The sequence below is a fragment of the Zingiber officinale genome, chromosome 4B, assembly GCF_018446385.1.
Source record: "Zingiber officinale cultivar Zhangliang chromosome 4B, Zo_v1.1, whole genome shotgun sequence".
Lineage (NCBI taxonomy): Eukaryota > Viridiplantae > Streptophyta > Magnoliopsida > Zingiberales > Zingiberaceae > Zingiber > Zingiber officinale.
Window position 1 is genome coordinate 1,745,066 of NC_055993.1, and position 71,414 is coordinate 1,816,479.

Sequence of the window (71,414 nt, forward strand, 5' to 3'; positions counted from 1 at the left end):
TCAAAATTGCTCTATCAAATTAAACTACTTGTACCTAATATAAGAAATGACGTCTTTTTCATTGTATTTTTTGAAATGAATTTTCTTCCTTATTTTACGGATGTATATTTTCGTAATATATATATATATATAACTCCTGCATGTTCGTACAGTGCATGAGCACAAAAGATCACTCGTTTTTTTTTTTTTTTTTTTTTTTTTTCAATTTTTTAATATTTTAAATTATAAAAAGTAATTAAAAAAATTAACATTTTCTTATATAAATTTTTAATACATTAATATATCCCCTCAATATATTATAATACTCAATAAATACTTAAATTTATCTTATTTTATTTTTTTTTAAAAACCAAACACTATAAACTAATTAGGAAGTCTAAACCCTAGAGGTAAAATTTTAAAAAAAAATAGCTAAAAAATTATAACTCAATTGGGAAGCTTGGACCCTAGAATATAAAATCTTAAAAAAATATTTTAACGCGCCCAATTGAGTATTATAATATGTTTAGAGGATATATTAATGTTTTAGAAATTTATATAAGAAAATGTTAATTTTTTAATTAATTTTTGTAATTTAAAATATTAAAAAATAAAAAAAATGAGTGATCTCCTGCGCACACGCACAATCGGCGCACAGGAGATCACTCCTATATATATATATATATATATATATATATATAAATGTTTTAATATTATATGTATTTTGAATTTAAAATTTTAAGATTTAAGAATTGGGTTATAATAAATTTAAAGGTTCAGACTTCTCTTTGGATTATAGTGTTCAAAATTAAAAATTTTAGATGCTCACGAAGTACATTATATATATTTAGGGTTTAAAATATTAGAATTTAAAAGTTGTGTTATAATAAGTTTAAAGTTTAAACTAATAGGATTTTCCTTATAGGGTTCAATCTTTCCTCTTCAGTTATATTGTTTAAGATAAAAAATTTTAGATGTTCACAAAATATAATATCTATCTTTAAGAAAATATTGATTTAAAATAAAATAAAAAAAATAAATTTAGGCGCCTCGATTGAATCCAAGCACTTGGATCACTATGACATGTACAGGCACAGGGCATCTCGTCTGCCGCATAGCACAGCTATATATATATATATAGATATAGTAATTAACTTGTTTATGATAGAAAATTGGCTTGAGAAATCTCAATGTAAATCTTATGTATTATATTTAATTCTTAAGAAATTATAAATTGGATAGACAAAAATCATAAAATTATGCAAACGTATCAGAATCCATAGTATGCAGTCAATTCTGAACAAGATCTTCAATTTGCAGATTTTTCTTAATATCCAGAGAGTTTTATCGATAAGGAAACAAAAAAAAAAACATTGTCTGCAAACTGGGACCATAACCCTTATTTATAGAAACATAAATTTACTTATTTTTAATTTGACCCCTTAACAAATTAAAAATTATGCATATTATCCATATTAATTTATTCATAACAATTAAATTTTTAAGTCATATTTCTTAATCATAAATTTGATTACATTAACTTATGACTTGACATTAGATATTTATAATTATAATTATGACCCCAAAATTTTAATAGTTTAAATAAAATTTGAGACCCTTAATGTAGAATTTTTATATCATAGACAAAGAATTTTTAAAATAAATATAAAATTATAAAAGCACAAACAAAATGAAGCACTTTTGTTAAAAAAAAAAAACAATTCTCACTCTACCATTGATATTTTGCAAAAATCAAAAACTCTTTTTGAGAATATTATTTACCAACTTTTAAAAAGTAAAAACAAAAATATACTTTGTTGGTTGCAATCATGCTAAACTAAACTTGTTCTTTGGAATTTACTTGTACTTCATCATTTAGTTTGTGTTTTGTTGAACTCATCTTTCTTTCTCTGCTCAAAAGGGCCGACTGGGCTGGGCCCGTCCCTGCGCCTGAAAGGCCCATTTTACGATTCCTAAAGAAATTCTATTCCAAAAGCTTTCTTTAAAAAAAAACAGGAGAAAGAATTTCAGAGTTTATCTTTAATTAATAGTACTGATAATTAAAAAAAGAAACAATTTGAATATGCAAAATGGCATGTTTTGATGCTTTTAATATTTTAATAATTTTAAAAATGGAGAAAATTCAGGTGGGCATTGATTTTTTTTCCTTGATAAAAGTGGAGTTCCTGGTTCGGATCGCACATGACTATCCTACCCGTTTTTTAGCCACTGTTTTATCGACACGTGGATTAATTCTTCTGGGCTCCATGGAACAGCATAGCAGGTGAGCCTTGGGCTGGTAGGGCTGGTTTTATCGTTTTATACCATGTAACGTGATTTATTATCGTGAATGTCGGCGATATATTAATTAGAAATAGAAGCGTATCGCTTTGGAGAACACTGGCCATCGCTTAATCCCACGCGAACCAATCACGTTGCGATATTGACGACGACGCGGCGGCGGCGGCGACGACTACGAAGGGATGGCGAGGCGAGGGGGATTGCAGGAGGAGTACGATTATCTGTTCAAGATGGTCTTGATCGGCGACTCGGGTGTCGGCAAATCCAACCTCCTCTCCCGCTTCACCAGAAACCAATTTTCCATCGACTCCAAGTCCACCATCGGCGTCGAATTCGCCACCCGCACCCTCCAGGTCTTGTTCCATATCCAATTTACTATACGAGATACTCAAAGATTTGGCCTTGTTGTCTTCGAGTGGCTTTGAGGGATCTCAAGCTACAGTGTCGCTTCGAGTTCATTAGGTGTTCAAATTTTGATATGTCGATTTTGATGAATCACATTCGGATCTTTCTACGTTTTACTTAATCGAAAATTTTCACTTTTGTTGGATTTAGCAAGTTTCTTGATAGAGATCGGCGCCTAATGTTTGGCTGTTTCTTTCATTTCCTTTGCTATCCACTGGAGTTCGAATATACGAGTTTGGTTATGATTTTAAAATTGATTAGTCATACTTATGGGATGAAAATGAGATGCACGATCGTTCTTTCATGATAACTATTTGATGGAATGAGTTTGAAAAACTGTAAGTCACGAGCTAGTTACTTTTGTTCTTCTAGGTTTCAATAGATTTTTAAAAGACAAAAAGGATTACTTGAGAAGTAACATAGTTTAATTTTTGGGCCAATATCTCGCTTCCTAGTGATTTAACTTAAGGAATATGCTAAAATTGATTTTTCTATCTGGATGAATTTCCAGCTAGAAAAATTTAATGTCTGCCGTCAATAAATTTCTACAGTTCTATTTCATTTCAATATTAAGCCTCACTTTTAGTGTTTGAAAGAAGAGACTACCACCAGACTTTATAGTTTGCAAAAACCAAAAAGTAGCACCATAATTCCCTTTTCAATCTTCAGTAATTAGTTCAACTTGAATGCATGAATTTGACAGAAAGAACTAGATAACTGCCTTCCACACGACACCTATGCATAAATATGACAGAAAGGAGTAGAAAGTTTTCTTGCACTTGGCATCTTCCTTTTCTGAAGGAAATGGAAGGTGGAAAACCTACCTAAATATAATTTAGAAGGTACAATGTACAATTATATGTGTAAGAAAGAAAATGAAAGAAATCTGTCACTATAGTAAACATCAACTAGAAATTTAATCGGCCCAAAGTGCTACCATCCTTGTAGGCCATTGGGGGTACTTCGTTTGGTTGTTTGATTTCTCATTTAAAGATCCATAAGCTTCTCTTGAACCTAGTAGCCCGTGGTCATTTGAGAGGAAGTCCTTTCATATTTTTATAGACAATCATCCTTCATCTTCACCTGAAGAAGAAAATTAAGTTCTAGATGTAAGAGGGGTTCTGATAACAAAGGGATTTATTCATTAACAACCCATAGCGATAAGATAGCATGAAAACAAATTAAGTGATTACCAGTTCGATTCTTGGAGGAAATTATAGATGGGTCCTGGATAATGCCATTTGTTTTAGTAGTCTTTCATGGGGCTTGTCTCTTTCAATGATCCAAGCCAACAGTTCAACTTTTTTTTTTTTTTTTCGAGGTTTGGCTGTCCTAGTAGACTTTGCCCAAATCCCATAAGAACGTGTTCTAAAAAATAACCCTACCTTTTGGCGGCAATGTTCATAACTAAAAATTTGTTCTAGGCTATAGATAAAGCAGCTTGTTGCATTATAGAACAGTCAAGTTTAAGTATGACCTAATAATATCACCCATGGTTGAGGTCTCTTTCATACTTCTTTAGTGAAACTTGGTCTCTTTCTTTTGCTTTTCTTTTTTAAGTTTTGTTTAAGGTTCATATTGATTACTTGTATTTAAAAGGTGTTATTACTCGGTATATTTTGCAAGTTAAGTGATTAGGTTTAAAGTTCCTCATATTTTAACACATGTAAACCAAGTTTCATTTTGGGGGTAACCAGTGAATTATACTTGAATCTTGATTTGATTGTGAAATCTGTAGTCGTGGTCAGTTAGTACTCTGTGTATCTCTCCTCTTTTATTGATTGTGTACTATTTCTTTATTCTCTTCTCAGTAATCTTAAAATCTGCATAAAATTTACTCTTCTTGATAAGGCTGGTTGAAAGTACTAGTCAACTAAGAGGTAATTGTTGATGATACTTCTGTTATGTATTGTATGGTAAAAGGTGAAACTACAAATGTAGCCATCGAATGTTTTCATTCATTGCGAATACGCTAAATTTCATAGAAAATCTGATGGAATTTTGAGCCTTCAAAATTATCATGGGTGGGATCGAACATCTAATTTCAAGAGGGAGAATGATTCTGATGAAGGTGGATCAACTGATAAAGAGTTAAAGAAAGATTTCTTATGAATGATGAGTATTTTATAGGTTTATGTTTGGAAAACCCATGGTAAGAACTTGTACTATTTATGTTATGAGGCAGCTTTTTGTATTTATGCACTTTTCTATTTGTTCATACCTCTACCTTTTATCGCTTCTCATCATTGTCCCGTCTTTCTCAGGTTGAAGGCAAGACGGTAAAAGCACAGGTATGGGACACAGCAGGTCAAGAACGATACCGAGCAATCACCAGTGCCTACTACCGTGGTGCCCTTGGTGCACTCCTTGTTTATGATGTAACTAAGCCTAAGTCCTTTGAAAATGCCAGTCGTTGGCTCAAGGAGCTCCGTGATCACGCTGATTCAAACATCACAGTCATGCTCATTGGTAATAAAACTGATCTCAAGCATCTCCGTGCCATCGCCACAGAGGATGCTGAAAGCTTTGCTGAGAAGGAAGGCATTTTCTTCATGGAGACCTCTGCCCTCGAGGCTACCAATGTGGAGAAGGCATTTCAGATCATTCTTTCCGAGATATATACCATCATGTGCAAGAAGTCCCTGATCTCTTCCACAGGACCCAGGCTGAAGCCAGGAGCTTCTGAGAACATAAAGGGAGGAAACACCATTGAGGTGACAGAGACTAATGCTACCAACACACAAAGTAGATGCTGTTCAACATAGCGATCGATATACTCCATCCTATATTGCCTTCACATGATGTATAACCCAGGAATGAAAACAAATATAGTTTTTATTGGAATTATGTGCTCAAATGGAAAGCATTTCCCAAGCTCGCGAGCTGTTGACTAAATCTAATTTGAATGTCGTGAAGTTCAGTTCAGTTCAGCCCTTTTGTTCACCCCTTTGCCTAAGATTCTCAATCATTACTTCTGTATAATTTTGTTTTCATTTGTTTGATTCAGATGAGGCATCATAAAACAATAACTAGATGCAGATCTGATGAACTGAGGCTCTCACATGCACAACAGTCTAAAATAAATTCATTTCTTGGCACCACTCGTCCACACGCTGTCCAAGAACATGCAACTGAGCCCACTTTTGCCAGATCTTCAGGAACAACTCATGAAGTAAGATTCAGATATACTGTTTGTCACTTCAATTGAAAAATATACATAATTTTGTCTGTCGGCTGGTTTCTCAAAAGTTTTATAAACCTTAATGTGACAGAAGTTATCTTGTCTCATTGTGACCCTAGTTAAGTAAAAGATTATGTAGTAGACATCTCAATTGTTGTTATTATCACTGGCGTTGACAGTGAGAGATGGCAATGAAGCTAAAGCTGATAAATTTAATGAGTTTATGTACCTCATAGGGCACGTTTCAACTACTACAATGTTATTTACTAGTTTCTACGCCCAATACTACAATCATGTACATGATTAAATTTGATAAATAATTGATCTACAGTCATAAGACAGTAACACCTGAACTAACTTGTAAGTCTGCATTTCTTAGGAGTTGGTTGCTCTTATTCTCAGCTAAGATTTGAAGCAATGATTGCAGGATCAGAAAACAGAGATAATTCTTTCAAAAACTTGAATGAAAAAGATTGAAACTCAAGGCAAGTTAGATCGGCATGTCAATGTTTTCGTTGTAGGACAAGCAGTACTTTAGAAGCAATTGTTACTAAAAAAAATTGAAGAAATTTTTTTCCAGCATTTTATTTATTTATGTTCTTTTTTTTTTAATGTTTAATAATTATCTTGAATGGGATGTCGCATAATGGAGAATACGGCGTAATAAATAAGCCACAGTGGCACATGCAGTCCCGTCTAGAGACCGAGAGAGGTGGGGTCCTCTGACTTCTGATCGGACGGACTAGAGCGTAGCATGGTCCGAATGGACGGTCAGATCGGCACCCCCTCTCTCGCTCCCGCCTCTTTCACCGAATCCCTTATTAATAGCGTGCTTCCAAAGTCCACCGGCAGGCTCACATGGTCGTCATCTCTTCCCACATTCCGCTGCGCTCCAGTTCTTCTTCTTCTTCTTCTTTAAGGGGTTTTGTGCCCTTTTTCATGAAGGAATCTGCGGCGATTTCGAATCCCTAGGCTTCGATCCGAGTGTACTTTCGTCAAATTGCAGTAAGTATGGTCTCTTCTCATCTTTGTGATTCATGGAGTTTGGGTTTCATTTTTCTGGCTCGTCGTTTTATCCTTGATTTTCTTTTGCTCCTTTCTTTGAGAAATTTCTTGAATCGCTGAGTGAGCTGGTGCTGGAATTGGAAAAGTTTTGAGACAAATTTGAGGATGTGGCATGGGGTTTCGACGGGGGCGAAATGCGTCTAAATCTTAGGTTGTATTCAACCAAAAAGAGCTCTGTTCGTCTCGAAATGTAAGCAGATGCTCGGATATGGATGTCTGTGAATTTCTCAGCGCCAGGGAAACTCGCTCTAGTCGTGGTGGGTTATCATCTTAGATTTATGTCGTGCCATAAAAGTCCATGGTTGATGGAGCCCCGCTTGAATGCTTGATGACTGAACCCCCAACAAATGTACATCCTTATCGGTTGGGGATGGAGACTTGACCCAACGTCTTTCTTTTGCGAATTTATTTAGCTTTTCCCTTTTTCTTGCATAACTTGATGGGGGACAGTAAAAGGAGCGTGCTTGTTTGAGTTTTGATGAACTCACGTGTAACTATTGTCCTTGAAGACTTGGAGAAGAGGGGGCACTGCATGTAAAGTTTCCAGGCAGTTGCATAAGCAAGGTACATCCTTTTTGATCAAATTAAGCAAGGTACATTTATGATGGGGCAATGATAGGTTAAGCTTTAACCATGCCCCTTATGTGAACTTGTGACAGCAAAAAGAGGGAAGATGTGCAAAATAAGACGATAGCTTTCTCCTATGTGAGATGTTTATGAGTTTGGGCTGGTGGCTGTTAGGCAAAAGTCTTCCACTAGTCTAAATCACAAAAGAGGTAACTTGGATCTGGTTAGACTGAAACTAAGAAATTTGAGACTTGATATCATTCAAATGTCTACGTCCGAGTAATTAAACACCTTAAAGCGTCACACTGTAAAGTTTGATTTGTATTTGTATTTGTTGTCAATTAATTGCTTTGTTTGTTGTCAATTAATTGCTTGGCTTGTTGTCATCAAAAGTTAGATTGTTTTCCTTTGTTTGCTATGTGCTACCTTCTTACTAATCTTATTCAATTGTATGTTTAATGACTGATGCTGCTAAATTTTCTTGGTGCAGAATGACATTCAGGAACCAGAAGTATCCCCTCCATGGTTAGTTCTGTTGTTTTTCCTGCTTGACAACTAATCAAATGGCAACTGATGTTGATGAAGCTTATCAAGGATGGTCTCAGGAGCTCTCTGATGGATATGAGTCGCATGTAATTTTTTTCCATTATCTACATTCTATAATTTCTTTGATTTCCTGTTCTTGTGCCCTTGAGTTGCATACTACTCAAGCCTTTTTTTATTTGTCCACTCAGGTACTAATGCTATTGATTTGTTTATAACAGAATCATAATTCAGGGTTTTGTTATTAGACAATTTGAAGAATGAAGGGCATAATGATTAGCAGTTGCTAATAGAGGCAATTATGTAAATGAACTTAGTTCATGTAATGAAAAAAAAAATGAAAAAAAGAGTTTAAAACATTGATAAAACATAAATGAACTGCAAGATTCATGTTCCGAAATTCATAATACGTACTAAAGAAAAGAATATGATTTACTTATTTTGAGAGAGAAAGGAATTCCAAAGGCCAAGTAGGTAGTCTACTTAATGGAATTTCACATAGAATGCACAAATATGTTAGTATCTCAAAAAAGGACTAATACAGACGATAAACATAACTAAAAAAATTTCATGATGCTGGAGCAATCAAGCCATGGACTAGGCTAGTATTTGAAGTGAAATTGATCAAAACTTATTATTCTCGTCTCTTGTGATAGAAAAAAGTAGTAACTGATAAGTCTATCTTTGCAGCACATGTTTTCCTTTCATTTGGTATTTTAAGATAACCTTGCTATAGTTCTGCTCATTTGATGGAGCTTTTTGTGCAATTTTGTTATTTTTATGGATAGCTGCAAATCTAGCATTTTTGGCTGTGTTAAGTTTGTATAAACTGAGTATGAATTAGTTGGAACATGCTGTACCAGGTAATGGCAGATCCATGCCCTTTCTATATCACATATTTCCCTTTTCAGAATCAGCATAGATTTGTTATGGCTCCCTGTAATTAGTCTTTAAGTTTTCTTTTTTAGTTTTTTAGTAATTGTGTGACATGGTTTTTCATCAGTTTATGGTCCACAAATTGCTATGCTGGTCTATAATAGACAAAGGCTGCCATTCTTAGACACAGAGTTTTTGAGAACTAATGTTGCAAGTCAAAAATCATACTCATGCAGATGATGGTTACTCTTCACTACTATACAAAATTCCCACTCAATTATGGCTAACTTGTTCCTCCAGGAAATTCCAGCATCTCAAATGCTTGATCACGGTTCCATTTCCTTTGGACGATTTCCAATTGAAACATTGTCATGGGAAAGGAGGTCAGTTTTTACTCACAACAGATGTCAGGAGGAACTAGAGAAGTTCAATGGTCTAGTTGCAAAAAAGAAAGCCTATTTTGAAGAGCGTTATAGAAGGATTAGAGCAAGGAAAGCTGAACAGAATCAGCAAACAGAGCTTACACTGGATTATAGTGGTGATTGTAGTATTTCTAGTCAAAGTGGAGAAGAAGATGCAGCAGCTATACAATATGAAAACATTAGAGATGGGAAAGACTACAGTGTTCATTCTTCCACAGAAGAAGCTGAACCTGGAACAACCTATGAACAAGAAATCAGCCATAGTGAGCCACTTCAAGAAAGATGCTTATGTCCAGATTCCACACTGCCTAATCTTACTTTGCGGATAGAAGTTTTGGATAGCCCTAAGCAAACTAAGAACTCTGACGATATGTTGCTGGTGCAACCATTCGAGACTCCATCACCATTGCGTCATACTGATGATTTAGAGGAGAAATCACAGTTTAGGAGCAATCTTGACCATAAAGAGGCCATGCAGAAACCACAGGACAAGGTATTAGATCTGAAGCCCAGAAGAGTTGCACAAGGGACAACACTAGATACGAGCAAATCAAACTCTCATCAGTCACAATCAATTGTCAAATCCCTGGATTATAAATCAATTTCCCACGTTAAGGTATTGCAGCACTTGTTTTTGACCATTTTTTTCCACGTCAAAAGAGAAACATTTTTTCTTGAATTGTTGCTAAAGAGGCTCTAAAAAAATTAAGAAGGTTGTGACTGATCCTTAATCTCAAGTCCTCTTGTTGATTTAATTGCATGTGTTATATATTGCTATTGAATCCTAGGCACCTTTGCTGAAGCATTTCTGAGCGAAACCTTTATTGACTAATTCTGTTATAAAGATTTACCTATCAAAGGTAGCTGATAAGATGTGCGTCCTTTGAACCAAAATGCAACTCTTGATAGTTAACATGCAACTATCAAAAGTAAAAAAAAATATAGAAATTAATGTCTAAAAAAATTAAAACCTCTATTTTATCTTACATAACTAAGACAACCAATCATTTTTTGTGTGTGCTCAGGACCTTGCTTCAGGTAAAAACATCAGAGGAGAAACTAAGGTGAATGTGGTTCAGTCATCAAAGGGAGTAAGAACGACATCAAAGATGGCCAGTCAAACTCCAATCAAGGCAACAACTTGTACGGTCAAAAGCTCTACTAGGCCTACCTCGGTCGCTTCAAGTAGACCACATATAGAAACACACACTATATTAACTACCCCAGGTCTGTTTACACTTGTAATGGAAAGAAGAGCAAGCAAAAGAGGAAGTACAGAAAAGCTGACCTCTGGGGGCTCAAACTTGCATGCATCTAAGCCAATTCACCCTAAGGATAGTTCAAGTTCACAGGTGAATTAATTTGTTTTAAAGTACTGCAAAATATGGTGTTCATTTAAAATAGCCTCATCTAGTTTGTCTTATAAATTTTCTTTCAGATTCTGATTATTTTTAATAATTTCCTCAAGGAATATGATGCTGAACCATTTGTTCTTTGTGCATAAAAATTTATCAAAAAGTACTTCTAACATTTATATATTGCTCGTATGGTAATATTTTGACACGAGCCATTTATATTTTGTTTAATTTTCCTCTAGAGTAGAACTTCATTTTTGATATTTTAGTTGCATAAATAACATTTTTTTTGCTTACTGCTTCATCTTTCTGTTCTCATCCTTCCATTTTTACAGGTCATGATGAACAAAGACGTTGCAACAAATGGATTGACAAAGAGAAGACCAGAAGTTAAAAGGTAAAAACCATATTATTGACATCTTTGCAGTAAGCTGACGTCTTCCAAATATTGTTTCTTAATCTTTCCCTGCGAACTTTAGGGACAAAAAAGGAGTAAGAAGTATTCCCTTGGCAGTTGATAGTCGGTCTAATAGCTTGAAGCGAACTCAGGCACTTGTTGCACCACCCAAGTCAAGGTGATGTTTGTTTAGGATTCTGATTTTATTGTGTATAAATTCACACGTCTGATTTTTTTTTACATATATAATTGTTCTTTCAGTGCTGTTAGCAAGGTTTAATATTGTCTTAAATTGTCGTTGTTATTATTTTATGAATTAGTTACGCTTTTTAGAATCTGAATGCATTTTATTTGAATTTTTCAGGTCAGTTAACCTTCCTTCTCGGACCAAGCTTACAACTTGTGTCAGAGTTGAGACCCAGATTCAAACAACCAAAGGAGCTAAACAAAAAGAGGTATTATTTTATGTAAAATGGGTCTGTTGTCTCAAATTGCACCAATTTGATGAATAAGTAGGGATAGTAATGGGTTTAAAGATGCTATCCAAATCTAATATTGATTAACTATCTCCTATGCCAAATTGATTGCTATCTACTATTTGAAACCAATTAATTACTTTGTACGATAAATGGGTACTCAAACTGATTGATACCTTTTATTTTAAGCAATTGTAAACCTGATCCAAACTCGATTATTAAGGATAACAAGGCTAATCATATCTGACTTAAATAGGTCTGGTACTCATACATACCCAATTATTTGATACCCATTCATATCTAGCCAATGAAGGTCCAGATACAACTTGATCTACTTCTTCCTCTCTCTGATATCCAGATATGGAAGTGCAGATCATTTTCTTCTCCCTCTTCTTTTTTCCCTATCCTCTTGGTTCTTCCTATTCCTTCTTCCTTCCTCTTCTATGCTATCTTTGCATGTTGTTGGTGCATTGTGTCGACCATAAGACCCTTGTCGAGTGAGTTCCTTCTCCCTTTTTATCTTCTATATGTTTCATGCTGTTGTAAGTGTCACCTCATGGAAAGTCTAAGAGTGATTCCTAAGATCTCTCTCTCTCTCTCTCTCCATCTCTCTAGTCTCTCTCTGCTTATGATGGCTGTTTTAAAATCAAGGAATTGAAACTTTGGTACTAGTCAAGATTTGGACTTTCTCATGCTTATGCTTTCATCGTTTCATTTGGTGAGAATTGATCTTATGCTCAATCTTGAAGGAGGGTGTTAAGAGTTTTAAATCTGTTGCATTATTAGTCTAATGGATTTAGTCCCACATTAATTGTTTAGGTTAGGATTTCATATTGGGTCCTATATATATGTGCTATACATCTCTTGAATCAGATTGCAATACAATTTTATCATTCCCACTTGTTCAGCTTTTAGGTACTTATTTCATGCACATGAAACAATAAACAATTTTTTCTCATGATAATATTCATCTCTGAAAGTTTGCACTTTCTTGTACTTATTCATTTTCGCTGATTAATCTCATTGAATTTCGATCAGGGAAATGCCAAAGACAGACAGTTTCAACAAATCGATGCCAAGATAGCTCCTATGGTATCTAGGAATCTGACAGCAACTAAGAAGGTCAAGGCTTGTATTGTTTAGAAAATTTTAATGTTATGCTTGTAAAAGTATTTTCATACCTTCCATGGAGCAGATGCATGCATTCCATTCACTTTTCATGCCTTTAATCATGTGGTTTCTAGCTTCCCCTTTGATTTTTCTTCTGAAGTGCCTAGCTCTCAATGGGATTGCTCGGATCCACACATCAGTTGGAGTCGAACCCCTCATTCGTGGGCTTAACTTTTCCTCTCTGCCCTTTGCCAGATCTACTGCCACTTTTATGATACCTTATTTCCATTATTGGCCTGTTGATCTACCAACCTTCACCTAAATTTGCAGCCACTCATCACTCAACAGACGCATTTGTCTCAAGGAGGGAGGCAATCAAGGATGGTTGATGATCTGCCCGTCGACGGGAGAAAGACAAGGTGCATCATCTTTTGTGCTAATTCAAATTCCTACATCAGGACAAATAAATTCTCTCGGCCATGCTTTTGACTCTGCCATCATTTCTTTCTTCCAAACAGGAGATCAGAGACACCAAAATGGCGATAACCTGAATGTTTGAGAGCCACTTGAAGTAAAACATCATCTGTCATGCACGCCTCCTGTTTTAGGGGGGACCTTGTAGTAGCTTAGCTAGTCTATACAACCGTGTACAAATATGTAACATATTTGTATCCTTGTGGAGGATCTTGTATTTGCACCTAAATTCATGTTTCCCCAATATAAAACTCGTTTACAGTCTCACGTTCGAATCCAGCTTTATGCAAATACCAGCAAATATCCTTTCTAGGACTAAATATATCCTTAAGGTTTTAGTTTCCAATAGATTCCTCTACCTTATATTTATATTGACTTATTTTTAATCATCCAAGCACACCCGTATAGTTTGTACATTTACAATTTAGTTATATGCTACTGTTCTTAAGATGGAGACCATAACAATGACCTTCATGAATGGAGAACTTACAATTGAGGATGCATACAAAGTCGTCATCTTACAATTGGATCCTTCGCATTGAAAAAAAATATATATTACAGCGTATAACATGCAGCTGAGAGATACATGCATATACATGCGCTAAAACATGCAAAGCAATCAGTCTTGGGGCCTACCATTGACTAGAAATTTGTGCCCCACAAATAGCCATCCTATTCGATATCTTTTACTGCATCCTGCAACAAACGATGGAAAAAATTCAATTTCCTATCATCCAAAGAACAAAGAGGATATGAAGAATAAACGTCTCAAAAACGAATATAGTTGGCATAGTTCGTCCAAGGTATTTCTATTGTATCAGCATCAAGATGCACAGGAACGATCTAACTAATAAGGTGACATTTGGTTTACTCCTAGAAATGAGAATGAGAATGAATATTATAGTATTATGGAATATGAATGATATGAATTTGGGTATCATTCTTAAAAGGGTATTGCTAAATGGCCAGAATCTGGCCAGCTAGAATATATGCATGCATGCATATGCATGGGTATTTTAGTAATTTCATATGACCACATTAATTATATGCATGTCCATACATGCATTTTAATTGGGAGATAGAGATTTCTAGCTGGACAGATTCTGGCCAACAAGATTTACTCTTCTTAAAAATAATGTTTGGTTAGTGAAATATTTTCAATTGAAATGAATCTAAATTTTCTTTTTTACCCTTAGAGGAAAATAAGAGAAAAAATTAGATGAGAAAGAAAGTTAAATGTGAGAGAAAAATATGATGAGAGAGAATGATGAAAGAGAAAAAATATGATGGGAAAAAAATGAAGAGAGTGAATGTGTGGTGAGAAAAAATGAATAAAAATTTAGGAGAGAGAAAATATGATGAGAGAGAATGATGAGAGAGAAAGCATGATGAGAAAAATGAAGAGAGGAAAAGTATAATGAGAGAAAATGAAAAGAGGGAAAGTGTGATGAGAGAAAATGAGGAGAGAGAGTGTGATGGGAGAGAATGAAGAGGGGGAAAGTCTGATGCGAGAAAATGAAGAGATAGAGTATGGTAGGAGAGAGAAAGTATAAATGAGAGAGAAAGTGTGGTGAAAAATGAGGAGAAAATGTGTAATGAAAGAGAAAGTATGATGGAAGAGAATGAAGAGAGAAAAAATAAGGAAAGAGTGTGTGTGATGGGAGAGAATACAAGGAGAAAATGATAGAGAATGCGTGATGAGAGAGAATGAGGAGAGAGAAAGTATGTTAAGAGAAAGTATGATGAGAGAATAAGGAAAGAGAAAGTATGATGAGAGAGAATAAGGAGAGAGAAACTAAAATGAAAGAAAAATTGAACAAAAATATTAGGGTGATGTTTGGTTAAATGATGGGAATGACTATGAGTACGAGTTTGATAGGAAGGTGGAATGGGAATGGGAATGAGAATGAAACCCACCTAGTTATATGAGTTTGGCTGATTCCCATAAATTTGGAAATCATTCCCAAATTATCATTCCCAAACTCACAATTCAAAAACTATCTTTTACTATCATTCAATTCCTTCATTCCCAAACCCACCAACCATACATCCCCTAAGAGTATTTTTATCCAAAACTTAATTTTCATTTCCATTCCTATCAAAATCCAAGAGAAAATGTGAGTTTCATCGATACTCAAGTTTTGAGATTTCATTCCAAAGTCTTAATTTCATTCCCATCAATCAAACACAAAGTTTGGGAATGAATCCATCCCCTCATTCCCAAACCTGTAAACCAAACGCGAAGAGTTGATACTGGTCTCAAGGTAAATTTTAGGAGTATTTGTTAGTTGAAAAAAAAAATGTTAATAGATCATATAAAATACGAAAGTTTGGGCTAGAAGATCCTCTGCTCTTAACAATCTGTAATCCATGTCCAAGAAGCATAGCCTCCTGATGTAGCCACATGGTCTCCTTTTGGCATAGCCACTGGCACAACAAGCCCACCTTTGTATTGACACTTTCTCAATCTCTGTCATATTGCAACCTGGGGCCATCAATATTCAGGATCTCTTTCACCAATATCTTGCTGGAACTTTCATATTGCTATCCTATTGATCTCTCCAGTGCGTTGAAGCTGTTAACTATCACTCTGCAAATGGTCACAAAAGGCCACTTCTTTATTCACTCGACTTCACATTTTCATTCATCGAACCTACTCACAAACCATGTGTCAAATACAGCCCAAATTTTCACTTGATTGATGATCCAAAACAAGATTAACACTAGGAACCAGTTGTGTAGAAGATGTTGGTTGAATTTGTGAGATAAGCTCTAGCAATAGCTATGATAAGGAGGCTGCAGCTCACATGTTCTTTCAGTGTCTTGGCCTACGTCGATTGGATGGAATTGCTCTACTGCCATTGTTTAAGCTGGAGGACCTCCTTTTCAATTAATGCTCGGCGTGAACAGGTGGGCTCTCTCTTTTCAACATTTATGAATTTCAAATATTTTTGCTCAGGATTAAGTATTCACAGTTTGAAAAGCTAGAAAGGGAAGAACATCTGGGGGCTAACAGATCAGAGACTCTGACATTTTTATACCCTTGGAAACCACACTTTTCAGTAGGAGTTGCTGAGTAAAATGTCTTCACCACGAGGCTTTATGCTCATGGTTGCTTCCTATGATTCCTACAGGACAGTCAATGTTTGGATTTTATCAATTATAATCCTTCCCTCTTTATTGTTAGAGTTGAGCTGGATTTTCACTGAGTTGTCTTGTTGTATCACTATACATTTAACATTCTTTTTTATATACAATTGGGGGAACCTGTTAATCCTTTCATCATTTTCGAAAAAAAAACAAGTGATCCTTTGTTAAGAAGATTTTGTTTTGTTGTATTTTGTGTTATTCTGTTAATCTTGATTTTGGAATGCATCTACTTTTAAATATATATGATTTTAATGCAATTTTCAAATGGGTTCATACTACGTGATAGAACAATGCAAACATAACTTCAAATCCTGAAGGGGGTATATTTTCACTTTAGTTATTTTCTTCCAATCCATTAATTTGCATATTTGCAGGAGGAATGCAACTCCAAATATAAATGCATGTTCAATCACACTTAGAGCCTACTATCTTCGAAAATTGGAAGCAAAGAAAATAACAAGTAATGCACATACCTCGAAAAGATTGCTTGAAGTTATCAAAAGATTAGGTAATAAATAATAAGGTATGCAGTAGACTGTTGTTACCTTTGCAAGACGAGTTACATAAGCTGCAGCAATGGCTGTGAATAACAGCCCTAAGCCAAGAGTCAGTAACTGACCATTCCCTCCTGGTAACCCCACATCTGACTCCTCTTGCTGTAATAACAAGAAATAATTAAGCTAAGTTCTTTGAAAGCGTATTATAATGGTGACAAAGTCCACGCAGAAAGCAACAGTATTTATCCTGAAGTAAAAAAATGCCAAGAAAGTAAAATTTCAAGGCAGTGACGATGGATATGGCTAAATGTAATTGTTATGAAACTTTGCAACATAAATAAGAGCCCTTGACCAAGTATTCTTGTTTTAATTGAAGTGAATATAGCCAAGAAACAGGTTGTCTCAAGGTTTGCGTACTTCCAAGTTCCTCAGCAAAACTAGGCCCTCCTGTTCCATATGCAAACCATTCGCACTTTCCAGGTAAGGTATCATTATAGCTATGAAGTAACCAAGCTAGCTTCTTTATTAATGGGTGTTAATGCTTGTGTCTTTATTTATGAGTCCAGGAGATAGACTCCTAATTCCTCAGTACCTCATGCGACTATAATCATCCAGAAAGAGAAGATATAAATAGAAGAAAGAGAAGAGAAAGGCAATGTTAAGGTGGCAATCTTGACTTGCAATCATATCGCCGCCAAGATCACAATGCTCTATTGTGTTTCTAGAAAAAATTCTTTGTGCAATTCAACTTTCAACATGTCATGGCTAGAGGTTACAGCATTGCTTGGAGAAGCAAGCATACAGTAGGGGGAAAAATGATGAACAAAGAAAAGCATAGTATGCAAAAATATATGATCAAATGAAACATGCACATCAAAGAAGTTCTAGCTGCAAAACTTCATAACTCAGAGAAACTCACAATTACAGCTCGCCCAAATGCACCTGCACTAACATAAGCCCATGTCCCTGGAAGCATTCCCAACCAGCTGCAAACCAGAAAGTTAATCATTAAAAGCTAAAGACATAAGCTTCAGAGAGTTCACATATTTGCTACGAAGGTAATGCCAGAATGCGGTCTACCAGAATAGAGCAGAAGACAGTGCAAATACCTTTTAAAAAAAGCAGTGGTCTACCACTGGTAGTCTCTAACTGATATTGAGAAACATTCAGAACATTGAAGTTTATTTAAACATATCCCAATCAACAAGCTTAATTATGACGAATTTTTTTGCCTAGTTAGCCAGTTTTTGCATAATAGACTAATAATAAATGTAATCATGCATTGGGGCAAATCTAAACTTGTAACTAATTCTTCAATAGGTACCCCCTGCTGATAAATACAATTTAACAAGGAAAATATGAACAAATATACAAAGAAGCATCTAAGTGAATAGAGATGGAGTTTCAATCTAGTAGCTATACATCAAACTATTCACTAATTCAGTAAAGAATTAGAAAATAGCAAGTTATGAAATCAACAGAAGCCTCTCAAGTAGAATGACCAATGCAGAGCTCTAGGACAAAGACAAGCAGCCACATTAATCTGCTACTTTGAACTATATCATGTGGGCTCTAGGATAACAACTGTCTAACAAGTGAAAAATCACCAGTAAAATAAGAAATAACAATTATTGGACCATTCTTTCCAAATGCTTTCCATATTCATTTTTGATGGTCTTTTCCACCATATTAAATATGCCATCAATTGCCACTCATTAAGAACAATTATCATGAAACTGCATCCAGAGTAAAAGAAAAACATAGCAAAAGGCAGAAAATGCAAGCGTACATTACAAAAGGATGCAAAATAACACAACTAACCTTCCTAGAACATAAGGCACAAACTTCACTGATGTCAAGCCATATAGATAGTTTCCCAAAGAAAATGGGAGCAAAGGACTCAATCGAAGGAGTGTAACAACTCTAAAGCCATTTTCTCCAATTGCCTTGTCAATTGCCAAAAATTTCTTATTTCCTTCAACCAATTTGAGAATCCGTTCCCTTGCAAAATACCTAGCAATAAGAAAAGCTACCGAAGCAGCAATCTAGAAAATCAAGCAATTGAAGTAAGAACTTGCAGCTAATGTCAGAAGTTAGCTTGAACCAAAAGGTTGACGCAAACAACTTACCGTCCCACTAATCGATACAATGATGGTTCCAGTCACACTACCAAACAGAAGTCCTGCTGACATGGTTAAGGGAATTGCTGGAATTGCCAAAATCTACAATAAAAACATCCAGAGTTGAGAGCATAAGATGTCAAAATTTAAGTGAGATTGATGTAGGTAAATGTTAGCAACATAACATATGCATCTTTACACCTACAAGTAAAGTCTTGCATATAATTTGGTCCCACAATCACCTATGTTGCACAATCACAACCTAATTATCTTATCAAGGCTCATCCTCACAAAAAAACAAGGGTCAAAAAGGGAAAATAACAAAGGATCAAATTCTACTCTCTGCTCCTAAATTTACTAACAGGGAGACAATCAAATAAGTGTCTAATTAGTTTAACTTATCTTAAAGGTAGCAACAGTTTCGTTTTTAAATGGTAGTTTTATTTTTATAATTTTCAAACTAGCCCAACACTTCCAATGATGTTGATAGACATGGATTGTCATGAGATTGTTACAGTCAATGCAAGTCCAATATAGGGGTTTCTGTTGTCCATTACTAGTAATGTTTTGCAAGAACTAACCAGCATTAATTCTTACCTCGAGTCCAGAATAAACGAGCACAAATAAAGCGTACCCAGCGGGCCCATAACCTAAAGCATAAAAGAGTCGTTGGCATCAAACACTACAAAAATAAAAAACTTGAACAGTTAATTCACTAGAAGTAACAAATAATGTAACAAAAATCAAAGAAAAAAAAAATGTAAAATCAGCATTCATTTTCGTTTTCTCAAGTTAGTAGGTACGACCATCTATCTGATTATATAAGTCGCGACAAGGTCCTCAAAAACGATAATGTTGTTTTGTTGGATAATTCTCTAAATATTTCTTGACACTGAAAGAGACAAGAGTTGCAAGCTCCATGACAGCTGCGCACAATGAATTGCCTTTTGGAGATAGGAAGAGGAGGATTCTATGCAAAACATAGCATTGCGTAATAAATTTCAACATTTCAACTTTTCAATGTCCGGTGAACTCGATTGAGACAGGCAAATTAACAAGAAATAAAAAACTCAAATTTCACAGAACCACATGGACCAACCGATCCCCCCCCAAATCCAACAAACAAACAAAATCCAATTTTTCCAAAGGGCAAAGGACCTCACCGTCAATGAAACCGGAGAACTGAGTCAAAAAAGCATTAATCTGCTCCCTGTACACGTACCCAACAGTCCCGAACCCTCCGACGACCCCTACCAAAAGAATCCCCGCAAGGATCGTCCCCTTCAGAGCGGAATCCCCGCCGAGCTCCCCCTCGTCGTCCTCCTCCTTGCGGCCTCCATCGCCCCTTCCCTTTCGGTCTTCGAACCTTATATTCCGGGGGACGTTGGTGGCCTTACGAAGAGTGGCCTTCTTGGACTCCCTGAGGGAGGAGAGCGGACGGAAGATAGTGATGCGCCGCCTAGTGACGGTGGAGAAGGAAAAGGAGAAGGAGGAGGCGGAAGGAAAGGGAGATGCGAGGAGGGGCGAGGAGGGGCAAGTCCTCGTCGATTGCATTGTTTAGATGCTGAGGACTGCCATGGAGCGGAGACGAAGCGACGACAGATGAGCCGGCTTCAATATTCTTCAGTCCTTCTTTTATCCTCTTTTTATTTTTATATATTATTTATTTATTTATTTGGCAGATAAGAGATGGTCCTTGAACTGGAGAACGATATATCTCCACGTGTCAAGTCCTCCAATTGAAGAAAATAATTTTAATTTTCTTATTGTAGTGAAAATAAGTTTTGAAAAAGGAAAAATAAGAAAAAGAAAAAACAATTAGATGGATTCTTCTAGGAATCGAAGATGCGGATCTTGAATTAAGAATATTTTTTCTCCGAAGAATTGGGAGATGATCAGGATTTTCCAGGAGAAATATATATAGCCGGAAAAAGAAAGGGGGAATAAACTAGAAGGAACTTCTAGATCTGTTTTGTCAAGTGAAACGAAGCTGACAAGGTTTGTGTTTACTTCTTTGTCGGGTCCCTGGTCTGTCGTGTTTTGAGGTTTATCTTGTCATGCGTTTATAGTCTATGTATCTATATGAATCTCCCTTTATATCTGTAGGGTCGATACTAAGATAATCACTGAGATAGTGGATCTATTTTTTTTTTTTTTTTTTTTTAAGTGTAGATGATGTTTAACTGAACCATAAGTATATGTGTCTCTTGCGTAGCAGGGAAAGGAGATGTTGCCTGACTGCATGCTTTGTATTAGCTATTTACTGATAAGTTGGTTGATGTTAGTTATATTTTGATATCAGTGATCGCTGGCATGGTTGAGGTGTCTTGACTAGTGGCGAAATTCAATATTTTAAGTAATAATATTTTCTTATAAAAATGATATAAGTGAATAGTTTAAGTCCTAGGTGTTATAAATATATGATGAAAAGTACAGCGAGGGCTTCTAAATATATAATATTATTATTTGAGTTTTTGCTCGTGTAATCCTTTCTCAAGAAGTTGCTATTAATTGATGTGATAAGAGAGTATAAAATTAATATAAATATAAATGGGGCTGTAATATAAGCAACAAGTGGTCGTGCCGGAGTGGTTATCGGGCATGACTAGAAATCATGTGGGCTTTGCCCGCGCAGGTTCGAATCCTGCCGACCACGTTTTTCAAAATCAGAGGAGATATTTGACATGATTTTATCTTTTTTTTTTTTTTTTTTTTCCAATTTATTGATATTCTTTAAAAAGTTTCTTTTGTATGTGTGTTAGCTTAGCATTATTTTATACATTTCAGTACAAATATAATGTATCGCGAGTAATTCCGATTCACATATGCAACTTTATATAATAAAATTCATTTTTATAAAATGGTGGAAATATTCATCCACCGCATGTCAACATTTGTAAAGGAAAAAAACCATAATCCAATATTGATCCAATTTATTAGTTGTAGTAAAAAAAGTATTGAAAATCACGACTCTTCAAGAAATTTCATCTCATTTCTGACCTGAAAATATTTCGACCTAATATTTTTCCGACCCGAAGGTTCGAGATTTTTCCCGTCCTGATCACTATCAGAAAAGGAATTGGGAAATTTTTTTTCTCCCGACCAGAATCTCATCTCGATCCAATTATACTATAATATCATTTTTTTATATTAAAAATATTAATTTAATATTGTTAAAGTACAGCGATGGCTTCTAAATATATAATATTATTATTTTAAAAAAAATATCAGCGGGAGTTTTTGCTCGTGTGAATCCTTTATGGAGAAGTTGCTAGATAAGAGAGTACAAACTTAATATAAATATAAATGGGGCTGTAAACAACAAGTGGTCGTGCCGGAGTGGTTATCGGGCATGACTAGAAATCATGTGGGCTCTGCCCGCGCTGGTTCGAATCCTGCCGACCACGTTTTTCAACACCAGAGTAAATATTCGACACGACTTTAACTTTTTTTTTTTCAATTTATTGATATTCTTTAAAATGTTTCTTTTGTTTGTGTGTTAGCTTAGCATTATTTTATACATTTCAGCACAAATAGGATATAACGTATCGCGAGTAATCCCGATTCACATATGCAACTTTTTATAATTAAATTCATTTTTATGAAATGGTGGAAATATTCATCCACCGCATGTCAACATTTGTAAAGGAAAAAAACCACAATCCAATATTGATCCGATTTATTAGTTGGATAATCCATTTCAAATAGTGAAAAAGGTATTCGTAATTTTGATCGATTTAAAAATGCCCACTTTTAGTCTTGCAACTTGCAAGGAGAATTCAAGCTAAGTGTTTTGTTGGGGAAAGAATAGAATTAATAAATAGAATCATTATTAAATACACTACATGAAGGATGACACAAACAGCAAGCACCTGGAATATACATAGTACAGTTGTTTCATTCTCCCACCAAATCACAAACATCAACCAATTAATTAATAGGCATCAACTGTCACATCAAAATTAGTCATTCACAAAGAAACATGTTCCCAACATTCTATTTGGACATCAAGGCCCGGGTTCAGTTAACACACAAAAACAATGCACAGAATTACATGGTAACCTGATAAAATAACCATTGTTCTTCCTGCCATATTATATACAACACTCACCTCCCCAAACAAGAGAAGATAAACTACAATGAATGTAATGGTCAGCATGGACGAGGGGGGAAACAATTTGCAAATTTGCCATAAGCATTGAATCAGGGGCGGGGGCGGGCGCTTATAGTTAGTCTTCTAATTGTTGTCAGTCACGAAAAACATATACATCCCTTTCACTAGAATCAGTGCTGCAACTTCCAGAACTATTACCATCATGGTTGCGCAAGGATAGATCCCTGACATGAGCTGCCAGACCTGAGCTGTCCATGGTTTGGTCGTTGAAGAAGCTCTCCCTCTCTTTGTGTTGAGATGGAGGTGGTGGTAAATTGGTAGTTGAATGATGTTCGGTTCCTAAACCAATTGAATGGCTGCTTGGTGGGCACGGTTTAACATCAGGATCAGATGATTCAATGCATAGTGGTCTGATGATTGGTCGGCTCATCTTTTCCTTGGGAATAGATCTGAAAACGTGTACTGAGTCGTCTGAATTATCCTCCGCGCAAGCTTTTCCTTTTGTTATTCTGTAGTTTCAGGAAAATAATATAACTGAACAAATATGTGAAGCACGCGGAAACACAAGAAGACCATCTTGGTTCAAGATTGTCGGGACAATATATAAACTGTATGTGTTAACTGTTAACTGATATTGACTAAGATGATTTGACCAATTAAGCTCTAACATACTGGAAGACCATCTATAAAAACTTACGAGTTATTTGGTGTCCAGGCAATTCGATGAATTACCAAAGAATCCAAATTGGGGACGGACCTCTCAAATGGCCCAACTCAAATTGGGACGGACAATTCAACAACAGACTTCTCAAATGACCCACTTTGTCTTCTGAATCTTTTCAGCATATGGAACAAAGAAAATATGAAGCTAATTAATATTACCTTCGCCACAGGCTTTCTGCATCCTCTTCCTCCTCCCCTTCCCCATTGACATCCCATGTTGGAGTTGCTGTAGCATTAACTGAGAGAAGTCTATCATGGTGACTTAATACCTGATGTAACTGCTCATTCAATTCAATGGCCTGAGTAACCAAATTTTCATCCCTGAAGGTATCAAAAACACCAGCTTATATTTGAGGTAGCAACATGTAATTTCTTTTGCAGAGGAAACTCTAGAGCTCTATGACAACTGACAAGCACTATAAATTATTACCTGGGTTCATCAGATTGTAAAAGAGGCATGCATTTTATTATTACAAAAGGAAATATATGTCAGATGATAAAATGACTGTTGGTTTAACCCGTGTATTAACCATGTATTGAGTTAAATCTTTGATGTAGGAGAACAAATTAGTGATGATGGCAATAGTTCAAGAGATATAAGTCTCCACTTGGTTGAGAAATTCAACTATTTCTTTAGCTTGAATCTCGTTGCATAACTCTCCACCTAGTTTTCCTCCTAATATATCTTCACTCACACCTTTTTTTGTTCAATAAATTCAAGATATCTAAATCACATAAATGCAAAGGATTTCCTATCCATCCAAGTTAATTATTCCCTTTCATATGCAAATAACTTATGCCAATGAGAAACTTAGTAGCCTTAGCACTACGAATTATATAATTTTCCATGTCTTCTATGTATCAATATAATTAGTAGGTATTCCTTTATTCTCTAAAACTCACTGTAGTAACCATTTAGGGCCTTTATTCCTAAGTTAGCAAAAATCTTAGTCATATCTTTCTTCTTTGATCCATATTGCTCCATTAGTTGTGTTATTAATTAAATAAAATCTATTTTAGATCCAAAACACAAAACTTAATTGATTTTATAAATTTTTGTTTCATCGCTTGTTCTTCTCTTGATCACATTTTGTAAAAGTTTTATAGGACAACTCAACTACGTAATCCTTCCAGCATTAATGTTGTAGGTCACCTTTATTCTTATAAGCAGATATTAAAATAGTTGATCCAATAATTAGACATCTCAATTCTTAGCTTAAGCAACTTATAAATTGATCCTATATCTTCCTTTACCTACTTTCATTTACTTCAAGGGTCAATTTTCTATAGGGAAGGGAAATAAGGACAGGAAGAAAACAAGAAGGCAAAACATTTGGCAGTCAAGAATAAGATAAGGTGTTCCCTATTTGTGATTCCTTTAAAGGAACAAAGAGGGAGGAAAGTTTACATTTTCAAAATTAATTGTTTAAAAACATAATAAAAATTTATGTTTAGATTTTTTAAAAATGTTCTTTGATGCAAATTTTGACCGGAAATAAATCGGGCACAACATTGCTTCCCCACAATGTGAGCAGAAGTAATGCATGCATGTGTTGTGGTAATAAGTCCCTGGCATGTTGTTCTCGCCCCAATGAAACAGCAGTCAATAGTGCCTCTTCCATCATAGGAATCACAGCATAAAGCTTCTATACTTGATTTAGCATTACAAACACATTTATGATTCCTAAACTTACCATAATTTTCAACATCCAAAACTAAATTATAAGTAGAGCACTTCTAAAAATAAAATTTAATCTTATTTTAATTGCTTTATCGTTCTCACTATATTCTTTCCCTAGTTTTAGCAATAAAGTAAATACCCTTTGTCTTCCCAACTATGGTAAAATCTCTAAAACTAGCTATCCAACATGAAATATTGTTCACAAAGGAATAAGAAATATCTAAACAAATTAGAATAAGAGAAACAATCAAAAGAGGGAATCATATTGTTTCACTGTGTTTTGCATTTCATAAAAAAGTTTCGAAACTATTTGTCACACACTGTGCAGAAAAAGAAAAGAAAACAGAATAGCCATGCCCAAAGAAGAAAAAAAAAGGAAAACATTAATACAAATAGATAAAAAGGATGGGAATCTTACCGTGAGGTCATCACTAGCTGCATGATTCGCTGTTTCTGAAATGAGCATTGTTCCACCAGATCCAATACAAATTCATCAGACACGCCCTGCACATACAGTATAAGTTTTTATGTGAACATTCATTTTAAATTCGGGAATGCAAAATCTTCCCTCATTTCCTATGGAGCAAGAATGATGATGTCACTCATTGTAATTTAGACTACTAATTTCTTAAATCTTAATTTAGTGGTTAAGTCATGATTGAAATGTCAAACTTCTTGAAAACCAGTGATTTCATAGTAATATGCCAACTTAAATCACTTTACATGTTTAATTAAGAAAATCATACATTATATAAGAGATGCACAAGGAAAGCAAGTTAATATCAATGATACCTGTGGAAGCTTGGGATCTAGAGCATTCAACACATCACGTAGGACTTCCAAGACGCTAGAAGCTTTATGTATTGTGCTGAGAAAACAAGCAAGGAAAAGAATAAATAAGAATGAGTTTAATATCATAAGCCTTTGTTGGAAGAATAAGAACAATGGCAACTGATATTCCAAGAAAAACAGTGCCTCATATAGGGTGAACATTTTCAAACTCAAATATAGTATGAAGTGCTTGACAGAAAAAAAAGTGTAATCTTCATGCTGTGAAAAAATTGATGCATCATCATTTCAAACTATATTTAAACTACATGCTTCCCCACCACGAACATCTCAGTTATTTGTGCTCAAACTTAAGATTTCCATTTGTCATTTGCAGCTTTCTACCTTTAAAGAATATCACACAAGCAATACATTGGATCCAGCACATGAGGTGCCAGTGTAGTAGAATAGATGCGGCTCTATATAAACATTGAGGTAGCATCGTGTGGAAACTTCTAAAATTGATGGAATAAAGCTTAAAACAAATTTCCAGACATTCACATTAACTCACGCACACAAAAAAAATGGTTTCTGCCTCCAGCTAAAAATGACACAATAAGCCAAATTATCCAAAGCAAAATTACCAGCTCACTGTACCTAGAGTCAGGTATGGACTGAGTGGCTAGCTGGTTGTCGATATTTCTGTGCTTCTGAAATTGTGGTTCTTGAGAATGAATATTTTCTGCTTCCTTTTCTGGAAAAGGTTCTTGAGATATAGTAACATGAGGTTGGTGGGAAAATTGTACTCCAGAAGACTTGTTGAGTAAGAAAAACTAAATTTCAGTAATGCTTCATCTAAACAATCATACTGAACAAGATAGATGAATTAATCAAAATAAGTAGGCACATAAGATAAAAAAAAAAGTAATGAGACATAAAAAGGGACAAAAATATCCAACTATAGCCAGTTCTGCTGTCTGGTCCTGTAAAACACATTTTGTGGAACTTTGTCTTATTTCATCTATTGTGAGGTTGGAAAATGTAATTAAATAAATAGTTGTAGTAAATTTTGTTTTTAGCTCATACATGAGTTAAATCATGTAAAAAGTGCAGGACAAGACTGATAAGAGTGAAGATGAGCTAGATCAAGATAAATCCATCCACCTCCTCCTCCAACAGCAGCTTTTCTTACTATTTTGCTTCCCAAGTATAATTAGCAGCAGACCACTAAAATTTGAACCTTCATTCAAATTCGACATCTCACTGAGAAAGAATGTCTATCACAGAATGAAAAAATATAGAACTGATTTGGACAAAAGCACAAAATCACACTAGCATCTTTGAAAAAATCACTAGGTAAAAGAGTTAGGATTTCTAGATGTGAAACACTTGCAAATGGATAAAGTTCAAGCTTTCATTACTTACCACCAGATCATAGTATGCAGCATAGTACTGTGGGTATTTTCCAGAGGCTCCACCAAGGGCTGTTTGAGTTGCATCAAGAAGAAGAAATATTCTTTCTCGAACAGGCAGGTCCTTCTGGAACCAAATTAGTCAATAGTTATTTGTTTGTTTAAAATGACAAAATATATTATCAGCATTTGCTAGAAGATAAAATTGAGAAATAACCTTTTTCTTCACAATCTTTACTAGAATTGGCAGAAGTTCATTATCAATCACTTGTTTATGAACTTGCTCTCTGCAGTTATTCATTACCATTTCCAGCAACTGCATAGCAATCAAGTAAAATAGACATATAATCCATCTTGTGGAAGAGAAGAAAGCAAATCAATTGTCGATTTTTATAGTTTAGATGAAGTAATATTTGAAAGAAATCAACTTTCAAAAAAGAATATAAAAGGGGACTTACCATAACAGAGAAATATTGTGTATTAACATTTTTATTCTTTAACCGTTTTTTTATTGACTTGATGACATATTTCAATTGCCTGTAAAAGCAACCAATTGTGGTCATAACTACAAGAGAATGGCGCTTTGAGATTAAAAGCATAATGGACAGCGGAAACATATCCACAAAATGGAAAAACTACATGAAAAACAAATAGCTTTTACAACTTCATATTAGTATAGTTATGACAGTGAGAACCAACGTCAAGCACGTAATATAGATAGTGTGTAATTGGAGAGTTATAAATGACAAGCACAATAACATAAGTAAATATGGTACTCTGGATCGTGTGTAATAAGTTCACAAATCTCAATATTCTTGGCCCAATCCATCTCTTTTAATTTCTCACTTGTTGCCAAATTTACCATATCGGCAGCCATTGATGTCCTGCAAGCAATCAAATGATAAGTGGAAGTAAATACCAAATCTTTTCTAAAATAAGATAAAGACGTGAAATTGAGCACCAAAGGTCAGTTAAAACACAAAGATTAAAAATATGATAACAAATCTATCAGTCCCGTTTAAATAAAATTGAACATCACAAGGAACGAACGCAACTCGATCCGTCATAAGAAGATATCTTCTTCTCTCTTTCTTTTTTCTCAAACACCTAAACAACGGGAAAACAGGAAAACGAAGGTGTCTTACGGGAGAGCCAAGGCAAGGCACAACACGGCAACAAGAACAAGGTATGCGAAGAAGATTTCAGACACGCAAAAAAAAAACCCTCACAAACGACAACCAATTCAAGCGGGAATTAGGGTGAAGGCCGGAAAATAAAACCGCAATAACCCCCGCATTTCGCCGCTATTGCTGCTCGATCCGAACCTCGCCCCGTACTGGTTACCGATCGCTGGCTGTGTGAATCACAGACCGGAAGAGAACCAGAGAGAGTGAACTGAGAGACGGAGGGAGGGAGGGAAAGAGAGAAGAGGGCGAAGAAGGCGACGACAGCTCTGAGACAGGGGTGACACCGGTGGGGCCGAAGGCCCGGCGCAACAGTAGCGCCTCTCTCTCTCCTCCCTGGCCGCGAGAAGAATCGATCGCGACCGTTCGATGGAGCGGGGGCGATCTGCCTGCCGACGTGGGAAAAGGCAGATACAGAGAACGGGAGAGGGGCACATTCCCTGGACCGTGTTCCGGGAGCGACACAAGTGGTGGAGCGCACATGGGATCGGCGGCTGCCCGGGCCCGACCCAGTTGGCTGTCGCCGACTCGTGGGCCACTGTAACAGCTTTAAGAGTCGTGTCCTGTTGATCAAAATCCGATAAGGGAAGGACGGACTGCCTCCGCAAAAGTCTACCTACTTTTAGAAAAACGTAGCAAATCTTTTTTAAATTAGCAAAATCACTTCAAAATTTTCTCGTTCGTTAATATTTTTTTTGAAATATAAATTTCCAAATAATCACTTTTCATTTTATTAAATGACGAGGTTCAGTGTTGGCACATGGACAGCTGACGATTCTCTATGAATTAAATGAAGGCGTAGGTAGCGTCTCGAAATGATATAACTGGTTACGTAGGAGTACACTGCACTCGAAAGTCATTGATGGTCCTTGTAATTCATTCTGCTTTAACTGTGCAAAGTGTTGAAGCTTTAAATTAAGTACGGCTTTGACTTTTCGGTCGTCCGTTTGAACAATGCAGTTGACGGTGGGAGTAAAAAGTCAAGCGATTGGCTTGATCAATTGCTGTTTGGGCTTTTGAAATATTGGGCCTCTTTCCTGGGGGTTTTTCTAGAGAGACGGGGTTTTTATTATGGTAGCATAAATAAAAGCCCATCTTTCTGATAAAAGCCTACTAAAGATGCCCAATACTCACTTTGAGGACATGTGTCCATCAAAAATTGATCATCTCATTATAGTAAGTTTGTCATCTTTTAGGATATCTTGTGAGATGTCAAAAGGCTTATTTATTGTAGTTCTCAGATTATGTGTTTATCCCATTGTAGTAAGATTGTCACTTTTTAGTCAATTGAATATCCTATGGGGATATTATGCGGTGTTGGGTTAAATCAAAATTCAAGAATCAAATTACAAATTAATTTCAAATGTCTCTTAGACTTCTAAAAAAATAAAGTCCAATTTGATCTCAAGTATCATCCAAAAATGTATAAATATGGATGAAGTGTTACGTTTGTGAGTGTATCGTAGCAATAAGAAGTCTCATACAAAGAAAACCATTTTGCTTCATAATCTTCTTCTTTTTCCTTAAATCTCTTGCTTTAGTTCCTAGCCCTTCTTCTTCCTTCAATTTGGTATCAGAACTATGGCCAATGGTGTGAATATGTCTTAAGGGCGGAGTAGAAATTAGGAGGGGAAGGAGGGGCAATTTCATCATTACACTAAATGCTTTAATTGGGGGAAGGAAGCACTGTTGAAAGGATGCTGCTTCGTTGGACTTCTCCGCCACCGCCACCACAAACAGGGGAGAGGGAGCTTCTTCTTGGTCTCTCGTCGTCGCCAACGAGCGATGATCGCCTCCGAGCCGCCTCCTTCCTACCCTACGCCAGTGACACCAGATTAGCGCCGACACTGCATCTCACAGTCAACATTTCAACCACCTCATCCGGCAGTCTGTCTGACTCAGTTTCCGGATAGGATCAGCTAATAATCTCATTTCTCTTGTACCTTAATTCAATGGTGAAAATTTTGATTATTGGAGCACTCTTATGAGGTCATGTTTTGAATCACAAGACTTATGGTGTGTTATTGAAGAAGGAGTACTGGAGGAAGAAGATCAATTAACCGAACCATAAAGAAATATTTTGAAGAGCAAGAAACAAAAGGATAGAAAAGCTCTTTTCAAATTTATCAAGCTCTTGAAATTTTAGTTTATGTAAGGATTTCAAAAGCATCGAGTGCTCAAAGAGCATGAGAGATTCTACAAACAACCTATTATGGCCAAGACCAAGAGAAAATGGTACACTTACAGTCTCTACTAGCATATTTTGAAAAATTAGATATGAAAGACAATGAAAAAGTTTCAGAGTACTTCACATGAACCAGTTCTATTGTGAATCAATGTCATCAAATGGAGAAATCATGGAGACCCAAAGGGTGGTGGAGAAAATCTTGCGAAGCCTATCAAGCAAATTTGATCATATGGTAGTCGCTATTGAAGAACCACAAGATCTTTCACTAATATCCTCGGAAAGTTTACAACGAATATTGGAAGCTCATGAGGTTAGAATTCTTCAACAGTCATATTGGAAATCCCAGGTCACATCCATGAGAGGTCGTGGCTCTTATTGTGTACGTGGAGGAGGTCGAAATCAAAGAAGAGGTGGAAGATTTTCTTACCAACAGTCATAAGAAAAAAGGAATGAAGAGTCTCAAAAAGAGGAGAAATAATTTTCTTACAATTTCCAAAGAGGAAGAGGATGTGGAAATTGCAAAGGTACAAAACTTTATATTGAATATCATTATTGTCATAAGCCGGGATGATCCTGTCTGAAAACTGAGTCAGATAGACCACGGGGTGAGGTGGCTAAAATGTTGACCGAATTGATATGGCTCGGAGGAAGGGGTATGCTGAGCTAACTTCAATGTTGACCAAGTCGTCAGAAGTCCCCTGGTCAACACTACCTACAGTCAGTGATCGGATCGTCCAGATCTCTTGTACCCCGATGCTCGAGGCAGATCTAACGAATGTATAAGGAATATGTTAATACTAGAATAATAAAATAAATAGAGAGTGAGTACGGTAACGTACCCTGGCCCAGGGGCGCTCTCTTGTGGATCTATGAGTTGATCGAGACGCTGCTCGAGTTGTCGTGACCCAGAAGAGTATATGACTCTGAGTAGGAGGAAGAGCTGGATCTGACTGTACCTAGTCGAGCACGACCTACATCCGGAAGATGGCATACATATCGGGATATGACATCGACACGCAGGTCGAGAGATGATAGTGGCATTTAGGTTGCACTGTGACAACAACACGCAAGCCAAAATACAATAACAACACATAGGTCGGAAGTAATAACGGCACGAAGGACAGGATACGCCACACAAACTGGATCGGCACAGGGGTTAAAACACAATAGTGACACAGAGTCAGAACCGGGACGATGTCGACGCGTGGACTGCCGACACATGGATTGCCGACACATGGAGACTACCGGCAAGGGAGGCTGCGGCGCATGGTGACTGTAGGCCCCTGCGGCGACACTGAAAAAGGGGGAGGAAGGTGATGCCAAGAGCAACGGCTTGCATGAGGGAGAACCGAGTGCATCGTGGGGCGACGGAGGTAGCGCTGACGCCCTATGTTGACGTCCGAATGCTTGTCTGGTAGTGGAGGCAGTTGCTAGCGCGAGGTGAGGCAACAAAGGCGATATCGGCGTCGGGAGGTAGCGTCGCCTGCTTAGCGGCGTTCATCAGAGGTGCGTGAGGTCCCTGCGACGGCAACATCGTCTAGCGAGAGAGTGAAACCAAGAGAGAGAAGAGGAGGGGGGCCGAGGTGGTGTTGGTTGGTGGGCTCAAGCGGAGGCGGCACCCCCCAACGTGAAGCGGCAGTGGCAATGCGAGTCCGGTATCGTTGGCGTCTAAGCTAGTAGCCTCAGGAGGAAGAGAAGGGGAGTGGCACCCGATGTCCTCGCGAAGGGGGTTGCGCAGCGTGCATGAGGCAGCGGAGGAGATGAAGGACAGGGGCAACAGACCTCAGAGGAGGGCAGAGACAACGATGTTGGCATGAAGAAGGAGAGGGTTGTTTGCATCGACGACATCAGGAAGCGACGTGTGTGTCAAGGAGGAAGGGGGTAATGCGGCTGTATTGGCAGCCATAGTGGCGCCAACTCGAAGAAGGAAGCAGCCGCGAGAGGCAGTGTCGGCGATAATCCGGTGTTGCTGTCGTAGAGAAGGAAGGAGACGGCTCGAAGGCGGTCATCGCTGGCGGGCGTCGCTCGCTGGCGGCGGTGAGAGGCCAAGAAGAAGCTCCCTCTCCCTTGTTTATGGTGGCGGTGGAGAAGTCCAACGATGCAGCCTCCTTTCAACAGTGTTTCCTTCTCCCAATTAAATCCCTAAATAGTGTAATGACAAAATCACCCCTCCTCCCCCTCCTGTTCCTACTCTACCTTTAAGACATATCCACATTACAAGTTTCCCTTCAAGTCTAGTCGAAGGAGGTGCAAGTCTAACTGACTAGACCAAACCTAATGTAGAATCACTCCTGAATGTAGAGTTAGATCATTGGGCCTGTCGTATAATCATCAAACGAATAACAACAAACGACGAGCGCTTGGCAGAATGATGAGAAAAACATGTGCAGACCGAGCGACAAAAAGCAATGCCAAACGGATGCTAAGTAAACGATCGGTCGAATACCGAGGGAGACCGACTGATATCGAGAAGATGGTCATGCGATGCTGAGCAGAGCGATCGAGCAATTATGCAAATACAAAGCAAGAAGTAAAAACAAGTGTCGATCGGGTGGCAAATGTGGGGCAGAGAGACGAGTGAGATGCGAGTGGCGAGTGTCAGGCAGAGCGGAAAGTGAGGCATGAGCGATGAATGAGAGGAACGTCGACCAGTCGACGAATGTCAAATAGAGCAACAAGTGAGATCAGCACCTGATCAGGTAAAGAACTCGGCCAACTAGTCATTGTGCCCGATCGAGAGGTCGTTGGCCATGTGAGCTCTGCTCGCTTATAACTCGTTCTCAGGCGAGAGTCTAGAAGGCCGATCTAGAGAATTAGATCGAACGACCGAATGATACCCAATATATGCCAAGCGAGCGTGTATATAAACGGAACAAATCAAAAGACTGAGTAGTGTCGAGCGGGTGGAAAGACGACGGGCAAGCGATGTCGAGCGCATGACTGAGAAAATATCGATCGAGTGATAGTAAACTACAACCTGACGATCGAAAAATGTGACCAGGCTGCCAAAAAAATGTCAACCAAGCAATCAAGAGAACGCTGAGCGGGTGGAAAAATGACGGACGAGCGGATCGGGAGAATCTCGGGCACTTGAAAGAATGTCGACCAGGCATATGAGAGAATGTTGATCAAGCGTCCGAGAGAATGCTAGACAAGCGACATAGTGGTAGCAGTGAGCGGCCGAGCGAACGGTCAGACAATATTAATCGAGCGGCTATAAAGATGTCGACCGAGTGACCGAAAGAATGCTGAATGAGCGACCGAGATAATGTCGAGTGGGTAGAAAGAGGACGGGTAAGCAGAGTCGAGCGCACAATCGAGAAAGTGCTGACCAAGCAACAGAGACAATGCTGAACAGAACCCAGAGGTCGATGGCGAATAAGAGCGGAACCTGTGACTTGAGGGGGAGCAAATCCTGTGAACGGAGCGGGTGTGGAGCTCGTGAGATCGAAGGTGAACAGGAGCAGAGCCCTTGAGCCGAGCCCTTGAGCCGAGCAGGCGCAGAGCTCGTGAGCCGAGCAGGCGTAAAGCTCGTGAGCCGAGCAGGCGCAGAGCTCGTGAGCCGAGCAGGCGCAGAGCTCGTGAGCCGAGCAGGCGTAGAGCTCGTGAGCCGAGGAGGAGGGAATCCTGAGAGATTGAAAGGCACAACGTCGATGCACCGAGCAAGTGTGGAGCCCATCAAAGGCGAATGCAAGAGGGGGCAAAGCTGGAGATCCGAGTGGGTACAAAGCCTATGAGCCAAGTGGGCACGAAGCCCGCGAGCCTAGCGGCGAGTGGGACATGTGCTGACTGAGCGGCAAGTGCCGAGAAGAGCAGCGAGTGAGCGAAGAGTGCCGACCGAGCGACAACTGAGAAGAGTACCTGATCAGCTAGTCGATGTGCAGTTGGACAGCGCGCGCTTATAATTCGCACTGGGGTGAGAGTTTGGAAAGCCTACCGGGAGGTTGTTGGTTGTAAGGGCAGGCTCACTTATAATTTGCATTGGGGCAAGAGTCTGAAATGCCAAGCGGGAGGTCGTTGGTCGCGAAAGCAGGCTCGCTTATAACTCGCACTAGGCAAGAGTCTGGAACGCCGACCGGGATGTCATTAGTCGCGAGAGCATGCTCGCTTATAACTCACACTAGGGCGAGAGTATGGAACGTCGACTAGGAGGTTTTTGGTCGTGAGAGCATACTTGCTTATAACTCACACTAGGACGAGAGTTTAGAACGTCAACCGGGAGGTCGTTGGTCGCGAGAGCAAGCTTAGTTATAACTTGCACTGAGCGAGAGTCTTGAACGCCGACCGGGAGGTTGTTGGTCGCGAGAGCATGCTCGCTTATAACTCGCACTGGGGTGAGAGTCTAGAACGCTGACCAAGAGATCGTTGGTCGTGAGAGCATGCTTGCTTATAACTTGCACTGAGACGAGAGTCTAGAATGTCAACCGGGAGGTTGTTGATCGCAAGAGCAGGCTCGCTTATAACTCGCATTGGGGCGAGAGTCTGGAACGCCGACCGGAAGGTCGTTGGTCGCGAGAGCATGCTCGCTTATAACTCACACCAGGGCCAGAGTCTGGAGCCCGACAGAGAGGTCGTTGGTCGTGAGAGCATGCTCGCTTATAACTCACATTAGGGCGAGAGTCTGGAACACCGACTTGGAGGTCGTTAGTCTCGAGAGCTTGCTCGCTTATAACTCTCACTCGGGCGAGAGTTTGGAACACCGACCGAGAGGTCATTGGACACGAGAGTAGGCTCGCTTATAACTTGCACTAGAGCGAGAGTCTGGAATGTCGACCGGGAGGTCATTGGTCGCGAGAGCAGGCTCGCTTATAAGTCGCACTGTGGTGAGAATCTGGAATGCGGATCAAGAGGTTGTTGGTCGTGATAGCATGATTGTTTATAACTCGCACTGGGACAAGAGTTTGGAACACTGATCGGGAGGTCGTTGGTCGCAAGAGTATGCTCGCTTATAACTTGCACTGAGGCGAGAGACTGGAACGTCGATCGGCAGGTCGTTGGTCGCGAGAGCAGACTCGCTTATAACTCAAACTGGACGAGAGTCTAAAGCCCGATCGAGTGGTTGTTGGTGATACTCAGGTCCGAGGCTGGTGACGATACTCCGGTCTGAGACCAGTGGCGATACTTTGGTCTGAGACCAGTGGAGATAGTCCGGTCCAAGACTACTGGCGATACTCTGGTCCGAGATCAGTGGCAATAGTCCGGTCCGAGACCGGTGGTGATACTCTGATCTGAGACCAGTGGCGATAGCTCGACCCCGAACGGTGGAGGTGGAGCCCTGATATCAAGAAGTAGGAGAAATCTCTTTCAAAATAAAGTCCGGCAAATTTGACAAAATGCTTGAGGTATTTTATGTTCTGGGTTTATAGAGTAATCCAATTAGTATTGGTCATTTATTGAGAAAAAAGTTTTGATATTCATTTTGCTGATAAGTATTGCACCATGAAGAAGGAAAATCAGTATGTGGCAAAGATCAGTTTGAGTTCAAATAATTTATTTTCTCTTAAACTTGATATTATAAATGTTCCTTGTTATCTTACTGCTAATGAAGAAATTTTCAAGTTGTGGCATGCCAGATTTGGACACCTGAATTTTCAAAGCTTAAAGCAGTTAGGAAAAAAAATATTGTTCAAGGACTTCCTAAAATTGATGAGATAAGTGAAGTCTATGAAAAATGTTAGCTTGGAAAACAATTAACATCGAGAGACATTCCCATCTAAATCTAAGTGGGAATCACATTCACCATTGAAACTTATCCACACAGATCTTTGTGGACCCATGCGTGTACTATCTTTTGGAGGTAACTTATACTTATTATTTGTTGATGATTACATTAGAAAAACTTGGATATATTTTGTTAAAGAAAAATAAGAAGCTCTCTCTTTCTTTAGAGTCTTCAAAAATACTCAAGTGGAATTTTTTTATTATCAAATAAAAAAATCTGAGAAGTGACCGAGGAGATGAATTCCTATCTTCTTTATTTGAAGAATTTTATCAAATCCATGGTATTGGACATGAATTGACAGCTCGATATACACTGCAACAAAATTGTGTCGCGGAAAGAAAAAATAGGACAATCATAGACATGGTTAGATGCATGTTGAAGAAGAAAAAAATTATTAGCTAAATTTTAGGGTAAGGCAACTTCTTGTGTCGTCTACCTAATCAATAGATCACCGACAAAAATGTTACAAAATTCTACTCCAAATGAGACATGGTATGGAAATAAACCAAATGCTACTCATTTAAAAATGTTTGGTTGTCTTGTATATTCACATATTCCTGATGCTTTAAGAACAAAACTTGATGACAAGTTTGATAAGTGCATTTTTAGTGAAAACAATGAAAGAAGTAAAGCTTACAAGCTTTACAATCCCAAAATAAAAAAATGTGATTGGCAGGGACGTCCACTTTGATGAGAAAGCTTCTTATGTTTTATCAGATTTGGCACGTGCTCACGATCCAATAACTGCAACCTGATATTCCTGAAAGAGACATGTCTCCATCACCATAGCAAAGAAGAACAAGAAGTTTGAGAGATATTTATGATGAGACTGAAGAGCTAAATGTGATAGATCAAGTCATTTTTGCATTCTTTGCCGGAGAATATCAAATCACATATAAAGAAGCATCAAAAGAAAAGAATTTGGTTCATGCTATGAATGAAGAAAAAAGCTCCATTGAGAAAAATGGTACATGAGAGCTCACTACTTTACCACTATACAAATCTCCGATTGGTGTGAAATAGATTTTTAAGACTAAAACCAATCCAAATGGCTTCATTAATAAATATAAAGCAAGATTGATTGCAAGGGATACAAACAGAAAGAAGATGAAGATTTCAATGAGGTATTTGCTCATGTTTCTAGACTTGATATAGTTTGATTAATTATTGCACTTAATTGCTATTCAAAATGGTTAGAAATTATTACAAATGGATGTCAAATCGGTTTTCTTAAATGATTTTCTTCAAAATGAAATTTATCTTGAACAACCACAAGGTTTTGTGAAAAAAGGTGAAGAAGATAAAGTATATAAGCTCAAAAAGACATTATATGAGTTGAAGCAATCACCTTGTCCATGGTATGACTAAATTAATTATTATTTTATCAAATATGGTTTTGAAAGATGTCTTTTTAAGCATACTCTTTATATTAAGAAAAATTCTAAATGTGATACTATGCTTGTGAGTCTCTATATGGATGATCTTATTTTCACCAGAAATAATCTAAAAATATTGACAGATTTTAAGAACTCTATGATGAGTGAGTTTGAAATGATAGATTTGGATGAGCTGCATCATTTTCTATACATTAATGTCCAACAATCAGGAGAAAGAATTTTTATCTCGCAAGGATACTATGCAACTCAAATTTTTAAGAGGTTCAACATGAAAAATACAAATCCAGTGTCAACCCCATGCATCATGGGTTTGAAGTAAGTAAGGATGGTGAAGGAAAGATAGTGAATCCAACCATATTTCAAAGCCTAGTTGGGAACTTAATGTATCTCACTACCACTAGACCCGATATTATGTACACAGTAAGTTTGATTAGTAGATTTATGGAAAAAACCTTATTCAAATCATTGGGAAGTGACAAAAAGAATTCTTCAATATGTTAAAGGAACTATTAATTATGACATCTTCTATAAATCACATATGCTTATCAAAATTTTTGACTATACAGATAGTGATTTTGGAGGAAGTATTGATGATTCTCAAAGTACTTCTAATTATATTTTCAATCTTGGTAGTGGAGCAATCTCTCGTTGTTCAAAGAAGCAACACATTGTAGCACTCTCAACTACTGAAGCTGAATACGTAGCAGAGCTTATTCAGTAGAGGAATTCTTGAAAGTCTCAAATGTAAGCAAAATAATCCAATAATATCATATTGTGATAACAGTTCTACAATTTATGTATCAAAGGATCCAATACTACATGGAAGAACAAAATGTACACATCCGCTTGCGATTTCATTTCCTAAGAGAACTAGTTAATGAAGTTGAAATCAACCTAGAGTATTATCCTAGCAATGAAGAATTTACTGATATTTTTACAAAGCCGCTTAGAAGATCTATATTCTCAAAGAATCTTGAAATTCTAAGAGTAAGAAGCATATTTGGTTTACGGAAGGTATCGTTGGATTAAACCAAAATTCAAGAATCAAATTACAAATTGATTTCAAATGTCTCTTCTATTTCTACAAGAAGCAAAAAGTCCAATTTCATTTCAAATACCTCTTCATCGATTCATTTGTACCTCTTCATGGATTTATGAATCTTATTAGTTAAAGCATTTAATGTTGTCTGATTTTCATGTCATCCAAAAATGTATAAATATGGATGAAATGTTAAGTTGTGACAGTGTTATAGCAACAAGAAGTCTAATACAAACAAAATTCATTTTACTTCTTGTCTCTTAAATATCTTGCTTTAGTTCCTAGCCCATCTTCTTCTTCCTTCATGTGGGGACGACTAAGATACATGCGAGAAAGAGTGAGAGATATTATTGGGCCACAACTGAATTTCCGTGTCACTCATTATTACGAGGGTGCCTTATCTTGTAAGGCATGGCATTGGCTCCGCATGGCTTTGCATTCTAAGGGAAAGTTTAATTTTCTCCTCTTGCAGAAAAGATCTGAAATGTCTGCCTCCCCCCATCAGTTCTGTACGCACCTGAATGACGCTTGAGAGGCCATTTACGTGCCCTGCCTTCACAAGCCAGTGGAACTTCTCTTATCTGATCGATCGATGTTAGCAAAGGTTTTTCATAATAATTAACCAGTGGAGCCAGTTACTGAATTGTCTGCAGTAGAGTCCATCCAAAGCCTCTTACTTTTTCTTTTTTGTAAATGATCAATGAGGCGAGCGAGCCTCTGTCCGGTTCTCCTTGGAACTTGTTGTGCGCCATCAATTCCATGGTGAATTGACGAGGATGGCAAAAGTGGACAAGGCGAGGCAGCCTTTTTCTGTGGCATTCGTTAATAATCTCTTTTCTCGACAGCATTTTCTAATCCTCAGACCTCAATGCAATTTCCTCAACGCTAATTAAGGGGTTTGATTTAGGGAAATAATAATGGAAAATTAAAATAGCAATAATTGATTGTATGCTTAAATTATAAGAATGAAAATATTAATAAGTGAATAAATTCTTATAATTGAATAATGACTCATTTTCATGTTTCCCATCTTCAATGAGTCATTACTCTAAGCAATCAAAATATTCCTTTATTTCAAAAATATTTTTCATCCAAAATTAAAATTTTTTCCCTTAATATCAAATATCAAAATATATTTATTTAATTTTTCTTTCATATCATTTTCTCTATTCTGATTCTCTTTCATTATATTTTCTTTCTCTTCGTTTTATCATCCATTTTCTCTCTCCTCAATCTCTCTCATCATATTTTCTTTCCTTTTTTTCTCATTACACTTTTTCTCTCATCTTCCATGACACTCTCAGACTCTCTTTTTTTTTTTTTTTTTCTCATCACACTTTATCTCTCATCATACTTTCTCTCTCCTCAATCTCTCACATCACACTCCCTTTTCTCTTTCTTCTCATCACACTTTCTCTTTCATCATGTTTTTTATCTAATCACACTTTCTCTCTCCTTAATTTCTCCCATCACACTCTCTCCCTTTTTTCTCATCACATTTTGGCATTTTCTCTCTCATCATATTTTCTCTCTCCTCAATCTCTCTCATCACATTCACTTTCCTATTTTTTTCCATCACACTTTCTCTCTTATCATACTTTCTCTCTCCTCAACTTCTCCCATCACACTCGTCCCCACGGGGATCAGCTGGAAGGGTGCCTGATGCTTGCAACGGAGGTTCAGGGGTCGAGGGTCGCCAGTTGCACACGGGCGTAAAACCTCGGTCTGCTGCGCTTTAAATTCCACTCGACCCCAGTCACCCCTCCTGCCCAGCTTAACCATGATTTACCTCCTCTGGATATCTGTGGGGCTGGACCCGGGGGCCGCTAAGGTGACGGTTCCACCTTTTGCAACTCTCCTTATTTTTTTTCATTACACTTTCTCTTTCTTCATCCTCTCTCATCATATTTTTTCTCATTATATTTTCTCTCTCATCTTCTATCATCATGCTCTCTCCCATCACACTCTTTTTAGTACTCATTTTATCTCATCGCACTTTCTCTCTCTTCATCCTCTCTCATCATATTTTCTCTCTCTTCTATCCTCATGCTCTCTCCCATCACACTCTTTTTACTCATTTTCTCTCATCGCACTTTCTCTCTCTTCATCTTCTCTCATCATATTTTTTCTCTTATCTTCTATTATCGTGCTCTCTCCCATCATACACACTCTTTCCTCATTTTCTCTCATCGTACTTTCTTTCTTTTCATTCTTTCCCATCGCACTTTCTCTCTCTTCATTTTTTCCCATCACACTTTCTCTCTCATCATATTTTTCTCTCACTTTCAACTTTCTTTCACGCCTAATTTTTTTTTTCTTACTTTTCTTTAAGGGTAAAAAAGAAAATTTTAATTTATTCTGATAGAAAATATTTAACTGACAAACATTACTTTTAAGAGCGATATCCATGCTCATATTGATTCTCATTTCATAATACTATGATCCTCATTCCGATTTTTTTTCTTAGGAAAGAACCAAACGCCCCCTAAGAAGTTGCCGATAGGTGTGATATAATTTTTTAAAAGATTATTAAGTTTTGTAAACAACTTGATAGAAGGTAATATGACATAGGCATCCGTGCAAATGCTACTTTCAGGATTAGTTGGAGTAGACCTACAGAGAACTCCTACTTTCGACTTACTTCACCATTGCATATGCTAACATGCCAAGCACCATGTTTATGTTAATGAACTTGAAGTATAATGGCGCTTGAAGTATGGAATGTTTATGTTGTTTGTATTCTGATTCAAGTCAATGAACTTGCGCAGAGGGGACGGACCCTATTTACGAAGGGTATACGTTAAGGAGTTTTTTGGTTCAATCAGAATATCTCATATATTTAAGTATTATTTGGTCATCAATTGAAAGATCGATCAAAGTGACGAAAAACTTTTGACTTTAAGATTTTTTTCCAAGAGAATGCATTACTAAGCGTGTAAAAGAGTCCCAGGAAAGAGTACGTAGCGTGAGAAAAGAAGCTCATGATCACATCTCCCTTAGGTTATGGACCATGCAGCTATGCCTAGCTATGTGATCTCTTTATCATTTGTATTTTTTAGGTCAACTTTATTAATTTTTCATCAGTGCACCAGAACTTTTATTTAAAAAATAATCATATGTGCATTGATTGATGATATATAACAGCATGAGCTGAGGAAAATGTTTCATAAATATTAATATATATGGCACTGAAGTGACTGTTGAAATAAATTAAATTTTGTACTTTAATTTCCATGTGAAGCAAGAAGTCTGATGAAGGGTCTCCTTTTTTAATTACTGTAAAATTCTTTTAGAAAATTCTTCCTTCACTGAGTCAGTAAATTAATTAACTTGCCTTCAATGAACTTTCTCTTAATCAACAGACAATCTACCATAGAATTGCATAACTATCCGTGCATGTTTAATTTAATGAATGAGATATATTTTTTTTCATTGATGTCATATATATTAGTCATCAATTCCATCCCATAAAAAAATTTTATCCACAAAATAAATTGAGAAATAGGTCATCTAAATGATCAACATTCTCAAACTCATTATATTTTTTAATAAAAAAATATTCTTATCGCAGTTGAGATTCAAATATTAAATCTATTAATTATTTAATAGAGAGTTTAATCATTGTACCATTGCTCCGGGGACAAATGAGATATCATTTTGCCAACAAAAGGTTATACATTGATCTCGGACGTCTCATACAATCGGTTCCATAGTCATATGTAGAGAGATAAATCATAAATAATTCTTTGCTATCAGAAATTGACCTCTAAATTTCTTCATAGTAATATCCCATATATTAACCATCTACCTAATCTGTGGGACAAAATAAATAATATCTTTCAGAAATAAAATGAGATATCATTTTGTGTGATAAAAGATAATTTATTCACCCCTAGCGTCCCCGTCAATTTATCTCTAGACTAATACGAAGAAAATAAATCATAGATGACTACTAACTATTAGTATAGATGATCAAAATATAAAAAAATATACTCTGACATACTTAGGGGCCGTTTGGTTTAAGGGAATAGGAGTGGGGAATGAGAATGAGAATCATTGATTGTCATTGTTAATGTTTGGATTATAGGAATAGGAATACAAATAAGGGAATGAATCCTTGAAATTGGGTAATAACTCATTCCCATGTACCTCCCCTTCAATGAGCCATTATCCTATTTTCATCAATCAAAATATTCCCTTATTCCAAAAATACCCTTGACCTAGAACTAAAATTTTCTTCCTTAATATCAAATATCAAAATATATTTATTTATTTTTTCTTTCGTATCACTTCTCTCTCCTTGTTCTCTCTCATCATATTTCCTCTCTTATCATTTTATCACACATTTTCTCTCTCCTTAATCTCTCCTATCACACTCTCTTTCTTTTTTTTTCTCATTAAACTTTCTCTCTCATCATACTTTCTCTCTCCTCAATCTTTTCCATTGCACTCTCTTCCTTCTGTTTTTTTCTAATCATACTTTCTCTCTCATCATACTTTCTCTCTCCTCAATCTCTCCTATCATACTCTCTTTTCTCTTTTCTTCTCATCACACTTTCACTCTCATAACACTTTATCTCTCCTCAATCTCTGTTGACACACTCCCTTCTTTTTCCCTCAACACACTTTCTCTCTCCTCAATCTTTTTCATCGCACTCTCTTCCTTTTTTTTTTCTCATCATACTTTCTCTCTCCTCAATCTCTCCTATCACACTCGCTTTTCTCTTTTCTTCTCATCACACTTTCACTCTCATCACACTTTCTCTCTCTTTATACTTTCTCTCTCCTCAATCTCTCCCATCACACTCACTGGTCTCTTTTTTCTCATCACACTTTCTCTCTCATCACATTTTCTCTCTCCTCAATATCTCTCATCACTCTCTCTCTCTCCTCATTTTTCCCATTACATCTTCTCTCTCTTCATCCTCTCCTATCATACTTTCTCTCACATCATATTTTCTCTCTCATCTTCTCTCATCATGCTCTCTCCTATCACACTCTCTTTTCTTATTTTCTTTCATCACACTTTCTCTCTCTTCCTTCTTTCTCATCACACTTTCTCTCTCATCATTCTCTTCCATCATATTTTTCTCTCACATTCATCTTTCTCTCACATCTAATTTTTTCTCTTATTTTTCCTTTAAGGATAAAAAAGGAAATTTTTATTTATTCCGATAGAAAATATGCAACTAACCAAACATTGCTTTTAAGAGTGATATCCATGTTCATATCCATTCCTATTCCATAATACAATAATTCTCATTCTGATTCTTATTCCTAAGAAAGAATCAAACACCCCAACATCCAAATAAAATGAGATGTCATTTTGATGGCATGCGAAGTGGATTTGTCTGGGCCTATTCCTAATTGGATTTATCATTTTTTTCATTTAATCGGAATTTATATTACACTGATCATTCATTCATCCAGTACAATATTCAATAATCTCCTGTGCATACTGATCAATCAATATGTGTCAATCAACATTACTGACCAAGTACAATGCATTTAACATGAATAGCTATATAGTACCAGATTAAATTTCATTGTTTAAAGGTGTCATCCTTCTTGCACCAAGTAGCTCATTAATTAAGGAGTTAATTAAACTCTTAAATATATTGGGTTAAACGTGCATTAGTGATCAAATAATTGACATACACACCTCCAATGAAATATACTTTCACATTGTAATGCATATTATTGTGTGTGTTAATGAGTGAACTTTTATATGCACATCCTTATCCTTATGTGAGCTATCGTAGACAACTTCTAATGTAGCTATCCGACGTGATTTTGATCAAATTTTTTTAATTTCTCAAGTCTCGTCTATATGTAAAAAATTCTTTCTCCTTTGATTACATGCAGCGCATACAAGGCCACCGCTATGGTGTTAATATTTAAAAATCAACATCAACACTACGTGATGCTGATTTTAACCTAGTGTTGTTCTTATTGGTCTTTAAAAATTAACATCACAGTTTAAATACACTAGCCACATACCAACACCAAGATAGTACTAATTTTTAATTAAAAACTAGCACTTGGTTAAAAACCAACACCTAGGGTTTGTAAAAATTAGCACTTGGTTCGTAAACGATTGGCGCTGTTTTATAGCCTTGGTGTTGGTTTCTACAATCAGTTTTGGTGCTGGTTTCTACAAACTAGTCTTAGTGTTGATTTATAGAAATGAGCATTACCTTGGTGCTCATTTCTGCAAACTAACACAAAGATTGTGCTGATTTATATACAAACCAGCACCACTTGATATTGGTTTATAACCTTGCTATTGTTTTCGACAAACTAACCTCAAGGTGGTGCTTATTTGCATTGTGTTGGTTTTTACAAACCAATACTATTCTAGTATTGATTTCTACAAACTAGCATCATCTTACATGTAATTAGAAAGAAAGGAGATTTGTTACATGCAGATGAGAGAGATTACAATAAACTAAGGTTACGTTTGATTTGTAAATTTTTAAAATTTTTTTGAGAAAATAAAAAATATTGTTAGGTTAGTATTCTACATTTATTTTTTAGAAAAGAAGATATCATTTTATGAAAAAAAAAGAGAAGATTTAAAAATTATCTTTTGTGAAAATGAAAATAGAAACCAAACGCTCTCTCAGATTTTAGTTGTATCAGATCGTCAATGTCGAACACCATCCACCTCTATTTTATACATATATAAAAAGCAAAACAGGTTGAATTTCACTTTTATATAGATACATAAATCTCATGCAACTCGCATCACATGATATTTAGCCAAATGGAGCACCTCCACGCTAGGCTTTTGGATTCAAAGAAACCTAAGTCTGGTTTTTCTTTTTCTGGAACTGGAAACCTACATAAATTGAATTTGAATGCTCTGCATGCCTCAATATATATGAGGTCACATTGATTGACAAAATAAAGGAATTAAAGAGAGGTTGATCTGTCTCTAGCCATATGCAAAAGCCTGCCATCTCGATCACGAGAATTCACAGCCGTTTGCCTTCGATCCATCCTCTGATGGCTTCCTGAGACCTCGATTCCTCGAGGTGGAGGAGGAGGGTTTTCAGAGCGGAGAGAATGTTCTTGAGGTTGATTGAAATGATACCATTTGTTTAACCTAAACACAGTTGAAACTTAATTTGGTGAATATATTTATATATATCTTACAAAAGTAGGCAACGCTTTCGGTAAAGTGATCCTTGATTTCATGTTTAATAAACAATAATAATTCGTCGTCGATCGTGTGTGTATATATATATATATTTGTTTACTCTCTCGTGGCTACCCATCGATCACTATTTCCAATTCCTCTTCGCCCATACTCATCGCCTTTTCCTTTTCTTTATGGATAACATCAGCAGCAGCAACAGCAGCTTATGGGATTGCGAGATCATGATGATGATGAGTATGGGGAATCAGTTCCCTCTCGATGCCGCCTCCCAATTCCTTCAGCCCTCCGAGACAGAGCACCGGCGGGCCGCCACGGAGTCCGGCCGGGAAGATGACGACGACGAGGATGAGGAAGATGTTGCTGAGGGGGAGGAGGAGTTGGAGGAGGAGAGTTTGGGCGCGGTGAAGGAGATGATGTACCGGATGGCGGCGATGCAGCCGGTGGACATCGACCCGGCCAGCATCAAGAAGCCTCGCCGCCGCAACGTGCGCATCAGCGACGACCCGCAGAGCGTGGCGGCGCGACTGCGACGGGAGAGGATCAGCGAGCGGATCCGCATCCTGCAGCGCCTGGTCCCCGGAGGCACCAAGATGGACACCGCCTCCATGCTCGACGAGGCCATCCGCTACGTCAAGTTTCTCAAGAGACAGGTCCACCAGCTGCAGTCCTTCACTCATAACAACCCCCCTCCGTTCCTCGTCGGAGGCGGCGGCGCCTCCTCTTCCTCCTCCTCCATAGCTCTGCCTCCTCCTCCCGGGTTAGGCGGCTTTGCCTTCCATGATCCCACCCACTAAGGACTGATCAATATAGATTATATATCTAGTAATTTTACGAATATTTGTGTTACAAATTAATGTACAAGAATCAACCAACACATGAAATAAGGATTTGGGTAATATAATCAAATCAACTAGTTGTAGAGAAGGACTGATCAATATAGAGCTCCCTTCTATTGTATGTCTTTTATATTTATATGTTGCTTAGAAGATATATATACATAAATATATTTTATTACAACATCTCGTTGACTTAGATAACAGTTCCTTACCAAATTGGCTCACGTTATAGTTTATTGATTCATACGTGATAGATTGAGCACGTTTTATGAAGTTTAAATTACAGTAATGTTTATCTAATAGGAAGCAAAAAAAAAATCAGTTCAATAGTTTATTACTGTCAGAAGTTTTTATACGAGCTATGCTTAATTAATTGGTTTCTGAGGATATATCGATCAATAAAGATATATAAACATTTAAACCGATCGGTAGATACAGTGGAAGTGATAGAGAGGGCGAGTCAATTGCATGCACAAAGAAGGAAGCTCATCATTTTCTAGCAGGTAAAGGAAAAGGAAATGCATTCCGACCATTTGGGATTGCAGGAAAGAGACCAATGGCTGGAATCGAGAACGGTGGAAGGGTGGCTTCAAGTCCCAAAGTAAACGCCAACTCAAAGGCTGCCATGAAGACTGAACTGGCACGTACAGCAACAGGAGCTGTCAGGTTTGCAACCACTTCCTGCCAATCAGAGCAGCGAGTTCGGGACTCTCCTTCCTTATCGTTAGGAAGCAGCAGGCTCTGCAGATCCAGCTTTACTAGCGTCTGTCGAACCACCGAGGAAGGTAACAGACAGCCATAATGAGCAGGCAAATTTGGGGAGGAAAAACAATGAAAGGGCATTAATTAAAAGTTAATAAAATGATTATATATGGAGTTTTTTTTGTAAAGATTTATATATTTATTAATTTTAAAATTATACAGCCATTAGCGTATAATTATCTAGTAAAGTAATGTGTTTTCAACAGGAGGTAACTTGTGAAGGGATAACATGATTTTTATCATCGTATTCATTGTAGAGGTACTGTCTTATAAGGTTAGATATCATCTTCTTCCTCAATAAAAATAATAATCGCATATCATGCGATTTGGATAATCTACAGTAAGTGTTTATTATCATTATTATCATTATTTCTATTATCATGAAATAGATTAAAACTCATTTCTTGATTTGTATAGCCAGCCTTTAAATCATGACCCTCAACATCATGTTCTAAAGGTTCATCACGTGCAAGACGATTTTTACACTTGTCTCCTCAAGTCATCCAATTCAATGTCATGAAGGTCTCTTTGACAAACTACATGATCATCATCATTTGACCTTTATCTTCTACAACTAACTATTGGGAACCTGACTCTAATACCAATTTGACATTGAAAAGTGTAGGAGAAATGAGAGGTAATACAAGACACATTTAATTCTCACTATTCTAGGGAATCCATCAAAGAATTGAGAGAAATAATCAAGAAGATAATTCTTCTAATAAACTTAAGGACAGTGCTAAACAGCCAGAATCTGGCCAGCTAGAATGGACCTTTTAGTAATTTTAAGGGTTATTATTAAGGGTATATAAGTAATCGGTAAATCTATATGGCCAGAATCTGGCCAGCTAGAAAATTAATTAAATATTATTAATAATATTTATATTTAATAAATTACTAATTAGCCCTTACTTAAAATATTACTTATTCGTTTCTTGAAATTACTTAAAATTAGTTGGAAAATTTATTAGAAACTTGAAATCAGTGAGAGAATTTATTGGAAACTGGCCCGCTAGATTTTCCTATAAAAATTAATAATTAATTCTTAATTATACTACTTTTAAATATTGTTACTAATATTTATATATAATAAATCAGTGAATCTTGTTTATTAGAAATCATTTAGAGAATTTATTAAAAACGGTTAATGATATTTCCCTATAAAAAATTAATAATTCGTTCTTAATTATACTATTTTTAAATATTATTAATAATATTTATATATAAAAATTACTAATTAGCTCCTAAAATAAGGATTGATTTTATTCAATAATTCGTATTACGAGACACATCCGGTAATTATACTATCTTTCCAATTTTGTAGCAAGATGTCTTTCCCGAGCAATATATCTTTCCTCGAGCAATCTTTTCTGAGCAATATATCTTTCTTGAGCAATATATCTTTCCTTGAGCAATCTTTCCCGAGCAATATGTCTTTACCGAGCAATATATATATTCTCCTCGACAAATCTTTCCCAAGCAATTTTTTTTGCCTAACAAACTTCGATCAAAATGGTTATTATTTTTTGTAGGAATATTATTTTTGAGAACTATTTTTTTGTCGGAAACTGGACATTCGTAGCTTTCCAATGATATATGGCTAATGGCTTGCCCTATAATTTGTTCCCAATAAAAGCAGATTGGCACAAAAATTTAATGGCTTCTAAAACTTTTCTATGTTAGATATGGAGATAAATAAGAGTGCTCATGATAGGTCCTTAACTTGGTCAATATAGACTTCTTAACTGTCGAGCCAACTCAACTAGTGACGCCGAGCGGAATAAAGATTATTCTGGGATGTGAAGTTACAGAGGGATTAAGAAGAAACAAGAGAGAAATAACGAAATAAGAAGTAGCTCAAGAAAGTTTTTTTTTTAAAAAAAAACTTTCTTGAGAAAATAAGAGTGGAAAAAAAGAACAAAAGAGATGTAGTCATAACGTGATTTAAGCGAAACCAATTGATTCAATATCAAAATAACTTGTCCCCAAACATCATCTAAGCATAGGTTTATATAGCTTTCAAAATCCTCAAAAAAATCTAAACAGAAAATAATCAACTAGACTTATTTCCTAAGATTTAGGATAAATTAACTATATCAAGACTCGGTTCCTAAGATTTAGGACAAAATTAAATATAAAAAATAAACTAAACTTAATTAACGGATAACTACTTAAAAATCCCCAATTTTGGATTCTCTCCTACATCAGTCGCCTGGAGTTGAAGAGAACTCGTCCTCGAGTTTAGGGTGGGTGTATCCGGTTCCAAAGTACAATGACCCGATGTTTTACATTAAAAATATCAGAAGTTTTTAAATGGCTAGGAAGTCGCAATCTGTAGGTATTGTCATTAATCTTTTCTAGTATCTTGCAAGGTCCAATCTTTCGATCTTTAATCTTGTTGTATTCACGAATAGGAAAATGGTTACGAGTTAATACTGTTGGATCGAGAAGCGCTAGAGGGGGGGGTGAATAGCGCTCGTGGCTATTTCGTTTTTCGATTATCGGAATCGTATCGAATAAGTCGTTCGAGTATAAGCGCAGCGAAGAGAAATAGAAACAAGTGCAAACAAAGACATGAAAGAATTACTTCGTTCGGAGCCTAAGGCGACTCCTACTCGAAGGCCCGCGATCCTTGATCACTTCCGGTGGGCGACAACTATAAGCTCGATGAGAATTACAAATTACAATGAAAGTAGTAAAACAACTTTGTACCGACAACTTAAAGAAGAAGAAAGCAGAGCTCCGGGTCGTCAGAATTTCGCAGCAGCACTTCAGAATGATTTTGTTAGTAGCACGTTGAAGACAGAAAGCCTGAAACTTAATTGTTTGAAGTGCTGGTCGAAACCCCCTTATAAAGGGTGTTCAAGGCGCCTCCATGCTGCCAAGTCCTCCGCGTGGATCAAGCTTGATCTGGTCGAACTTCATCTGCTTAAGGCGCCTAAAACCCTACTCAAGGCGCCTTCCAAGGCGCCTTATACTCCCTTCAAGGCGCCTCCATTGATGCTTCGCAGCCAGGTCAGCTTTTGCACCCGAGGCGCCTCCAAGCTCCATGGAGGTGCCTCGGACACTGTTCATCCGAGGGAAAACTTCATTATTTTGTACCTGCAAGACATGTTAGTCCAAACAACTATCCTGCAACACAAAGTTAGCATAAACAGCAGCATGAATATGAAAATGAATATTATGACAGTCTCCGGACTGTTCGGGTCTGACTTCGGATTTCCGACCGGAAACCTTAGGTCGACCCGACGCCTACTGTTCCCTCTACGGGGAACGCGTCCTCACCTACTACACTCAGGAGATTTACCTGTTGCCAGTCGATCCTCCAGATCGAATGGACTTTTGCTCAGCACTCGACGCTTCCGGACTTTCTGCTGGACATCCGCTTCCCGGCTAGTCCAGTCTTTTCACCTGGTTCGCGACACCAGGACTTTCCACCTAGGGTTACCACCCCTTAGGACTTTTGCCTAAAGCCATCGACCTGCCAAGACTTTCCGCATAGGGTTACCACCCGCTATGACCTAGGGTTACCACCCCTTAGGGTTTTCCCTTTGCCTAATCGCAGCTAGGACTTTCCTGAAATGCTCAAGCAGACTTGTTAGATCACAAAGACACCTTAACTTTGAATCCTTTGCCATTATCAAAACATGAGTTCGATCGTCGGATGCTTCCCGCACCAACAATCTCCCCCTTTTTGATTATGGCAACTCGAATTCAAAGTCAAGTAAACCGATATCACAAACGAATAGATTAGCACAATAGATTAACACATTTAACACAAGCTTAGCAATTTTGCTAAATTAAATTCTATGAATTTAAAGTATAGGCTCCCCCTTAACTGTTGCTCCCCCTTTAATATTCATTAAGTATTTCGAATTTGCTACTATATATGCTCCCCCTTTAATATTCATTAAGTATTTTGAATTTGCTATTGGTTCGAGAAACCAAAAAATTATTCTGTAAATTTACAAGAGAAGCATTAAGTATTTTGAAGCATTAAGTATTTTGAATTTTCTATTCTCCCCGTTTGCCATATATAAAAAAATAAGCAAAAATAGTCATTTGATTTAACAAGATTTTGAAAAAATATTTAACAGTTTAGCTAAGTGAGAAAATGATGTTAGCTTTTTGTAAACTTGAAAAAGTTACTAGAAAGTGGGTCTTTTTGATAGTTTAAAAACCTCGTAAAACGATAATTTTTATTTAGAAATCTTTGAAGTAGCTTTGAAATCTTTGCTCTACTTAAGAAAACAAGAATTTATAAAGTTAGATTTCAAAGTGAGCTAAGTTTTAAAGTTTTGAAAATAAATCTAAGCTCTTTGCAAGTATTGGATTTTGAAAGCTATAGCTTAGAGAAAAAACTTAGCTTAATTTTAAACCATACCTATTAAATTTTAGGGCTAGGAGGGAGCAAAGTAGCTAAAAATTTGGTTTAGGAAGTCAGTTGGTCCTTAAGTCCAAGCATGAGTCAAGTATAATAGATTGATTTTAAGAGGTATCAGAGCCCTAAAGATCAAAAACAAGCTTATCCAGAAAACTGAGTATCCTTCACCAATTGTCTAACCTTTTGCTACTTGCTGATTGCCTACAGGGCAACAACTTTCACATGGTTAGTCAAGCTAAGTCAATTTGGTCCAGTTAGATTTGACTAGAGCTGAAAGACTTGACTTGATTAATGTATATTACGTGTTTAACGCCCAGACTCATATTGGTGCACAGATATACGCATTCTTGAGTCCAGGCTGTACCCTATGCACCTCACACCGTTCTATGTCTTTCAATCACAATCAAGGTATCCCTAGGTGTTTGTGAGATGCTCTGGCTTAAGTCTAGGGGAACATGATTTCTAGGGGGAAAGCTTAGGCTAAGTCCAATTTTTAAAAAATCTAATAAGGTGGAATTTTGAAAGCTGTTTTTCCTAGAATTTGAAAAACAATAATTAAAACAAAATGAGACACCTACTCTCAAACAAAACACATAAGTACTCAATAACATGTCCAGGCAGTCTAAAAGATCCAGGATACAATCCAAAAAGATGAGTAAGATAAGCAAATCCAAGAAGTGAATGACATAGACCGACAATCTAAGAGACAGAATCAAGCCGGTGGATCGTCAGCTGGAGGATCGGCTAGAGGCTGAGGCTGTCCCTGACGCCGAAGCTCGCCTCGGAGAGATGCAAAACCAGCAACCATCTCGGATCGCATAGATCGAAGAAAGCGATGGCTATCCAGCACAGCTCGTCGCGTCTGAGTGGTCTGGACCTCGAGGCGAGTGAGTCTGTCCTCGACAGAGAGTGGTGTTGAAGATGAAGGCTCGGCTGATGTGGAGGGTCCGACAGAGGTGGAAGGATCTGTGAAAAAGTCCTCTGCCAGGAAATCGGGCCACTCCTCATCTGCATCTGGTGCGTCCTCGGCCTCTGGAGCACCAGGGGCAGCAACTGGTGGTGGTCGGCCCTTCCAGGCCAGAATCCCCTCGGCAGTGACCTCTGCCCCTGCTAATCTAAGGCTACGCTGACCGAACTCATCATAAATGGTAAGTGGGATGAGTACCCCTCTAGTGATGTCTATCCTAGAGCTGGAGAATATCTGGGTCAGGATATGGCAGTAAGACATATAAACCACTCCAGATGTAACTGTGCTAGATGCAAGGACATGTGTTATGAAACATATGGAGGGCTATGTCTATGTCAAGGCGCTGGCTGAGGGCGTACAAAAAGAACGAGTGGGACGGTCGCATCTTCGAGACGTCTCGAGATGAGATGGGTAGTATGCAAGCTGTCAGGACTCTGTACATAGCATAATCCTGAACACGAAGAAGAGTGGATCTGAACTCGGTTAGGCCCAAGGGTCTCTCTTCCCCAAAGAAATGCATGTAGATATCATCTAAAGTAATGTGGGAATAGGGATCACCGAAGGGTAGGTTCCTACTAGGGTAACATAAGAATGTATAATCGGACTCCCTAAGCTCTAGGCTGCTGCGAAGTAGGGAGGGTGTAAACTGAAGATCAGTACCACCAACTCTGGTGGTATAAGTTCTATCATCAACCTTTTCAAGGTTGTGATAGAACTGGGCACACAGATCTTGGTTGACTGTAGTGGTACAATCAACCAGTTTATCTAGATGATAGTGGTTTATCATCTGGATAGTGGGTTGACAGTTTTGGGACAAAAATTCCCGACCAATATATCTAGGTTTTATTGACTCAAAGGTGAACCTAGCGAAATCTATCCTATGCTGTTCCGAGGGGAATCTAGGGTCCGTGGAAGGGACCCTAGCTGGTGTGGAATCCACAATACGATGCTTCCTAGTGTTGACATTATACAAGAAAAAATTGCAAAACTATCAAAGAATGTAGGAAATAAATGATTGGAAAAAGTTTAGGTTATACCTAGGAGGCATAGCTAGGAATGAAAGGGAAGAAGATGGGTAGAAGGTGCCTTGGTTGGGAAGAAACGGACGAAGTTGGCTTGCGGCAAAAAACGAACACGAACAGAGAAAAACGCTTCTGTTCGTGGCAAAAAGGAAGGCTTAAGGCGCCTTAAGTGCTCTTTAAGGCGCCTTTGGAGGCACCTTAAGGGGTTCCTTAAGGCGCCTTATGTAGGCGGCGGGAGATTTCCCACCGCTGCTTGAGGGCGCCTCCTCCTTGAGGGAGGCGCCTTCATGTGCCACGTGTCCCAATTTTTTTTTTTTAATTAATTTTAAATCAACACATATTTTACCCGGTTTAGGTTAAATAAATTTTAACAAAGATAATTTTAAAGTTTTGAAAAAAAAATAATTTTGCCATTTACGTTTTAAAATAATTTTGAAATTTAAGTTTTGAAATAATTTTGAAATTTAGTTTTAAAATAATTTTGAAATTTAAGTTTTGAAATAATTTTGTAATTTAAGTTTTTAAAATAATTTTGAAATTTAAGTTTTTAAAATAATTTTGAAATTTAAGTTTTTAAAATGATTTTGAAATTTAAGTTTTTAAATGATTTTGAAATTTAAGTTTTTAAAATATTTTTGAAATTTAAGTTTTTAAAATAATTTTGAAATTTAAGTTTTTACAATAATTTTGAAATTTAGTTTTAAAATAATTTTGAAATTTAGTTTTTTTTTTTAAATAATTTTGAAATTTAGTTTTAAAATAATTTTGAAATTTAGTTTTTTTTTTTAAATAATTTTGAAATTTAGTTTTAAAATAATTTTGAAGTTTTTTTAAAAATAATTTTGAAATTTAAGTTTTTAAAATAATTTTGAAATTTAAGTTTTAAAATAATTTTGAAATTTAGTTTTTTTTTAAAAAATAATTTTGAAATTTAGTTTTTAAATAATTTTGAAATTTAAGTTTTTAAAATAGTTTTGAAATTTAAGTTTTAAAATAATTTTGAAATTTAAGTTTTTAAAATAATTTTGAAATTTAAGTTTTAAAATAATTTTGAAATTTAAGTTTTAAAAATAATTTTGAAATTTTAAGTTTTGAAATAATTTTGAAATTTAGTTTTTTTAAAAAAATAATTTTGAAATTTAGTTTTAAAATAATTTTGAAATTTAAGTTTTTTAAAATGAAAAATAATTTTGAAATTTAAGTTTTTAAAATAATTTTGAAATTTAAGTTTTTTAAAATACTTTTGAAATATAAGTTTTTAAAATAATTTTGAAATTTAAGTTTTTAAAATAATTTCAAAATTTAAAATAATTGAATTGTTAATTAACTTGATTTAAGTTTAAGTCAATATTCATAATTTAATTTCTTAGTCATCTCACCTGATCTAAATTGTCAATCAGGGAACCCTATAATTGTTGTGAGATGAATTATTGTTGAATTTAAGGGACTGGTTTAACTTTGTGTTAGATTCAGGTTTAGCTTTGGGTTCAACAAGTAAGCATTCTTTGGATAAACTTCTGGGCTATGGTGAGTCACAAGGAGCTCATTAAAGTAACTATGCCTTCGAGGTTTCCCAAATAGTCCTACCCATTGAACTTAATACTAAACCTTGGTCTAACTAGTTAGGATCCATTTAAGGGTAGCTTTGGTCAGTTTCACTTGGCCAAATGCACTAGGTCGAAGCCATATCTTCCTAGACATGCGATGCCCAAGCTTCCCTAACGTACTATCATCCAAAAATTTCACCAGTACTACGAGTCAAGTTAAACCTAGACCGTTTTAATCTAACCTTAATTACCCTGCTGGGTAATCTACTCTTGTTTTACCCATTTTGGGTAGATTAAGTTCAGTTACCCTGTCGGGTAGTTCAGTTGGGGTGCCAGTTATTCTGGATCCTCCATCTATATTTGATTTGATTTGAATTCGAATTATTTTGAATTTTTAATTTGATTTGGATTTTTGAATTTTGAATTTATAATTTAATTTCAAATTTTTAATTTGATTTGGATTTTTGAATTTTGAATTTCTAATTTAATTTCAAATTTTATTTTGATTTTTGAATTTTGAATTTATAATTTGATTTTGAAGTTTTAATTTGATTTTTGAATTTTGAATTTATAATTTAATTTCGAAGTTTTAATTTGATTTTGAATTTTGAATTTATAATTTAATTTCAAATTTTTAATTTGATTTGGATTTTTGAATTTTGAATTTATAATTTAATTTCGAATTTTATTTTGATTTTTGAATTTTGAATTTATAATTTAATTTCGAATTTTTAATTTGATTTTTGAATTTATAATTTAATTTCGAAGTTTTAATTTGATTTTGAATTTGAATTTTGTTTTATTAAGGTCGTTTTTCTTTTTGCTCCCCCTGGATCATGGCCTCGATATGATATATCAAGGTAGTGTATTTGATCCTTCGGAACCCAGTATTGGCCAAGTCTAACTTGATGAATCAATTTGGACTTGGGGACCTATGCTTGGACTATTTTGTTTGTTTATTAAGGATAAATAAGATCTATATTTACTTTTATATCCCAGCCCAGTTCTATTGTAGACAGCTCTTTGAGTCCCAAGAATTAGGTCCAGATTCTTAGAGCCCAAAGAAAATCGTTCTAAGGTATTTTTTAACTCTGTTACCTGATTTTTCAAACTAGAATTTTCTTCCTCAAGTTTTTGAACTTGAGTTGAATTTCCAGTCCGAACTTGATCAGGTAAGGTTTTAGTGTTAGTCACTTCTTTAAGGACAGCTACTTCCTTTAGAAGTGACTTTATCTTAAGGTTTGATTTAGCTAATTTGTGAAGTAAATAATTGACTAAATTATTAAGCCTCGGAATACTTACAACGGAGTCTGGCCCTTCGGAAACGGATGCGGATCCGTGGCTTTGCTCGAAGTCGGCCTCTGACTCGCTCTCGCTCTTGGATTCGATGATCTGGTCCCAGGCCATCAGTGCGAGTAAACTCGTCTGATCGAGTTCGTCGTCGTCGTCCTCCGAAGAAGATTCGTCCCAGGTTGCCTTCAGGGCCTTCTTTCTTCTTTGCTTTTTGGCTTCCTTTTGGTTGGGGCAGTTGGCTTTGATGTGCCCTTTCTGATTACACCCGTAGCAGGTGACTTCAAACTTTACCTTCGAGTTCGGTTGGGCCTCCTTGGATTGAACTGCCTTCTTTCAGATCCTTCTTGTTGAAGCCCTTCTTCTTCTTGTAGAGCTTCTTCACGAGGTTCACTAGCGCTGGTCAGTTCATCTTCTGAGTCGAGTTCGTCTTCTGATTCTGGTTCAATTTTTCGCCGTACTCTTGATTCCCGCGTTCGACTAGTACCTGCAACCAAAGCAATACCCTTCTCGGTCGGCTGTGCATTAGTTTGTTCATGAAGTTCAAATTCACTAAACAATTCATCTAATTTTAAGGAAGACAAATCCTTGGAGACTTTGTAGGCATCTACCATTGATGCCCACAATGTGCTCCTAGGAAATGAATTAAGAGCATACCTTATGATATCCCTATTTTCTACCTTCTGCCCAATTCCGTGAAGGGAGTTAAGGATATCTTGGATTCTTGCATGTAGTGAGCTCGCCGTCTCGCCTTCTTACATTTTTAAATTGTATAGTTTATTAAGTAATAAATCACGCTTACTTACCTTGGTTTCCGAGGTGCCCTCGTGAAGTTCGATCAGTTTCTCCCACAGCTCCTTTGTGGAAGAGAACAGACCGACTCTGTTGAGCTCTTCCTTGGTAAGCCCGCACTGGAGGGTGCAGGTGGCTTTGGCGTCGGCTTCCACCTTTTTGATGAGCGATGGTTCCCATTTTTCGCAAGATGTAGGCTTGCCATCTTCATCAGTTGGTAATTGTAGTGCCGTCTTGACTATCATCCAGGTGTCGAACTGGATTTTCAGGTATATCTCCATTCGCCCCTTCCAATACCCGAAGTCTTCTCCGGAGAATAGTGGGGGACGAATAGTGCTATATCCTTCTTGTTGAGACATTTAGATCTGGAAAAACAAAAACAAGAAGATCTATTCCAAGACTGAGTCTTGGATTAGTAGTGCGGGAAAAAAGGAAAGGAAAACGAGCTCAAGTGGTATTGACCAACTTTGAGCAACACCGATTTTGAAAATAATTAGAATTTTAGCTACTAAGCTAATTTCTAATTGACTCCGAAAAAAAACAAAAAAAATACCATGAAAGAAAAATGTTTTAAATGGTGGTTGCACCAATTCAAAACAACCCCGCTCTGATACCAATTGTTGGATTGAGAAGAGCTAGAGGGGGGGGGTGAATAGCGCTCGTGGCTATTTCATTTTTTGATTATCGGAATCGTATCGAATAAGTCGTTCGAGTATAAGCGCAGCGGAGAGAAACAGAAACAAGTGCAAACAAAGACACGAAAGATTTACTTTGTTCGGAGCCTAAGGCGACTCCTACTCGAAGGCCCGCAATCCTTGATCGCTTCCGGTGGGCAACAACTATAAGCTCGATGAGAATTACAAATTACAATGAAAGTAGTAAAACAACTTTGTACCGACAACTTAAAGAAGAAGAAAGCAGAGCTCCGGGTCGTCGGAATTTCGCAGCAGCACTTCAGAATGATTTTGTTAGTAGCACGTTGAAGACAGAAAGCCTGAAACTTAATTGTTTGAAGTGCTGGTCGAAACCCCCTTATAAAGGGTGTTCAAGGCGCCTTGAAGGCTGTTCAAGGCGCCTCCATGCTGCCGAGTCCTCCGCGTGGATCAAGCTTGATCTGGTCAAACTTCATCTGCTTAAGGCGCCTAAAACCCTACTCAAGGCGCCTTCCAAGGCGCCTTATACTCCCTATGACTTTTGTCTGAAGCCATCGACCTGCCAAGACTTTCCGCATAGGGTTACCACCCCCTATGACCTAGGGTTACCACCCCCTAGGGTTTTCCCCCTAGCGATTCGGACAGAATCAGTATACATCCTAACAATCTCCCACTTATACTAAAAGACTATGCTGCCATATATATTGTCATAGATATGATTTACATCCTCTCAACATGCCAATCAAAAGCTCTCGCTTGGAAAAGCCTTAGAGAAAGGATCTGCCAGATTATCTACTGATGTAATCTTGGCGACAACAACCTCTCCTCGTATTAGGTGGTACTTGCGCTCTATGTGTTTACTTGCCTTATGGGCTTGTGGTTCCTTCGAGTTTGCTACTGCACCACTATTATCACAATAAACTGTAATAATTTTGGGCAAACCAGGAATCACATCTAAGTCCATCATGAAGTTTCTGAGCCATACAACTTCTATGGCTGCCTCAGAGGCTGCCACATACTCAGCTTCCATGGTGGAGTCCGAAACGCATTTCTGCTTAACACTCCTCCATTGTTATGGCTCCACCTCCTAAAATAAACACAAAACTCCGAGGTCGACTTACTATTGTCCCATTCAGTCCGAATCCGTGTAACCCACAGGGAGCAAATTATCTGCCTTGTAAACTAGCATATAATCTCTAGTCCTTCTCAGGTACTTTACTATATGCTTTATGACAGTCCAGTGTCCTAGTCCTGGGTGAGTTTGATATCTACTAACCATACTCACGGTAAAACAGATATCTAGTCTCATACATAGCATTGCATACATTAGGCTTTCTACAGCTGAAGCATAAGGAACCACCTTCATCTCCTCTATCTCCTTTGATGTATGAGGAGACATCTCTTTAGATAAGGGTACTCCATGCCGTAAAGTTAAGAAACCTTTCTTGGAGTTTTGCACGATAAAACGAGCAAGGATAGTATTGATGTATGAAGCTTGGGATAAGGACAATATCCTTTTCTTGCGATCCCTTATTACTTTGATCCCAAGAATATGTCCACATTCTCCCAAGTCCTTCATATCAAAGCACTTGAACAACCATACCTTTACGTTTGACAATCACTTTGACATTGTTGCCAATGAGCAAAATGTCATCTACGTATAGTACAAGAAATACCACCATGTTTTCGTCACTTTTCTTGTATACACAAGACACATCCGGTCACTGAATAAATCCATAAGACTGGATCACTTCATTAAACCGGATATTCCAAGATATCTTGCTTCATCATATGTCCAGGGATCAAGTTCATGTTCACCAAAGATCAAGTCCAAAGACTTCCCCAAAAACAACCCTCCCACTACGATGATGCATTACTTGTGCATCATTTATGACACGTGTTGCAGTTTCTTGTGGTATCTCATCTTGTACCGTTGGTACTAAAGTAGACGTGTCTTCTCTAATTTCATCAAGTACAATTTTACTCATGGGCTTGTGATTTATTACATAGTCCTCTTCTAAAATTCGGGCATTGGTGCTAACAATGATCTTCTGATTTTTTAGGACTATAAAATACACCTTCTTTCGTTCCTTTAGGATAATCCACAAACAGGAAAACTTCTGTACGTGATTCCAACTTATCATTGTCTCCCTTCAGCACATGTGCTGGACTATCCCATTCCATAATTTTGTGGGAGTAAAGAGTACTGACTTAGAAGATATCAAGTTCAGAATGTACACTGCCATTTCTAGAGCATATCCCTAAAACGAATTTTGTTGTATCGTGGGAGTTATTGGATTTAGAGTATACAAATTGTCAGCCAACGTACAGAATAGATAACTACTCTATTTTCTTTACCAAAAGAAACAGAATATCCATCTATAATTTTTAGAAACTGAATTCAAATTCTTTCTAAAACTTGGTACATAAAGATAATTTCTCAAAATCAATATTTATTCCTATCTAAAGAAAGATAAACATCTCCCACTACAATAGCCGCCACTTTCGTAGCATTGCCCATGTAGACGGTAATCTCCTTTTCATGTAGTCGTCAAGTTTCCAGGAACCCCTGCAATGAATTGCAGACATGATCAGTGGCTCCCGTATCTATACACCAGATACCGGTAGATAACACCACTAAACATGTTTTAACTACTAGAGAATAAGATATACCTTTATTATTCTTCTTTCTAAGAGGATAGTCCACCTTCCAATGTCCAGACTGCTTGCATGTGAAGCACTTGCCCTTCGACTTCTTCACACCTGCTTTCTGTCCAGTCCCTAGAGATTGATTCACTTTCTTTGCTTGTTTCTTCTTGTTCATGCCTTTCGGTTTAGAAGGAGAAACGTTCTCAGCAATGTGAATTTGAGAATTTTGATGAAATAGCCCTTCTGTTGCTTGAGGTTCTGTCAGAAGTTTAGCTAACGAATAAACCTTTTTGTTCATGTTATTGTTCAGGCGGAACTGCTCAAAACTTTTTGGCAGCGTTTGGATAATGATATTGACCTGGGTTTCCCCATCAATTTCTTCTCCAAGGACTTCTATCTCATTCAAAAGAGCCATCATTTTGAGATATGATCCCTCATGGGTGTCCCCTCAGTCATGATGATCGTCATCAAGTTTCTCATAGCCTCCTGCCTAGCAGCTCGATTCTGGTGTCTGAAGAGTTCCTTAAGATTGCGCATCATGTCATAGGCAGTAGGCATAGCCTGATGCTAATGTTGCAGCACATTTGACATAGAAGCCAAAATGTAACACCGCGCCATCTCATCTGCCCTGACCCATTTCTTATGACACTCAATCTCCTCTTCACTAGATTTTCACTAGAATCACTATTAGGCAATCTTGGACAGATATCAAAAAGTACGAACTTATAGCCTTCAGCAGTTAAGACAATGTCCAGGTTTCATTTCCAATTAATGTAATTGGGACCAGTAAGTTTGTTCTCTTTCAATATAACAGTAAGGGGATTGAAGGTCATCCTAAGAATCACAAAACATTTGGTTAAGACTTTAGAATTTCAAATAATATTGATTCCTGAAACAATATCATTTAAATTCACCAATACCTTAAATACCGTGAATTTTGTATGCCATGATAGTGTGGACGTATACAAAATCAAACATTTGTAAGATGAGAGTTTTACCCATTAATTATCTTGTCAACCTAACTTTATGGCAAATAAAATTAACTCAAACACCGTGAATTTTGTATGTCACGATAATGTGGACATATACAAATTCAAACATTTGTAAGAGGGGGTTTTACCCATTAATTTTATTATCTTGTCAATATAACAAATAAAATTACCTCAAACACCGTGAATTTTGTATGCCACGATAGTGTGGACGTATATAAATTTAAACATTTGTAAGAGGGGGTTTTACCCATTAATTTTATTATCTTGTCAACCTAACTTTATGATAAATTAATAGTTGGTTTTTCTTCGGTTACACAAATAATAGCAGTGACTCCGATGGGGAGGATACTATTAAATGCGCCTAAGTGTATATCATTACTTGATACTAAGTCCATTAAATAGGATTGTGCCCCTTCAGATGGAGAAGATCACATGCTCCTAAATAATTTCCTATAATCATCCATTAAGGAAGTTTGATCTAGTGATCCGCAAACAAACTCATCCGATATGGAGGAAGACACTTAGAGCCAACACGCAAGTTTGAATGCATCACTTACAAACCAGTAATGGAGACCGTTGAATTTAAATAAAATTCCTCTCCCACTTAGTTATTTAGAGACGAGGAATTTTAACATGCACACAAGCACACAAACACAAACACACACAGCATAAAAGGCAATAAATAAGAAAAATAATTTTCCAACTATTATGGCCTCATTCAATGCTGTCCTCCGTATACCACCAACCCTAGCCACCGCCAAAGGGTTTACGTCGTCGCGTCCATCATTCTTCCTTTTTTCGCTGCGCCTCTGGTCCTCAAATAGCACCACACCTCGCAAGGAAACGATCCGCAACAAAAAAATAAAATTTTACATTTATTGATTCTATATCCCATGAAGGAATGTACATGTAATCTAGATTGAACAGAATATAAAATCCTAAAACTAATATAGCTCCTGCTGTATTTAATAGTTACAATCATGCACACATATAAAATGCCCTCGACATGTCCGAGGGTCCAATCACACACAATCACAATAGGCCATAATAGTTGGAGCCTTCAACCACAGAGTTAATTTATTTGCACATCCTACTATTATCCTGCCTAAACTTATGTATGAAAACTGCATAATTAACTGAAAACCAAACACATAGAGGCAAAAAATTAGTTCTGATACCAATTGTTGGTTGCTACTCAGAACATCGTTCTGTTTCCTCTGTACAAAAATTTGAACAAGCACAGAACTTAACCTAGCTACCCATGTACTCTACTGAAGTTAAACTTGGATTGCAAACGATGCTTAACATTATTAATCCAAGTTGCTTTTCGGAAGTTAAACTTAGATTGGAAACGATACTTAACATTTTTACTCCAAGTTTAACCGATGTGATCTTCCTAAGTTAAACTATAATACAGAAGTTGATTAAATATCTATTTCAAAGATTGGCTTCCAGGTTAAACATGGCGAGGAACTAGGCCTTCTTGGTTATGAGATCATTCACCACTTCCTAGACAAAACCTTTCAAAAAAATTAGATATTTAACTTCTTATAGTAACCCTAGGTTTAACTACAGAGACCACAATAAAAATACAAGATCGAAACACAAAATCTAAACACAAAATCGAAGTACAAAATCGATAGAACGAAATCAAAACATAAAATCGCTAGCCTCTTGTGTTGGTGTTTCAGAATCCATGCAAAGAAAACTAACTAATTAATTCGAAGCGGAAACCATTAATTAGTTAGACCTTTCCTTGTAGCTAAAGACCTCTTGATCTTCTGTTGTATTCCTCTCCTCCTCTTGGACGTTGTGTGGGCAACGATCTACCAAGATGAAATCCACCCGAACCACTTCTTCTCCTCCAAGACTCTCGAGCCACCAATGGATGACAAAATAGGAAACTCCTTCTCTTCTTCTTCCCCTCCAAGCAACCGACCACCTAGGTACTTCTTGTCTTCTCCTTCTTCTTCTTCAAGCTCCGGCCTTAGAAGGAAGAAAAGGAGGAAGAAGGGAATATAGATGCCACCGACCTTAAGGGAAGAGAGAAGGAAAGGGTCGGCCATATGCAAGGAGAAGAGTGTTAGGAAGATGTGATCTTCGCACAGAAACTTCCCGATCGATCGGTCGATCGATCGGCTTCCTTCCAATCGATCGGCTGATCGATTCAAAGACATTATGCCTCACAACCATATCTAAATCGATTTACCAATCGATTTTTGCTAAGTGAGTTTAACACACATCCAACCTTCTGACTTGCAGGAACTTCTCTCGCCAAGAATCCAGTCCTCGACCTTCTTGGACTTCTCTTGCCTTGCATCTGGTTTTCTGACCTGCAAGGGCTCCTTTGCCAAGAATCTGGTCCTCGACCTTCTTGGACTTCTCTTGCATCCGGTCTTCCGACCTGCAAGAAACTTCTCCTGCAAACTCACAATGCATGTTAGATTCACCGTATTAACCTAAACTTAAACACTTGTCAACACATTGAAACTTCCAGGGCATAATTACACCAACAATCTCCCCCTTTTTGATTTTTGACAATCTATTTAAGTTTAGGCTAATTTTCAATATACCATAATAATACAATGATAAATAATGCTTGCAACTGCGCTGAAATTTTTCTGAATTTAGCATAAGCAGTAAGCATGAACTTCAATTGTAATTAAATTAAGCATAAACGTCAACATATCTCCCCCTTTGTCAAAAATAAAAAAAAAACAAAGCTCCCCTTAATACGGGCACTAAGCAATTACGATAAATTCGAGGGGTACTCCCCCTAAATGGATGCAAGAAGCAAAAACAATATACTAGAAGAAGACTCCCCCTTAAACCAAAACATCATAGAGGAATTATGTATACCATAGACTGAAATTAGTTTTGCCAAAATACATATGTTCAACCGATAAGTCAAACCATGGACACAAAATACAAAATGGTGTCGTAGACGCACACGGACACACAACCAAACATCCATACAGAAAAGTGACACTAGATGTCATAACGGAACATAAAACTCAATCATGTCGCCCTCAGAAGGAGCAGAAGGAGCAGCAACATCAGTAGGAGCAATATGACTCCTGGAAGAAGCAGCAGCACCAGGGGGCACATCCTCTGCCGGAGGAGGGAGCTGAGGAGAACGACCTGATATCCACGAGTGCACCAGCTCGGTTAAAGACTCAACACTCGTCCGCAGAGTAGCAATCTCAGTGCGCATCTCAGCAACAGCTATGGACAGCTCCTCAAGACGAGTGTCCACAGTCTCCTCAAGCATCTGAATCTGGGTAGCGACAGTAGGATCTGGAGAAGCAGGTGCCTCAATATCTGTCGAAGGATCAGCAACCTCTGGATCCGGCGCCTGTCCTGCCCCCCGAGGTCGAGCTCGTGGTCCCTCACCAAGGGCACGTCCGTCAATCCATCTGATGCCATCCGGTCCAGCCACCATACCAGTCTTCATGAAAGATCACGAAGAGATGCGGGAATATGAAACTGTCATATGCTGTAGCTTCCCTCGGGAGACATTTACCTCCATGGACTCCAACCACTCGGTAATGAGATTGCCAAAAGGCATATGAACGGTTTGCTGCACAGGCTGAGTGAAGTGAATGATGCAGTGAAAGATATTCAAGGCTATGTTGACATCAAGGCGATGCCACATGGCGTACAGCAAGAACATGTGAGGAGGTCTCAGAAGGGCTAAAGCACGAGAGACAATAGGCAAAAGACAGTTTATAACGACTTTGAATAGGGCATTGTCCAGGGAAGATAACTCAAGAGACGAGAAAGTCGTGATATGTGCAAGTGGACCATCTGGACGAGGACGACCAAAAAGAGCCTGATGCATGGAAGCAATAGTGATATGCTCGAATGGCGAGGGTAAGAGCTCAGGTAGGGTAGGATAAAAGATGAAATCACTCGCGGAAGGGTGACACTCCAAAAACTCCTGAAGAATCTGATATGAGAAATCCAAGCTACGCTTGGCAACACGAGTGCGATAAAGAATTCCATCTGAGGTATGCAAGTTGTTATAAAATTCGAAAACAAGGCTAGGATTGACACTGCGTTCACAATAAACAATGGAGGAAAGTTTATAATACTCTATCAAGGAAAATACTTCAAAGCAAGAGTCGTGATAGAATTTTTTATCAATGGAACGAGGAGGACTCAACTTGAAAGTGTTTCGGTGAAAGGCCTGCTGCAAGGCAGCATTTGGAAAATGTTGATCAGTAGGAGGCTTAGGACGTGATTGCATTCGAGAGGAACCCTCACCCGACTCTCTAACCTTTTGTTTCTTTCTAAAGAATGAAAAGAGATGCACAAGAAGAGAAGCAAACACGATGGAATAGAATGCAAGGAGAAAATAAATGGTCGTGCACATGATGCATGAATGAAATGCACAAAAGAAACAGCAGAATTAGCCACAATCAACTGACATAATTAAAATAGAGAGGAGAAGAAGAGAAAAAAAAATTGAGGATTTACCTAGGGTTTGAGTTTGGCATCGTGAGCTGCGACAAGGAAGACACACAGAGCCTTAAGGAGCGGAAGTTGAGGAGAAACGGAAGAAAAGGGCACTGAATGCCGGAGACGACCGTCGGAGAGGGCGATCGACAGAGTGGAAGGATCGCCGAAGAAATCGCCTAAAGGCGAGAGCACGGAAGGAGTCGGGAGAGACAAGAGGTGGAGTGAGAGAAAACCTAGGTTAACTGGGTTTTAATATGAGTTTTAAATTCCCAATCGATCAACCGATCGATTGAGAACAAGTGAATTGATCGGTCGATCGATTCACGACACTTCTGTGAGAATTTGATCAGGCGTCTCAATCAATCTAGTGATCGATCCAAAAGCGCTGAATCGATCCATTGATTGATTCAGATGCCCTCTGAAAAATCAAAAAACGCAGTCCAATCGATCCATTGATCGATTGAAATGGTCTGAATCGATCCATTGATCGATTCAGATGCTCTCTGTGGGGAAATGTCAGCCTCCCAATCGACTAACCGATCGATTGGGAGATCGGATATTACTGCACTTTCTAAACCCTAAACCCTAAACCCTAAACCCTAAACACAAAATCCAGTGATCGATCCAAAAGCGCTGAATCGATCATTGATTGATTCAGATGCCCTCTGAAAAATCGAAAAACGCGGTCCAATCGATCCATTGATCGATTGAAATGGTCTGAATCGATCCATTGATCGATTCAGATGCTCTCTGTGGGGAAATGCCAGCCTCCCAATCGACTAACCGATCGATTGGGAGGTCGGATATTACTGCACTTTCGAAAACTTTCAGATCCAAGTTTCGAAAATGCACAAACAATTGCACACAACTCTAAAAATCACGAAATTTTGTGTAGACACTATAGATATCGCATATTAACAAGGAAAAATAAAATTCGACAAAAAACGACACTCCCTAGACAAGACTTACACAAAATTAAAAATTATCGAAAACATCAATGATTCGAGTGAGTACGTATCGAATTGTCCAATGATTTGAGTGAGACTTATCAAGGTTTCAAAAATATGTATTATGCATATGGTGAGTTTAAAAATTTCCAATCATAATCGTAGGGCAACGTGCACATGATTTGTACACGTGCTTTCCCTATGATTGGACAAATGAATATTTCATATGAAAATCATTTTTCTTGACCAAAATAATGCATCATAACAAGCATCATGACCAAGATAAATGTCCCTAACCTCTCACCCCATCTAAATCATATTAAGAGGACAATCCTATGTTCTTGTGAGAGGCAATTTTAAGGTGAATAGAACTTAAATAGCTTTACCTATAAAGTGATCATGGAGGATGTGATTTAATCAATACAACACATTCCCAATTCCCTTCTAAGAAAGCTAAATTCAACTTGGAGAAGAGGTTTAGTGAAGATATCGGCTAAGTTTGATTTTGATCCAACATAATTTAAAATGATACCACCTCGAGTTACTTGATCACGAATAAAATGATGTTTAACCTCTATGTGTTTCGTTCTTGAATGATGAACGAGATTTTTGGTCAAGTTGATTGTACTCACATTATCACAAAGAACTTGAACATTGTTATAGGTAAGTTTATAGTCCTCTAGAGTATGAGTCATCCACAATAATTGTGATACACACTCTCCCATGGCAATATATTCCGCTTCGGTTGTGGAGAGAGCTACACAATGTTGTTTTCTACTTGACCAACTTACTAAAGAAGATCCTAGAAATTGACAACTATCACTAGTACTTTTGCGATCCAATTTGCATCCGGCATAATCGGAATCGGTATAGCCCACTAGGTCAAAAGTTTCGGTTCTAGGATACCAAAGACCAACATTTTGAGTCCCCTTGAGATAACGAAGAATTCACTTAACGACACTCAAATGTGACTCCTTGGCACAAGATTGATACCGTGCACATATACCTACGGCAAAAAGTATGTCGTGTCTACTAGCCGTAAGATAGAGAAGACTCCCTATAGCACTACGATACACCTTGGAGTCAACTTCTTTCCCTTCAACGTCTTTATCTAATTTAGTACTAGTGGCCATGGGAGTAGATATTTCCTTTACATTTTCCATTCCAAACTTCTTAAATAGCTCTTTGATATATTTTGATTGATGAATGTAAATACCTTCTTTTGTTTGCTTAATTTGTAACCCTAGAAAAAATGTTAACTCACCAACCAAACTCATTTCAAACTCACTCTCCATGTGATTAATGAATTCATTTAAAAAATCTTTATTTGTGGAGCCACAAATAATGTCATCTACATATACTTGGGCAACAAACATATCATTACCACTATTTTTTAAGAATAATGTGGGATCAATTTTCCTCTATGAAACCCTTTGGATACTAGAAATGTTGACAATCGTTCATACCAAGCTCGGGGAGCTTGTTTTAGCCCATATAAGGCTTTTTTAAGCTTATATACATGGTTTGGACACTCTAAATTTTCAAATCCCGGTGGTTGCTTATATTTGGTGTAGTGCTTGAATCGATTCAGACACACGCTCGTGGAATCCAGAATCGCAGTGACTCTGTGAATCGATTGGTCGATCGATTGAGTAACCTCAATCGATTGATTGAGTAACCTCAATCGATTGATTGAGTAACCTCAATCGATCGGCTGATCGATTCAGGAGGCTTCTGTGCTTCGCACAGAAGCTTCCTAGATCGATCGCTCGATCGATTGGTTCCCCAATCAATCGGCTGATCGATCTAGAAGCATTCTGTGCTTCGCACAGAAGCTTCCTGGATCGATCACTCGATCGATTGGATTACCCCAATCGATCGGCCGATCGATCCAGAAGCACTCTGTGCTTCGCGCAGAAACTTCCCGATCGATCGGCTTCCTTCCAATCGATCGGCTGATCGATTCAAAGACATTCTGCCTCACAACCATATCTAAATCGATTTACCAATCGATTTTTGCTAAGTGAGCTTAACACACATCCAACCTTCTAACTTGCAGGAACTTCTCTCGCCAAGAATCCGGTCCTCGACCTTCTTGGACTTCTCTTGCCTTGCATCTGGTTTTCTGACCTACAAGGACTCCTTTGCCAAGAATCCGGTCCTCGACCTTCTTGGACTTCTCTTGCATCCGGTCTTCCGACCTGCAAGAAACTTCTCCTGCAAACTCACAATGCATGTTAGATTCACCGTATTAACCTAAACTTAAACAATTGTCAACACATTGAAACTTCCAGGGCATGATTGCACCAACAAAGAGGAGAATAATAATACGTGTTACATCATAAGACATCACCTCCTCTTCTTTTATAATCCTTGCTCATGGAAAAAAAAGAAAGTTTTAAACATAATTAAAACTTCTTTATTTGTGGTCTCCCTTTAAAAAAAAAAATTAACAACAATTAAAATATCTCTTTTCTAAATTTCCTATTATACATGGCAATAAAGGAAAGTTTTAAAATTAATCTCTCTCTTTTAAATCATGTAGACATCTACAAAAAAGGAAAGATTAAAATTAAAACTTCTCTTTTAAATCATGGTTACCAAAAAGAAAAGTTTTGTCAAAAATTAAAATCTCTCTTTTAAGGAAAGATTTTAAAATTTAAAACTTTCTTTTAAAACCATGTGGATGGCTATAAAAGGAAAGATTAAAATCTCTCTTTTAAATTCCCTTAGTAGATGGCTATAAAAGGAAAAGTTTTAAACAAAATTAAAATCTTTGTTTTAACCATTGTAGATAACTACAAAAAGGAAAGATTTTAACAAAAATAAAATCTCTCTTTTAACCATTGTAGATAACTACAAATAAGGAAAGATTTTAACAAATTTTTTTTTTTAATCAAAAACTTCCTTTTCCTTTTACTTTGGCCGGCCCCATGCTTGGTCACCAAGCATGGCTTGGCCGACCCCTACTTGGGCTCCATGAAGGACTTGGCCGGCCACATCTTGGATACCAAGATGTGCTTGACCGACCACAACATGGACTAGAAGATGGGCTTAGGGTGGATACAAGGCTTTATAGAGGCTACAACAGGGACCGAGAGGAGAAATTGGTTTTGGTCTCCCGATGAGCTTGAGCTTCCTGTGTTCGCCCCGAACACCCAACTTAAGTTCATCAATAATAACTCATACCACTAAAGAGTTATTATTGAACTACCGCACCAATCCCAAATTACATTATGGGCTTCTTCTTATCATGAGTGTGTTAGTCTCCCTGTGTTTAAGATATTGAATGCCCACTAATTAAATGTGTTACTGACAACTCATTTAATTAATATCTAGCTCCAAGAGTAGTACCACTCAACTTCATTATCATGTCGGACTAAGTCCACCTGCAGGGTTTACATGACAATCCTTATGAGCTCCTCAAGGGAACATCATCAACCTAGATTACTAGGACACAGTTTTCTTCTATAATCAACAACACACCATATAAATAATATTATTTCCCAACTTATCGGGCTTATTGATTTAACGAACTAAATCTCACTCATTGATAAATTAAAGAAATAAATACTAAGTATATGTGTTTGTTATTATATCGGGATTAAGAGTACACATACCCATAATAACAGAGGTTTTGTTCTTTTATGGAATCAATATAAAAAGAAACAACCTCAAATGATCATGCTCAATAGACAAATAGTATACTAGTGTAACTTTATAGTCAAGATAAACTAATATCAAATTACACTACAACCATTCCAATGGTTTGTCCCAATCCATCTTGGTTGTGAGCTACTATTT

General features: G+C 37.3%; 5 protein-coding genes and 2 non-coding genes across 11 annotated transcripts; 5 read left to right on the top strand and 2 right to left on the bottom strand.

The window, feature by feature from the left end:
- Positions 1-2,347: 2,347 nt before the first annotated feature.
- Positions 2,348-5,628, top strand: LOC121974373 (ras-related protein RABA2a-like). The gene is made up of 2 exons (XM_042525397.1): positions 2,348-2,633; positions 4,950-5,628. The coding sequence occupies exons 1-2, from the start codon at positions 2,463-2,465 to the stop codon at positions 5,448-5,450; spliced, it is 672 nt and encodes a 223-aa protein (XP_042381331.1). The 5' UTR covers positions 2,348-2,462; the 3' UTR covers positions 5,451-5,628.
- Positions 5,629-6,707: 1,079 nt separating this feature from the next.
- On the top strand, positions 6,708-13,418 carry LOC121974374 (protein WVD2-like 7). Of its 3 annotated transcripts, XM_042525399.1 has the most exons (11): positions 7,435-7,495; positions 7,591-7,707; positions 7,989-8,130; positions 9,218-9,955; positions 10,365-10,691; positions 11,030-11,091; positions 11,174-11,269; positions 11,456-11,546; positions 12,606-12,689; positions 13,008-13,096; positions 13,196-13,418. In XM_042525399.1, exons 3-11 carry the CDS (start codon positions 8,062-8,064, stop codon positions 13,221-13,223), a joined length of 1,584 nt encoding a protein of 527 aa, XP_042381333.1. In that variant the 5' UTR covers positions 7,435-7,495; positions 7,591-7,707; positions 7,989-8,061; the 3' UTR covers positions 13,224-13,418. The 3 variants fall into 3 exon arrangements, with proteins under 3 accessions (XP_042381334.1, XP_042381332.1, XP_042381333.1); XM_042525400.1 differs by lacking the exons at positions 7,435-7,495; positions 7,591-7,707 and adding an exon at positions 6,708-6,875; XM_042525398.1 differs by lacking the exons at positions 7,435-7,495; positions 7,591-7,707 and adding an exon at positions 6,708-6,871.
- Positions 13,419-13,616: 198 nt separating this feature from the next.
- Positions 13,617-20,537, bottom strand: LOC121974375 (TVP38/TMEM64 family membrane protein slr0305-like). The gene is made up of 7 exons (XM_042525402.1): positions 20,082-20,537; positions 19,516-19,568; positions 18,928-19,020; positions 18,620-18,843; positions 17,718-17,784; positions 16,847-16,957; positions 13,617-13,847 (listed from the first exon to the last, which is right to left on the bottom strand). Exons 1-7 carry the CDS (start codon positions 20,470-20,472, stop codon positions 13,824-13,826), a joined length of 963 nt encoding a protein of 320 aa, XP_042381336.1. The 5' UTR covers positions 20,473-20,537; the 3' UTR covers positions 13,617-13,823.
- A 955-nt stretch (positions 20,538-21,492) lies between these two features.
- Positions 21,493-21,574, top strand: TRNAS-AGA. Its single transcript has one exon. It is a non-coding gene; the product is annotated as a tRNA-Ser (tRNA).
- Positions 21,575-22,243: 669 nt separating this feature from the next.
- Positions 22,244-22,325, top strand: TRNAS-AGA. Its single transcript has one exon. It is a non-coding gene; the product is annotated as a tRNA-Ser (tRNA).
- Positions 22,326-22,852: 527 nt separating this feature from the next.
- On the bottom strand, positions 22,853-29,135 carry LOC121974376 (TOM1-like protein 5). 3 transcript variants are annotated; one of them, XM_042525404.1, is made up of 10 exons: positions 28,906-29,135; positions 28,393-28,500; positions 28,075-28,153; positions 27,834-27,932; positions 27,630-27,743; positions 26,862-27,019; positions 26,229-26,304; positions 25,855-25,940; positions 23,915-24,076; positions 22,853-23,541 (listed from the first exon to the last, which is right to left on the bottom strand). In XM_042525404.1, the coding sequence occupies exons 1-10, from the start codon at positions 28,911-28,913 to the stop codon at positions 23,166-23,168; spliced, it is 1,266 nt and encodes a 421-aa protein (XP_042381338.1). In that variant the 5' UTR covers positions 28,914-29,135; the 3' UTR covers positions 22,853-23,165. The 3 variants fall into 3 exon arrangements, with proteins under 3 accessions (XP_042381338.1, XP_042381337.1, XP_042381339.1); XM_042525403.1 differs by having other exon boundaries at positions 28,897-29,133; XM_042525405.1 differs by lacking the exons at positions 28,075-28,153; positions 28,906-29,135.
- A 17,349-nt stretch (positions 29,136-46,484) lies between these two features.
- On the top strand, positions 46,485-47,163 carry LOC121977297 (transcription factor HEC3-like). Its single transcript, XM_042529886.1, has one exon. It carries the CDS (start codon positions 46,530-46,532, stop codon positions 47,100-47,102), a length of 573 nt encoding a protein of 190 aa, XP_042385820.1. The 5' UTR covers positions 46,485-46,529; the 3' UTR covers positions 47,103-47,163.
- The last annotated feature ends 24,251 nt before the right edge of the window (positions 47,164-71,414 follow it).

Bases quoted from the DNA above. Each gene is read 5' to 3' on its own strand.
- LOC121974373 (XM_042525397.1), top strand. From the start codon at position 2,463: ATGGCGAGGCGAGGGGGATTGCAGGAGGAGTACGATTATCTGTTCAAG. The intron at 2,634-4,949 runs GTCTTGTTCCAT...CGTCTTTCTCAG, and splicing joins TCGCCACCCGCACCCTCCAG to GTTGAAGGCAAGACGGTAAA.
- LOC121974374 (XM_042525400.1), top strand. From the start codon at position 8,062: ATGGCAACTGATGTTGATGAAGCTTATCAAGGATGGTCTCAGGAGCTC. The intron at 10,692-11,029 runs GTGAATTAATTT...CCATTTTTACAG, and splicing joins AGGATAGTTCAAGTTCACAG to GTCATGATGAACAAAGACGT. The intron at 11,270-11,455 runs GTGATGTTTGTT...TGAATTTTTCAG, and splicing joins GTTGCACCACCCAAGTCAAG to GTCAGTTAACCTTCCTTCTC.
- LOC121974375 (XM_042525402.1), bottom strand. From the start codon at position 20,472: ATGCAATCGACGAGGACTTGCCCCTCCTCGCCCCTCCTCGCATCTCCC. The intron at 19,021-19,515 runs GTAAGAATTAAT...TTTTTATTGTAG, and splicing joins TCGTTTATTCTGGACTCGAG to ATTTTGGCAATTCCAGCAAT. The intron at 16,958-17,717 runs GTGAGTTTCTCT...TTGTTATTACAG, and splicing joins CATTTGGGCGAGCTGTAATT to CAAGAGGAGTCAGATGTGGG.
- LOC121974376 (XM_042525403.1), bottom strand. The intron at 25,941-26,228 runs GTATCATTGATA...CTGTATGTGCAG, and splicing joins TAGATCCCAAGCTTCCACAG to GGCGTGTCTGATGAATTTGT. The intron at 23,542-23,914 runs GTAATATTAATT...CTGAAACTACAG, and splicing joins GCAGAAAGCCTGTGGCGAAG to AATAACAAAAGGAAAAGCTT.
- LOC121977297 (XM_042529886.1), top strand. From the start codon at position 46,530: ATGATGATGATGAGTATGGGGAATCAGTTCCCTCTCGATGCCGCCTCC.